General features: G+C 35.6%; 7 protein-coding genes across 12 annotated transcripts; 3 read left to right on the top strand and 4 right to left on the bottom strand.

Moving 5' to 3' along the window:
- The first annotated feature begins 216 nt into the window (after positions 1-216).
- Positions 217-3,397, top strand: LOC123890664 (ATG8-interacting protein 1-like). 2 transcript variants are annotated; one of them, XM_045940319.1, is made up of 3 exons: positions 217-483; positions 1,577-2,426; positions 2,934-3,397. In XM_045940319.1, the coding sequence occupies exons 2-3, from the start codon at positions 1,584-1,586 to the stop codon at positions 3,036-3,038; spliced, it is 948 nt and encodes a 315-aa protein (XP_045796275.1). In that variant the 5' UTR covers positions 217-483; positions 1,577-1,583; the 3' UTR covers positions 3,039-3,397. The 2 variants fall into 2 exon arrangements, with proteins under 2 accessions (XP_045796275.1, XP_045796276.1); XM_045940320.1 differs by having other exon boundaries at positions 328-483; positions 2,919-3,397.
- A 6,018-nt stretch (positions 3,398-9,415) lies between these two features.
- Positions 9,416-11,250, bottom strand: LOC123891848. The gene is made up of 3 exons (XM_045941730.1): positions 10,402-11,250; positions 10,052-10,254; positions 9,416-9,962 (listed from the first exon to the last, which is right to left on the bottom strand). The coding sequence occupies exons 1-3, from the start codon at positions 11,248-11,250 to the stop codon at positions 9,416-9,418; spliced, it is 1,599 nt and encodes a 532-aa protein (XP_045797686.1).
- Positions 11,251-11,827: 577 nt separating this feature from the next.
- Positions 11,828-15,901, top strand: LOC123889231 (origin of replication complex subunit 5-like). Its single transcript, XM_045938470.1, has 5 exons — positions 11,828-12,127; positions 13,328-14,191; positions 14,278-14,694; positions 14,978-15,293; positions 15,413-15,901. Exons 2-5 carry the CDS (start codon positions 13,356-13,358, stop codon positions 15,461-15,463), a joined length of 1,620 nt encoding a protein of 539 aa, XP_045794426.1. The 5' UTR covers positions 11,828-12,127; positions 13,328-13,355; the 3' UTR covers positions 15,464-15,901.
- A 384-nt stretch (positions 15,902-16,285) lies between these two features.
- LOC123889232 (ascorbate transporter, chloroplastic-like) lies at positions 16,286-21,586 on the bottom strand. The gene is made up of 11 exons (XM_045938471.1): positions 21,277-21,586; positions 20,184-20,551; positions 19,624-19,731; positions 19,328-19,483; positions 18,394-18,609; positions 17,765-17,974; positions 17,515-17,652; positions 17,252-17,353; positions 16,989-17,054; positions 16,828-16,912; positions 16,286-16,738 (listed from the first exon to the last, which is right to left on the bottom strand). The coding sequence occupies exons 1-11, from the start codon at positions 21,329-21,331 to the stop codon at positions 16,641-16,643; spliced, it is 1,602 nt and encodes a 533-aa protein (XP_045794427.1). The 5' UTR covers positions 21,332-21,586; the 3' UTR covers positions 16,286-16,640.
- Positions 21,587-22,887: 1,301 nt separating this feature from the next.
- LOC123888926 (SKP1-like protein 21) lies at positions 22,888-30,767 on the top strand. 2 transcript variants are annotated; one of them, XM_045938093.1, is made up of 11 exons: positions 22,923-23,060; positions 23,753-23,831; positions 23,960-24,080; positions 24,373-24,597; positions 24,721-24,912; positions 24,996-25,106; positions 25,276-25,354; positions 26,081-26,181; positions 26,290-26,438; positions 29,615-29,748; positions 30,377-30,767. In XM_045938093.1, coding segments are annotated over exons 3-11 (1,029 nt in total). In that variant the 5' UTR covers positions 22,923-23,060; positions 23,753-23,831; positions 23,960-24,044; the 3' UTR covers positions 30,379-30,767. The 2 variants fall into 2 exon arrangements, with proteins under 2 accessions (XP_045794050.1, XP_045794049.1); XM_045938094.1 differs by having other exon boundaries at positions 22,888-23,060; positions 23,753-24,080.
- A 538-nt stretch (positions 30,768-31,305) lies between these two features.
- Positions 31,306-37,708, bottom strand: LOC123888928 (signal peptide peptidase-like 4). The gene is made up of 14 exons (XM_045938095.1): positions 37,353-37,708; positions 35,664-35,822; positions 35,401-35,512; positions 35,089-35,208; positions 34,786-34,937; positions 34,340-34,522; positions 33,992-34,026; positions 33,683-33,845; positions 32,895-32,948; positions 32,717-32,809; positions 32,460-32,602; positions 32,224-32,294; positions 32,028-32,111; positions 31,306-31,641 (listed from the first exon to the last, which is right to left on the bottom strand). Exons 1-14 carry the CDS (start codon positions 37,491-37,493, stop codon positions 31,526-31,528), a joined length of 1,626 nt encoding a protein of 541 aa, XP_045794051.1. The 5' UTR covers positions 37,494-37,708; the 3' UTR covers positions 31,306-31,525.
- Positions 37,709-58,884: 21,176 nt separating this feature from the next.
- Positions 58,885-65,139, bottom strand: LOC123888588 (U-box domain-containing protein 33-like). Of its 4 annotated transcripts, none has more exons than XM_045937662.1 (9): positions 64,277-65,139; positions 63,629-63,750; positions 63,431-63,558; positions 62,939-63,043; positions 62,105-62,543; positions 61,511-61,651; positions 60,764-61,291; positions 59,811-60,575; positions 58,885-59,326 (listed from the first exon to the last, which is right to left on the bottom strand). In XM_045937662.1, the coding sequence occupies exons 1-9, from the start codon at positions 64,494-64,496 to the stop codon at positions 59,144-59,146; spliced, it is 2,631 nt and encodes an 876-aa protein (XP_045793618.1). In that variant the 5' UTR covers positions 64,497-65,139; the 3' UTR covers positions 58,885-59,143. The 4 variants fall into 4 exon arrangements, with proteins under 4 accessions (XP_045793618.1, XP_045793621.1, XP_045793619.1 ...); XM_045937665.1 differs by having other exon boundaries at positions 63,431-63,552; positions 64,277-65,095; XM_045937663.1 differs by having other exon boundaries at positions 61,511-61,648; positions 64,277-65,090.
- Between the last annotated feature and the right edge of the window lie 5,654 nt (positions 65,140-70,793).

Here is a 70,793-nt window from a genome sequence, read left to right on the forward strand (position 1 = left end):
TAAAGTAATATAAACTGATGTGACAAATTTAATTTTTTTTTTTTTAATTTGTGTCAGTTTGCCTAAAATTTATGTCTAATTAATTGTAATTAGGTAAGACTTTCACGCGGATAGAATATTCACATTAATTTTTTTTAATGAAAAAAAAAAAAAAAAAACTCCTATGCATAGTCATTACTCATTGATGCCTATCTATCTTTTATCAAGTTTGAAAGTAGTGGCGTAATTGGTTGATGACACATTCAGTGGGCGTGACAGTGAGTTACTAGATCCCAAGTCTATTACACCACGCTAACTTACTTACCCCAATAACCGGTAACCCTCCACTTTTATCACCTGCTATACCCGGTCACTCATTCATCATCCATATCATATCATAAAACACGACGACACAGTCAGTTTTCATTTTCAACCTCATCGACATAACATTGCTTCTAAATTCCACTCTCTCTTCGCTCGCAGATCGTGTCGCCTTCACCTTTGGTTAGTTTGTTACTTTCATTCTTTTCTTTCATTTTAACAATTATTATTACTATATCTGTTCAATTTTCAGCGAAATATTCATGGATGATTCTCGAACCTGCTCTGTTTTGTTCTGTTCGATCATCATGTAAAACTTCCGAGTGTTTTTTTTTTTTTTTTTTGTGTTATTGGATCTTTGTTTGAGTGAAACAATTATTTGATTTCAATTGGATGATTCTGTTTTCTGTTGTCTGTTTTATGTGTGTGTGTGTGTAAATTAGTTGTGTTTGTGTTGTTATTTTAGTTCAGTGGATTGATGAAGTTTACGATTAGGTTTTGGAGTGATTGGACAACATTGATGTGGAATTTATGATTCCAGAGGAATTTTGTTTATTGATGAGTATGACTGAAAGAAAGAGTACATCATTTCACTTTTTTTTAAAAAAAAAAATTGAATATGAGGGGAATTAAAATTTAGAGGTGAATTTAACGAGATGGATTTAAGTATGTAACTGTTTGCAGGAAATTTTTGTGGATTTTAGTTTTCGTGGTAAGAGTTTAACTGTGTAATCTCACGGACGGAGTTCAAATTCTCTCCGATAGTCATGAGTTGCATCTTCTTTTGTTATTGAATTTTTTTTTTTCTTCTATTCTTTTTAACCAAAATAATTACACATGAGTGAAAGGCAAGGCAAACGGGCAACAAGATACGCAACTAATCCATGAAATTGAGCAATGCTACCTACCTTCATCATCTCAATGTCTATTTAGTATTTACACAAAAGGATAAGGATTAACAAGATCATTTCTCGGTATTCATTATTATCAATCCTTTTCTGCACATGCAATACAGTGACCCTGCACATGGTTTGTGAGCTGTGATATTTTGAGTTTTTTTCTTGCTTCCCAAGAGTAGCACTTTTCTTGTAGATGTTTCCATTGTTATGAAATCATAGTACTCCTTTTTGGGTCAACCAAACTCCCCTACACTCTATACCCGACACTCTATACCCTACATAATTTTATGTTTGTTATGTAGGCATATTTTGTATTTATTAATGTTTGAGTTTACTTTAAGTAAAATTGGGATTCTGATATCAATTTTCTGATGAAGGCAAAAGATGGCAGGAACTGAAGATGAAGGGGAAAAGGCTTCTCGCGGTAATGATTGGGAGGTTGTATCTCTCACGGCTTCAACTTATGCAGCTGCTCCTGGTCCTGATGAAGTTGAGTTGAAAGATGATGACAAGGAAGATGCATATGCATCGGATGAAGCTGAGACTTCAAATGCTTTGTTTATGTCTGGTCACTTTGCCTTTCCACCAAGTAAGCATGAAAACTTGCCATTGGAACCTGACTATGGTGAGATTCATAATGAATCTGGAGACAAAGATATTGCCCCTGAAGAGACTCGTGAAGAAGTGACCATGCCTAGTGGAAAGGATGATGAAAACTTGACATTAGCTGGATTGGATGTCTCAAAGGAGTTTGAGGATATGCAATATTATGATGAGAAAATCAACAGATTATCTGTTCATGGCAAACAGTTTGAGGAAGGTACAACTTTACCAGATTTTGGTTTGACCGAAAAAGAGGACAGTTTGTATCGCCCTGCAAAATACACTTCATTCCCCAGTGAACCAGCTATTGGTGCTGTAAAAGCATATGATGAAAGCATGGTTGAGTCTGAAACAACCGAATTGGCAGAGCAAGAAACAATTGCATCTCCTGATTTATCACTGTCAAAGAACTCTTCCAAAGATGACGAACAAAACCCTTCAGATCTTCCTTGCGGAGCTTGGTGGAAGAGAAGCGCTGCCTCCATATATGCTCATGCAAAGGAGACAAATACATTTTGGTCTGTTTTTATTGCAGCAACAGTGATGGGTCTGGTGATGCTTGGTCAACGCTGGCAACAGGAAAAAGCTTTACAACTTAAGTGGCATATCAATATTACTGATGAGGTATATTTATTATCATTCTTATAAGAAATTCTTATTTCTTCTTTGGTAAAATGAAGTTAAAAGGTAAAATGAAGCATAAAACACTGTTTATATGTGTTGCACATAAAGATACTTTGATATTGTCAATTATTTAAATTCTTTTGTTGGTTATTCCAATTGTGCATGCTCCTTTTTAACTGGCACATCATGATTTAACAATAATTACTCTTGATACTTTATTGCCTGTGTGTAATAATATTTACATCAGAATGAACTTTGACTTACACTTGCTTTAAAAATGAAGAATGTTATGAGTAACTTTTGAGAAATATAATATTTATTTTCTTTATTTGAAACATGAGCAGTAATATGATTTTGAAGAACTAAACTTTTGAATTTCCTCATCCTGTACAGAAACATAAATCTCTCAACAAATAGATTTTGTGTAACTCGATGCTTAGACTGACATGTTTGAGTCCTTTTTAATGTTAAAAAATAATAACATTCCAATAGTAACCGTTTCCGCAGGCAAGGGGCAGGGTGCTTTCTCCCATGATTCGACTCAAAGATGTGATTATTGGTGGCCACCGCCGTGGCTCCTTGATCAGAGAAAGCTCCTCCGCTGAAATCTAAAGTAAAGGTGGCTCGGTGAAGGTAGCTCCTACCATTGTGGTAGAAGGCTAAGAGCTAAGATGATGACGAAAAGTTGTATCTCAGAGAGGTTGAGAGTGGGAAATGCTACGTTTGTGAAGTGCAGGTTTGATACTAGGATTGCTTGACCTTTACCATAGTATGAATGTGGTTGTTCAAACATTTTATATTGTGAATTTTCTTGATCTTTTCCTTGATTTGCATTGTATATAGCTCTCAATGATATTCAACTTGTTATGCATTCTTGTTATGTGGAATTGACAATTTAGACACCAAATATCATATGTAAATGAAATTAATGAAGTGATTGTTTTGATAGCGAGTGTTTAGTTTTCGTCTTACTCTAGCTGTTGATACAGAAATAGCTGAATTTCATTGCATAGTGCCACTATTTGTGGTTACTGAACCCTGAGTTTCTAAAATACACTGCCTTCTGAATTGTTATATTAGCACATATATGGTTGTGTATGGCTAGAAACCTTTCAATAAAGCATTATGTGTGAAAACAAATACGTGCAGTGACTTTAAAAAAAAAGATATATTCTTACATACAAGTTGAGGAGTACTTATTTGGAATTCAGATTAATGTGTGCAATGCAACCGAGTATAGTTGTAGATAATGTCTTTCTAATGTCTTTCAAAACGCTTAGATTCACCTACATACATATGCCAACAATCATTGTATTGGGTAAATGGCAGAGCTGGTTGACATTTATATATAAGTTTTTTTTTTCTTTTTTCTTCTTTCACCACCAAAATAATCTAGTTCAGAGGTCAGTTCTGACATCAAGTGGTTTCGGTCCCCTACCAATCACAGTTGCGATGGATCAAACCGCGGTATTCTTCCTAGCTTTTATGTTTGTTACCAAATATAAATATGAAACATTAAAAACATTCCTCCTCTTTTAGCCTTAAAAATTTGTTTATAGTTCCTCTTTTTGAGATCCATTTTTTAGCCTAAACCTTTATTCTACTCAGCAATGGAGGAATCAATTTTCCTTCTTATAATTTATTTTTTTCAAGTAAAAATTAGTAATTTTTACTTATGATTGAACTCTGAAGTACCAAACTCTCTTTTTTTAGGAATTAGAAGATTAATACCAAAATAAATAAATTAGTAATTTAATAGCAAGGCTTTCTTCACATTAATTATTAGGTGAATATTTTACACGTTCCTTTTCATACAAAAATATATTTTAATCCAAATATTTGTATATTTTGAATATAATCTTTGAAAAATATTTGCCTGATTCTTTATAAAATAAACTTCTTGTTGTATAATTGGATATAATCTTTGAATATTTATTAACTTAATCTCTTCACAATATTCTCTTTAAATATGTCAAGACAATTGACTCAGTACAACAAATTCATCTCTTATATTATGAATCAAATTTCATATCAATATCTCATTTACATCAGCATATCCAACTTTTACATTATGAGTAAGATATTCATGTTTCCTTTAAGGTCAATGAGGCATACCAACATTTCAAAAATTCATGGAACAAATAATATAAATGATTCACTGATCATCGAGACATCTAATGTTCTATCTCATGCGACAATTCTCAATAGGAATGCAGTAAGAATCATAAAAGCACAATAGATTCATCCATTATTATATTTTAAAGGAATAAAATTTTACCTACCAAAATACCATTTAAGACAGCATCCAAATTTAAAATTATGAGTGTAGTGTTCATTCACAACGTTTTCTTTAGGGTCACCAAAACATCCAAATACTTGAAAAACTTATGGAACAAATAATTACCATAATTCAATTTGGGTCATCGAGGCATCCTGTATTCCATCTCACAATGGCAATTCTCCGTCTATATTTGCATTCAGGGTCATTAAATCACAACAAATCCATCGCTTCTATTATGAATGAATAAAATTCAATTAATATAATATAAACATTGAAGGCATCAGACAACTTTTAAATTATAAGTAAATTGACAATGTTTCCTTTAGTGTGCCAGCATAGTCACTGTTGAAGAGAGAAGCTGAAGCTGTCCAACTAGGCTAATCTGCATCAGAAGGAAAAGGCAAGGATGTGTAAACCTCAAAATTTTGAAACTGACACAAGAAATCTTAATAAGTGCTACCTAACAATAGCATTTAGATGCAGTTTTCTGCATAGATAAGCCAGACCCAGACCCAGACCCAGTTTTCTGCATTAGCTCTCCTCCACTTGGAAAGAAAACTTAATCTTCACAGCATTTTCAGTTGATTATAAAAAATCTTCCATTCAGACCATGTATAAGGTGCACTATAAATATTTGAACAGCATATTCTATCCAACTAGGATTCATCCACATGAATACTTCACTAACTTGATTGACCAAACGTAATGGAATTTAACTAGAACATATAACCTAATGAAATCAATGTATTACCATCTTTGATGTTCAAAAGGTTGTGGGTCTTAAAAGTTAAATGTGATTAAATTCAAAACATTTGAAAAAGAAAAATGGTTTCGTCCTCCCTGACTTTGCTCAGATGCCTTGGAGAGTATCACCAGAAAAGATATCATAGACTGGTAAAGATTTCAAATCAAACTCATACATGCTATCACAATTGGTACGTACATCGGTCTTTTTAGCCATAATGATGGTTGATTTCATAGTAATATATCTATCCAAAATTGGCTTGGTTCCAAGATGGAGACTAAGGCTATTAGGACTTGGGTCTCTTTCTTGGGAGGGGGGTCAATTCACCAATTAACCAATTTCTATATGTTGGAGTAGAAATTTCAAAGAGATACCCTTCCTCATGATTGTATTGTATCTTGAATTGGGATCTTTTGGCTTATTTGATATTTACCAAGTGGGCAACCCCAATGCATTCATTTATCAGTTTCCTCAATAAAAGTCATATCTTTCCTCCAACTCACCTCATACCGTTTTATTAGCAGGTTCAATGAACAGAAAGGATTTTCATCTTCTCGATCTTTAGTTTCATCTTTCAGACCAGCTGTTGGGCCATGGGTGCATAAAGTCTACAATGCCCAAAGTCTATAATACATAATAATGTGTGCTTGTTCCCCAGTGTGATCAAATGCAGATAAGTATAACTCTTAGTTACAGAAACACACTTGCAAATAAATCAGCTAGACACTGATTTCAGGAAATGAAGGGTATAGAGAGGCAAAAGAGTGTGAGGGAGCAGAAATTTATGTGGCATCTACTGAGATGGCTGCATAGATATTTTGGGCATTGTATACTTTATGTACACCCATGGCCCAACAGGTGTTTTGAAAGGTCAAATGACATTAAAAAAAAAAAATTAACAAAATATTAAACAGAGCAATGCAAACCAATATTGGTTACTGAAACAGCTAAAAAAAACAAAATACACATTCTATGATTGCATTTATGGTCATTATGTCTCAACGAATCCATCTCTTATATTATGAATGAATTCAATTCATAATAATATTGCATTGAAGGGCATCGTACAACTTTTATAGTGTGAAAGAAAGTGTTCATAATGTTTCTTTAGGTTAACGAGACATCCAAATACTAACAATATTTTATGGAATATATAATAAAATATATAATATCCATGCTTCATTTCAGGTCATCGAGACATCCAATAATCCATCTCATGGCGGAAATTCAGAATCCATCATTATATTATGAATGAATAAAATTTAATTCATACCAATACCACATCGAAGGCATAAAAAAAAATCATTATTTACCCTAGTCAAACAAAGTGTACCGGTGTGAGTTTGGAGTTTTAGGAAAAGTAAGTATAATTTTACATACCGGTACACTTTTTCGAAGTGTGTCGGTTCGATTTCTTCACTGGTACACTTGAAAGAAAGTGTACCGGTATGCATATTCATACCGGTACCGGTATGCATATTCATACCGGTACACTTTGGTACACTTGAAAAAAGTGTACAGGTATGCTTTCGACGTCTGAGTTTCATATTACATACCGGTACACTTTAAAGTGTACCGGTCCACGGTGTTTTTTTTTTTGTTTTTTTTTATTTTTTTTTTGTTTTTTTTTTCAGTGGTGCGTACTAGAGGATCAAACGGTAGAATTAAGCATAACAGAGGACGTGGAGAGTCTTGGCGACATCAGGAGGAGCCGGAACACGATGAGCTGCCGGCAATGCCTAAGCAGCAAGTTGAGGAGCAGGCTGAGCAGCAGGCTGTGCAGCAGGGTTGGCTTGGAGGGCCGATCGATACGAATCTTTTGACTCGATACGAGCATCATGTTGCTCGTCATGTATGGTTTGGTCAGGTAATACTTTGTTTGTTTTGTTATTATTTGTTAAGTTATATTGATCATTTTTTTTAATTTGTACTGTTTATACTCTCGTTACAACTGTTAAATCCTTATTTTGCATACAAATTTAGTGTTAAAATATTATTATAGTTCATTTTCAATGTCTTATGGTATGCATCCAATTATCCGCATCCAATTATCCGGTCTAATTTATTATTGTCCGTTTGAGACTCACAGAGGTAGCATTCCTTTTGATCTGATTACTCTATATATTGGTTATCTGCGTGGATCCACGGTAGTTCCTTACTTGCCCGAGAGGTGTATTAGGCAGTTTGGATTTGTACAGTATATACCACCACCACCACCTCTAGCTCCTGCCTATTCTAATATTGATAGCGACTGGATTGGTTATCACGCGTCCGTTGATCGGATCCTTCAACCGACACGTCCAGTGACATATGCTTATGAGACTGTACCTGATTACATGTCCTAGTACTATAGGGTATCACATCCTAGACTGTGTCGCCCTGTTGATGGACCACATGGAGCACCACCAGTTCCACAATATGCACCTGCACCTGCACCAGATGCACCAGTAGACGATGCACCAGCAGAAGATGCACCAGCAGAAGATGCACCAGTAGAAGATGCACCACAAGAAACTGCACTACAGCGTGAGCGGAGATGGAGAGGTATGGCTCGAGGCGCGCTTGAGACATTTCTGACGAGGATAGACGCTAATAGGGATGATGAGGGATTTGAGGAGCTTTTTTTTGCACTAGATGTATGTCGTGGTGCATACCCATGACTAGTTTTTTATTGTTATGTTTTTTTGAACACTAGTTTATGTACTTTTATTTTTGGATTGTGTATTTTGTTGAACTATTTTTACTAGATCGTGTACTTTATTTAGATTATGAACTTTATTGATCAAATGTTTTTTTGTACTTCAATATATTATTTTTTGACACAATGAACCTTACTAAAGTAGGCATTGCACTTTATTGACATAAAATATTTTTTGACACAATGAATGTTCCTTCTGAGATGACTGTGATTGTTGTGTACACAACCTCTTCGATGTACCTAGATTTATGTAAATACAAAAAAAGTTGAATATATAATAATAGAATATAGAAATAAAAATATAAGCAATAACTGTATTATAAAAAAAAAAAAATTAGTCACCTTGTGAATCACCATATTCTCTTTCAACATGTTCAAAATATGATGGATCACGATACACATCATAACCCTTTGGTGCTTTTCTTTTATCTTTGTTCTTCACTCCTCCTCTGGTTTTTATCTTTTCAGGTGGTGGACACAATGAACTTGAGCGCAGCTTTGCTCCTTTTATGGAGGCTTCATTTATACCTTTTCATTGCAGAGATTGGTGACATGTGGAAGAAAAAAAAGGAACGGTTGAGATCAAGGTTTTACCGTATTTTTTGTGTACTATATTATTTGTTTAGTAAAAAGTAAAAACAGAAGAAAAGTTGCAACTGGATAGAGTCATCGCTACCTCTTCTTCTTCTACTACTCATAGCTGTCGTCGCCGCCGCTTTCTCCGTCTGTTCCATCAGTGACGCTGTCATCGCTGGCCAAATCTTTCTGCTCCACACATGTTTCCCTCATTTCGGAGAAAACTCTCGCCGCCAGAGCAAGGCTCTCGCCGCCGCGCTGGCCCAATAAAACATATTCCTAAACCAGTCTCAATAGCGCCATTTAAATCATTGGAAGAATAATCCAAGAATTTTATAGCAGATTTGTTGTTATTAACATCAAAAGAAATCAAATTCTCCTTTGCTACAAGATTTTGAATCACAGAATTTGAAAGAAATCAAATTCCCCCTAAAGAGTGTTGCCGTTGTGCGAACGGAGAGAGACGGCGGTGGCGATAGTGGCGGTGATGAGAGGCACAGGGCAGAGGGAGCAAGAAGAAAGGGAGTAACGTGGAAACCGTTTCAGTTCTTTTTCTTCTATTTTCCATTATTTTTCTATTAAACAACTAGTTTTTAATATCAGCCCTTAGATTAAATTTTGCAACATGTCACACATCTATAACTAGAAAAGGAATAAAAGGAGCAACTAGAACTGGAGCAAAGCTGCTCTCATGAACTTGAGGCTGGATAAACAAGTTCAAACACTTTACTCTTCAACGCTCTTTTACCAACAATATCAAGTGACCGAAATCGAGTCCATATTGTCTCCATTGCATTACTCATGTCCAACTCATATCCATCCTCTGTGTCATCCTCCAATGGTTCTTCCATAGTTAATTTCTTCCAGTGACCGTGAACTGAATCTAACGGTATCGGTCCACCGCTGGTTGTATATCCACTCAATTCACAAGCACAAGGCAACTCACATGTTGACCTAAGTTTGCAACCACACAAGTTTTTATCTGTTCCAACAATGTCAATTCTCTTCATCTCATCAGAAATTAGTGTCATAGCGGCCCTGGAGACAAAGTTTCTCAAATATTGAAAAAATGGACTGTAGTGTGTCTTCTCTAAATAATAAAAACTCTTTTGAAAAGATTTCTTAATTTTGTCAACTTGTAGTATTATGTTGTTATTCATTGCTTCCAAAGACTTGCATAATTCTCCTTTGCTGTGTTCCAACATTTGCTTCAGTTTCCAATGTGCAGACTCAACTCTAAATATCAAGTTGCAAACAATAGTCAATTAAACGCCAAAAAAAAAGAAAAATATAATTACAATTTTGAAAGAAAAAAAAAATCATACCTATTAGTCGTTGTGTTTCCTAAATGCATCACTCGATTGGTCAATGCTGCAACAAATTGTTCTTTGTGAGGGGCCAACCAGGTGTTATTGACATATTCGACAAACTTGTTTGAATTAACACATGCTTGCTGAAACGCATTCAACCGCTGCTGGTACTCCACCTCATTTGGACTTTCAACAACAGCTCTCCACAAATTTTTCACCTTCTATTGCATATCCTTAGGTATATGCATGGTGCATCTCGTATTCAGATTTTTGATTATGTGCCACGTACAAAGCATATTAGTAGTATGTGGAAATATATCTTTAATTGCATTCATCAAAGCAAACTCCCTATCAGTCAAAATTACTCTAGGAAATATATCTTGCTTAGTAACAAATTCCTTCAACTTACCTAACGCCCAATGATAATTGTCCGTCTTCTCAGATTCCATGTAAGCAAATCCAACAGCAACTGTCATGTTAGTTGACGTTATGCCAGTAATGTCAAGCAGTGGCTGTCTATATTTATTAGTTTTGTATGTGCAGTCCATAACCAAAACAATGGGAAACAAGTTCAACAACTTGATTGAATCTGGATGCGCCCAAAAAATATCACTCAAAACATCGGAGCCATCATCTTTTCTTCTATTCCAGCTGATATATTTTGCATCATCTAACCACTGCAGCAAGTGTTGCAGCTCTGTTTTGGAGTCTCTTTCCTGTATTTGCATCATGTGTCTTTTCCTATATATAAGTGTGGCACCAACAACAGACTCTGGATTTTGATCTTTCAAATCTAAAACAATGTGCCTTGGTGCTACTTTACGCTTTGTCAAATCTTGAACACGTTTGTTTTCATCAGCGGTTAAACGTGCCTTGCGAGGATGACCATGATATTGGTCAAGTAGCCCGTGGTTGTGAACTCCATGAATAACCTGAACTTTCCATCCCGAACCATCTGTTGAAGGTGTAGCTCTAATTTTAAATGGACAGTTACACTTTTTCGATGCAGTTGTCGTGGAATTTTCTGAAGAGTCATACTTTCCACCTTTGTCACAACCCAAAATCAACTTGTCATTTCTTCCTCTTATTCCGTTCTTTTTATCCGACCGAGTAATGATAATACCGACTTTATTGGCATCTCCAACATCTCGAGCCCATGTGACAACATCATCTAGGGTAGCAAATTTTTGACTTGTATCGCCGAGATAAGTCATATTTGTTTAAAAAAAAAAACAAATTAAAATTAAAAAAATTATAATAACATAACGGTACACTTATTACATACCGGAACACTTTAAAAAAGTGTACCGGTATGTATAACGATTACCGAAGACAATATAGCATACCAGAACACTTTTTAAAAAATGTACCGGTAAAGTTAACTTACCGGTAACGATAAATACTTACCGGAATAGTTTTTTGGGAGGATGAAAATTCTACCGGAACAGTATAATACGACAAAAAAAAATTTAAAATATATTAATTTTTAATAAGGGTATATTGGGTATTTTTAAAAATATGTTGGGGTAGAATGAAGATTGTTGGGGTAGAAAAAAAAAATTTGTTGTAGAGATAAACGAGTTAGGATCCTCTCCATTTCTAATTATTTCCATTTCTTCCATTATTATATAGTTTTGGGAATATAAATGCAAAAGTGTGACATTAAGTGGGTCCAAATATCATTTATACATCCAAAAATATTTAAAAACTTTGGTAATGGAAGAAATGGAAAGAATAGAAAATGGAGAGGATCCCAACTCGAGATAAACTACTGGAATTGAATTTACCCACAACTGATCAACAAAAAAAAAAAAAATCGCACAAACTGTGAATCTATTTCAGGTTAGAATCCACCGTACTATTTTAAAGACTCAATACTTCTCCTTCCCACTCATAGTAAACGTTCTCAGACCCTTCATTGAACAAACTTTCTCCTTCCCACGCAGCCCAGTCACCGGGCCGCTGCACCGCCACCGCCGGTGACAACCGCAGACACCACCGTTATATCCGACAGAGTGAACTTCTCTCTCTCTCTCTCTCTGAAACAAAAGGGGTAAAACAGAACCTAGAAAAAGGAAAAACAAATTCAAGGTTAGTTGCTAATTGCTCAATATTTTCTCTTTTCTAATTTCTTATTCTTTATTCATCGTTTATCTTCCAATGTGTGTAAATGCTTCATACAAATTAAAAATTAAAATTTGTGGTACTTTTTTTTGCTGAACGGCAAATTTGTGATACTTTTTCTTACTTTTTTTTTTTGTTGTTGTGTTGATGCTTCGTGATGTACATTATTGATATGCTTCATAATTGTGAAATGCTTCTTAATGCTAAAAAGAATTATATAACACATTCACAATTTCACGTCCTGTTAATGATGTATTTATGTTGCTGTTGATGCTTCATACTTTGGCATCAAGTTGAAATTTGTAAATGTTTAATTGCTACTTTGTTGTGTAAATGTTAGTTTAATTTGCTAATTATTTCTTAATTTTTTAAGTAGAAGAATTTGCTTCAAAAAAAGCTAGAAGGGAGGTTTTTTTTCAAGCAGCTAGAAGATATTTTGATGATATTAATTAAAATATGACCTTTTTTTTTATGTTAGTTACATGGATAAATGACTACTTTTGAAGTTGTTGATTCTATTTACAATTTAAATAGATGATGTTTTTTAAAAAAAAAAAATTGTATTTTTTTTTATTAGGGGTCCATTTTTATTATTTGCCCCTGGCCTCCAAAAAAATCAGGACCGGCACTGCGTGTTGGTGTCTGACACGGGCATGACAGTACATCGTTACGACACTTTCATTGACACTTGTTTTGGCTACATAATCACTTTTGTTTTCTCTAATTATTATTTGTGTTTGTGTCAAGTGTCTGTGTTAGTGATTCATAGATTATTCATAGTGATGTGTTAATAAGGAGTTAAGAGATCAGGAATGTGTTTGTGCTTGTGGACTGAAATCGGGTGTGGGTGGATGAATAAATAAATGGATGCCCTTAATGTAAAGGTGTTAATTGATGCCACTGAATTGAAGGATTGAAAATCCCGAAGATTGCATTGTTTTTTTGTGTAGAGGGAGAGGTAGGATTGAATTAAAGATAATAATATGTTCTATTTTAAATATTTATTTGATATGCATTTTTTCTGTAAGGTAAGTTGTGTTTTGGGTCACAAGTGTGTGTTTGAATTAGGATATGATATGCATTAACTAATAATCTGCATTCCTAAAATCCTACTGCTTGTTGATCTTTGCAATTTCATTTCTAACTGATTATTCCCTCATTCATCAGAAACTAAGCTCTTGAGCAGCTAAGATACATGGATAAAGAGGAAGCCCCGCAAATCCCCAGAAGAACAACAAGGTCTTTATCTTCAACATCGACTTCAAATACTAAAACTGCATCAAAAGAAAACAACAGCCGTGAATCCCTAACAATCAATGACCTTTTGGTTGGAGGAGACCCTATTAGCCTAGATGATATCATTTCCAGTTTTCCCGGTAGAAGTACTCAGATTCATGAGATTGTGCGTCTTTTAGGACCTTTGAATTCGCCAATACTTCCTATGTTTGTGTATGGAGGTGCTTCTACTGGAAAAACCAGTATCATTCTTCAATTATTCAAACATCTCCAAAGGCCTCTTGTTTATTCTAGTTGTAGGACGTGTTATAACCAACGTATCTTGTTCGAGTCTGTTCTAAATCAGTTACTTCTCCATAGAAAAAATGCTGCCAATTGTTATACAAATGCAAAGCGTTGTGAAAGACCGTCCGATTTTATCAATTTTCTTCGTGAAGCATTGACTAGTGTTATAGACAATCTGAAGGTGAAATCAGAAAAATCGATCTCAGAAAAGAATATACATGGGGGAATGGGAAATATGATCTACTTGGTATTTGACAATTTTCATCTTGTTCGAGATTGGGACAAAAGCTCGACGATATTGCCCTTACTGTTTAATCTCCATGATATGCTAAAGATGCCTGAGGTTAGTCTGATTTTCATCAGCAGTACTTCACCAGATACCTTTTACTCTACTAACATGGGTTATGTGGAGCCTATCCCCATTTACTTTCCGGATTACACAGAAGGTGATATGCGTCAAATCTTATTGAGAAACCAAGCAAACCAGAAGTTGTATTCCTCATTTCTCGAGTAAGACATTTTTATCACTAATATCTGTTTCCATTTTAAGCTTTACACGATCCCTGTAGTGAAGACTTTTGTTTCTTTTCATGCAGTGTAGCTCTGAGGCCTTTCTGCAGAATTACTAGGCAAGTTGGTGAGTTGTCTTCTGCATTAAAGCCACTATTTGAAAAATATTGCGAACCTTTAAGTGATAAGGGAAAGGGGGTTGTTCCTAATGAAGACATGAAGAGGAGGCTATTCAATCACATCAAGCCTCATATTGCTTCCTCTCTGAATGATGTATTTAAGGTTTCATCTCCTCCTTCAAGTGAAGCTGAAAGTGGTAAAGAGACAAAGCTTAAGGGGAATCTGAAGAGATCGGAGGAAATCGGTGATCTTGATTTTCATATGTCGACCAGTGCAAAGTATCTTCTTATTTCAGCATTTCTTGCCTCCAGAAACCCTGCTACTCTTGATGCTTCACTTTTTGATTCCAAAGGTGGTTCTGATAATCGAAAGCGAAAGAGGAAGTAAGTATTGTGATTCAAAACAATTTTTTTCTGTGCCCAAAAAACATTGTTCTGTCTAATGTTTTGAGATTTCAGCGCTAGTTTACTACCTTCGATATCTCTTTATTATTTAAGCGAAGCCTTTCTTGGCTTTTTATGCATTGAAGTTCCAACCATTGTCTGGGTGGATTTGTTATATTATTCATAGTTATTGATAAAAGTTTGGTATGTGCCCACAGTACATTCTTATTGAGCATTGCTCAATTGTTATTGTTTTTGTCTGAATATGCTGTTGGATGCACAGGGCCTCTGAGAAAGCGCTCGAAAAGAAGGAAATGTTAGAAGAGGAACTACTGATGAAAGGACCTGGAACTTTCCCAATGGAGAGATTGATAGCCATCTTTCAGTGTATTGTTTCTGTTGGAGAAGATCCATCTGATGAAGAGGAAAAAAACAATGAAGAATTAGGAGCTCAATGTGGCAGCGGTTCACTGATGTCTGATGTTCTTTTGCAGCTATCCACTCTCTGCAATGCTAATTTTATTTTCAGAGGAAAGAGTTGTCCAATTGAAGGCGCTACTCGTTATCGATCAACTATATCTGAAGACCTGGCTTTAAAGGTAACATCTTTGTCTCACTCACTTAATAATCTCATAAAGTTCTTTGTTATATTATATCGAAATTCCATGCCCGCGCGCCTGTATAATGAAGAATAGTAATTTCAATATTGTTTAAGCAGGTTGCCAGGAGCCTAAAGTTCCCACTGTCAAAGTATCTGTACAGAAGTTAGTAATCTTTGACATTGACAGCTTCACAGAGCTTGGTTGTCAACTTTTATCTGATAGAACTATAACCAAGAGCTGTATACAACATTCACTGTGATCTACTGTTATTAACATGAAATAGCTGGAATAGTAAGCATGCTTGGAACTTAAGTCTAAGGTGGAATGGATAATTATGTTATGACCACGTTGGATGAATGGAATGTTTATTATCTAGGATTTGTTTTATTGCTTCTTGTCATCAATATTGCTCCCAAAAGTGTTTGTAATATTGTGGATTGCAGTAATAAAGATACTGAAATCATGTTGCCCTTAGCTGATTAAATTTGTAATATAACACACTTTGTACTCTTGCCGAATTTCATATTAACACTGTTGATGTTCTAGAAGGAATATCCTAGGTTTGATGGAAGTTTAATGGTGGGAATAGACTATTCTTGCTGATATATCCTGCCGGTGCTGTGCCTTTTGAATGTTGAGTTGTAGACTTGCAAAATTTTAACTTTGTTATGATGTTATCTGACAAAAAACAATACCTTGTTAAAGATATTTATCTGTAGGAAAATTCTTGGATGAACTCATGTCATGTGCATGGCAATGGTAACCTCACTTGCATGTTTAAAACCAAAATTAAATGGCAAAACATGGTAGATGTACAGACGTCGATGATATTTGTTAGATAGGTCTAAAAAATACGAGCAATCTAATTTCTATCTAGATATCATGATGTAAAGCTACTCAAGTAACATGTATTTTAAGCTTGATTGTGCTTATAGATCAAGTTTTACAGGTGGAAGGAAACTATGTCAATTTTCTGTGCAGAATAGATATTTGCAAAGGAGCAACATGTTTTTATAAAGTGAGTTTGGCTGTAAAATAAATAAGGTCTCCTAATATTGATTTGAAATGTATTGTAATTTCATCTCACTAAAATCTTAGTGTAGACATACCTTTTTGCTTACTTTACATGCAAACTCACTTCAGAGTTTTTTTTTTTATATAATTTTTTTTGTTACAAAAGGTGAGAAGTTAAAATAAAGGCCACGGTTTTTGGTGAAAACTTCCATGGTATCTCTTTTTCTACTTCAGAAGGTGTATAACTTTATGTGTTTGGTCATATGATCATTGTTTTTATATCTCTGTTGCTAAATATATGCCACACCTTCCTTGACATCATCACACTCTTTAGTCAAGAATCTTCTCCCCAGTTGAAAAGATATTCCATACCAATGTGCCTATTATGTACAATGCAACAGAAACCTTAAACACATCATTCCAAGAACCTGCAATGAGAAAAGTCACATATAAGTGAAAACCAAGATACAAGGTGCAAAGAAGTTGACTCCAAAATGAATGCGGAGAACATGCAGACCTCTTTGGAGTATGTATCCAGTTGCAGCTGTGCCAAAGACACCTGCAAGCACACCTGCGGTGTTCGATAGTCCTAGCAATATGCCCTGAAATTGAAACTCGTGAGTTTTTTTTATATAGACATATTGAAACTCGTGATCATTTTAGGAAGCAATAACTCACAGCATAGCGCGGTCCAATGTCTTGGTGATTGGAATAAAGACCAGATTGTGAGAATGCATCAGATCCCTGTAAAAATAATATTATGGTTTGAATTAGGTGGCTGCATATGTTTAAATCATATGAAAATATGTTGTATCAGCACTAACGGTTCATAATCAGTAGAAAACTTGTAAACCAAAAAAATGCCATAATTTGAGGAATTAAAATTTTGAACAAGTTGAGGAATTAAAATTAAGGAAAAAAAATGTTGATCTAGCTCAAACCTGACTGCACGCCATGCACAATACTGCCATGGCAGGTGTTTTGACATGGCTTAGTTGTGTCAAAAAAAAGGCAGGACCCAGAAACCCGATCGATTGCATGATCTGCCATATTATCCATAAATATTAAGAGCATGATCATTTTGGAGAGTGAAAAAGATGCCAAACATTTCCTTCTATACAACATTCCTTTAAGAACATCATCTGTATATAGCCCTTGATAATTCATGACAATATTTCAGTTACATGAGCAGGGATTATCATACCTTTCGAACAGCTGTTATGGAAACGCCTTTGCTAACTAACGAGTCAGCTATCCACCCTCCGATATTTGCAAAAATAGCCATGGTTAACCACGGAAGAACGCATAAGAGACCAGATTCGGTGAGGTTGAACTTCAGAACCTGAGATAATGATCCATTAGCTTGTTGTATCAAATTCTACAAGTTCTTTACAAAGATAAATCCAATCCAACAACTAAAGAAATTTATTTTAAAAAGGTTAATAAGTCATAACCTGATTGTAATAAGTAGGCATCCATGTTAATAGAATAAATGTCCCCCAATTGTGGCAGAAATGAGAGATTATAAGAGCCCAAACTGGTGCTTTTGATAAAATTAATTTCCATGGAATGTCCGAAACTGGTGCTTTTGATACGCCGCCATCAAGAATGAGCCTTTTTTCCTCAGGCCTGAGATCCGGATCATCTTTTGGTGAGCTATATGCCTGGAAAGGAAATGAGTTTACTTGACAAGGAAGAATTAAGGAGTGTCCCTCCCATTGAAAATATCATGAGTGAAATTTCAGAAATATTGTGCAGCATAGCTCATTTCCTCTCATATTTAGTCAATGGACCATTGGTTCTTGAAAATAAGCTTTACAGACTCCAGAATTTAAGTCAATAAATCGATATGGCTTCCCTGTAGTCAGGGATTCCTCGCCTTCATGTAGTCGGGGCATCAATGGTCATTTGATCAAGATCGGACGGTCCTGATTTAAGCTCAGTATTTTAAATTTAACATTAAAATTAAGATCTTCAATTTTTGACCGTCCAATCTTGATCGAAATGCATGAATATGAGATCCCTAGACTGCAGGGAATCTGAATTCTAATAAACCATCAAAATTAAGTATAAATTGACTTACTTTTCTCAACCAAAAGGCAAACCAGATACTTCCAAGGGATCCAAATGAGTAAAACACGGATGGCCAGCCAAGGTTTTGGATTAGGAAAGGTGAGAATGCCAAACCTACCACAGAACCAAGGTACATGCCACTATATACCAGTGAAAGTGATCGGCTTCTCTCCGAAACTGGAATCCACTTGGACAGTATATTATTCATGGCAGGCATGGCTACACCCTGAAAACAAATAGTTAGCATTATTTGGTGTTAAGAGGACGTTTGAAAGAGCTTATTAGAAGATATCTCAAGGTACAGATACAAAATAGCGATGATATAATGTTAACTTGGTAGTTGGGGTGGAGAAATTAAGCATTGAAATGATAAAGACATTGAGAGTTCAATTCCACCCCCAACATAACTAACACTAATTCTACATAACAACATGCTGTTGGGAAGAAAATATATAAAAATAGCTTATGATATGCCCTTTCAGCTTATTTTAGTAATCTCCTCAAGATAGCTTATGGAAACCACCAATGTAAAGCTCACCCTCCAAATATATATTTTGACTATGAAAACTACCACTGAGAACACAAATTGACTTTCAGCGTCCATATCCAAATGCAAATAGCTATTGAATTAAGTACTCATGACATAAGCTCTCATATGATATTAAATAAGAACTCAATTAAGATGTTTAGACATGCACTCCCCTAAATCATATGACTAAGGTTCGTGCATATACTCTACATGAACTTTGAACACGAGGCCATTAAAATGATAAAATATCTTTGATTTGATTGAACTTAATTTTTTTTGGAGAAGCAGTCTTATCTACTCAAAAGTTCATAGCAAAACTGATAACTGCTGGTTTTGCATGACATAGAAAAGGTGAATATGTGACCATATGAACTAGTTACTGAAACCAGGTTGTATAACTAAAGAATGTACCAACCTCACCAATTCCCATAAAGGCGCGCATAACTAGCAAATAAGGGAGCCCAATTCTTGCAGCAATAGGTGTTAAAATTGTTGCCATTGACCACCATACAACGCCAAAACCTAGCACTACCTTCCCACCAAGTTTGTCTGCCCATATGCCACCAAGAATCTAAAACGCAAAATTCATAACAATGTTATGCAAGGTTCAACTAGCAGTGGTACTTTACTGCACAGTAGAAGATTGATATATGAAATCAATTTCTTGTTAGACTAATAACATGCTCTATGAAATGTGCATAAAAATCACACCTGAGTAAGTAGATAGCCCCAGAAAAAAGATGATTGAATTAAGCCAACTGTTGCACTGTTCCAGTTAAACTCTTGTGACATTGGAAGTATAGCTATGCTCATATTTACCTGTATATTACAATATACATGTATAACATAGGAAAAATGAACATTTATGATATACACTAGGTTATCAACGATATGCAAATTCTGAAACAGTCAACTATATTCTTACCTGCCTAAAATAATTCAAGGAGAAGGCATCGTAAGTGAAAATTTGAGGCATGTAAAAGATGTGCATATAAAGCCTTGTTTAGATAAATAGCTTAATTGAGTGCTTATAGCATAAACACTTATCATATAGTGTTTGTGTTATCTATAAGCTATTTCATTAACAAATAAAAAAAAGTGAAATCGTTTTCATATAAAGGATAAGCTATTTTCATGAGCTATTATGGTGAGCTTATGGGAAAAGCTGAAAACAACTTATGGACTTGTCGTAAGGCTGCTTCCATAAACTCTCCCAACCAGTCTCTAAATGACATGGTAATTTAAAACGAATATCGAAACAAAATACTCACACGGTCCATGTTGCATAGAAGAAACGCTGTAAAACATAGTAATACAATAAGCCAGCGCTTAGGAAGCTGCTTCCACCAAGGAGATAACGGTGCACCATTTCCTTCCGAAAGAACTTCTTCCCTTGTTCCTTCATCAGATACCACGGGATCCACCTTTGTTTCATCAATGTCATATTCCTCTGACCTGTAATGAACACAAGCTCTATTTACCTTACTAAGCTTTCTTACTCCTAGTCCATATACAGCTCTTTGTTCAATATTGCTTCTGCTTCTTGCAAAAGGATTGTTTGGAATTTGTCCACCACGTTGCACGCCAGAAATGCTCCCTCTTTGAAGTGATAGATCTTTTCTCAATTGATATACATTTCCTGCCAATATCAAAGAGTTACTAAAACCATATTTAGAAATTAGGGACTAAAATCGAGAATTAGTGGAAATAGGAAGATCAAAACTGCATTTAAAATAGGAAAATGCTAAACAGTGCCCGAGGAAATTCTGTCTTGGAACTTGTACATTCAATGCATAGTGTAAAAAAAGTTATCTTATCAATATTAATTTTATCATTTATTTTTATTTTTGGTATGTTTAACAAGTGTCCGGGGCACTATTTAGCATGACCCTTTAAAATATAAGATCCACATAATGCAAACTTAGAGGGTTTCAAGAGGAGTAAAACAAAATTAATTTATACAACTCCTACCAGAATATCCATGCTTTTCTGAACAATCAACATTAATCTAATTAAAGTAAGTACAAAGACAGTGAAAATGCATGCTTCTCATTTCAACCCATAATTTTATCAGAGTATCAATTCATATTCAATTAAGCAAATATTAGCACAAGAAATACCATTCCACAAGTTGATAATTTTTAATTTTTTTAACTATCTACAACTCAATTCTGCACTAAATAAATTTCAAAAGCATAAAAATTAGTAAAGAAACAAAAAAAAGTAAAATTAATACAAATTACAAGCAACAAGTAGATAATTCAATTCTTCAAAAAATGCTTGAAGGCATCAAAATATTTGAATAAAGTAATGGAAAAATAAAATAAGTTGAGTGAATATTAATAGTGGTTAAGGAAGATGAACCTGAAGCAATGAAAGAAGTGAAGTTTCTGTTGGAAATTAAACCACTTATAGACATTGGTGCTATATATGTTTTTTGATAATAATGAAACTGAAGAACTATATAAAAATTTATGGCAATTTATCATCCATGGAATTCTCTTCTTTTGCTTATGCTTTCACTCTCAGGATAATAAGCAATAAGCAAAGTAGAGGGAACATGTTTTTTTTTTTTTCTTTGATACACATTTTCTTGAATATAGAAATTTTTTCTCTTTATTTTCTTGTTCATAATAATCATTTTTCATAATATATTCTTTGGGATTTTTTGGTTAAAATTAAAATGAGGAATTATAGTGGCATCATATTCTAGTGGCATCATAGCTAAAGAGAAAGGGGGGTTGAGAGCGTGACACGTGGCGTATCGTCATCGTCACAAACAGCAGTCATTGTACCAAAAAGAATGAAAGATTTAAGTTTAGTAGTTAGTCTCTAAAAAAATTTATTCATTCATTCATTTTTATTTTATTTTTGTTTACATTATGCACTCATTTTTATAGTTTCTATTGTTAGGTCAATGTGTATTTTGAATTATTTTTCGCAGATATGTTTTAAACATCATAAAAAGTTCTTCCAAATAAATGACTTCAAAATTTAATTTCTAAGTCATAATTTTTGTTACATTTTTCTTGAATTTTTTAAACAAAAAATTCATATCATATTAAAAAATTATAAATTTTAGTAAATAAACTTTATATAATATTTTGAACATGCCTATAAAAAATCATTCAAAAATTTAATAGTTTAATTATAATTAGGGTTAAATAAGTAAATGGTTCCTATATTTTTTTAGAATTTTGTTTTTAGTTCCTAAAGATTTTTTTCGCACTTTTTGGTCCTAGAAGTATTTTATGTCATATTTTTTGTTCTACTTTTCATTAAACCCGTGTATATCATTCGAAATTTTTTTAAAAAGAAAATTGCGGTCATGTTTAGTACATTATATGAATCTCCTTTGTAAAAGTTTAATTTTTTTTTAACATTATATGAATTTCTCTTGCAAAAGATTATTATTTTTTTAATAAGAGATGAATTAAATATGAATTTTTTAGTTTTTTGCACATAAAAATTCATAAATAATTCATCTTAGGTTAAAAAACTCTAAATTTTTATCGGAGATGTTCTTATAATATTATAAACATGAATACAAAAAACCATTCAAAAATGTGAAAGTATAAAACAGTTTGATTAAAGTATGGACCAAACATTGTGATATAAAATTTTTAAAAGACCAAAAAGTGCAAAAAAAAAAAAATCTTTAGGTTGCCTTTTGTACCTATGATATATGAAAACGACACATTTAAACTCAAAATCTTAAAACATTAGATATATAAACCACCACTCTTATATATTTAACATTTATCTCATTAATAATCGATCCGAAAAATAAACACTCACACTTGAATACAACATAGGCCCCAAGGTAAAAAGGAGTATTTTTGAAATAAGAAAAATAGTGCACCAATTCAAGTTCTAAAAAGTTGAATAAGTGGTACAAATAGCAATTCCAAAGTCAAAATTGAAACTAGTCCTAAGGTAAAGCCCATAAGCCATAACCCAACCCAAATTAAGAGTGAATTTTCAATTTTTGATTTTGATCGAAATCAAAATCCCCTTTCTTTCTCTCTCTTTGTTTCTTTCTCTCTCTTGTATTCTATTCTATCTATCCATTTTCTCTGTTCATCGCCGACAACCGCCAATTCCCTCCAATTCAAAGCAATTCCTTCCTTCTCCCTCTCTCTTCTCAGGTACTTCACGCTCAACCCCTTTTCCTTCTTCTCCTTTTCTCTCCCTCCAAAAACATAACGCATGAATTGTCTTGCTCCATTTCAATGTTTATCATTGTTTATGTTTTTGCCCTTTCTTACTTGTCTTCACCTAACCTTGTTTTTATAGAATCATGGGTTGTCTTCAAAATGTGTTTTTTTTTAATCTTCTTTTGTTGTTGTTGTTGTTGAATTTTGTTTTTGTTTGGTTTGCTAGAAATGATGATATTAGCAAAAATGGTGGGTGCTAATAGTTAATTATTTTGTAATAGGAATGATAAAATTTAACTTATTCTATACTCTTCAATGTCTGTTTGAAGGAAGGGGTTTAGTGTCATTGGTATCCTTAGTGTGATGAACTATGAAGCACATATACAAACACCAGATATGATACCGACACTGACATGTCCATACCAATAATAATTTGAGAAAATAACATAATTCAATTAATCATATCTGTCGCGACATATGAAGTGTTTGTGCTTCATAGGTGATGAAGAACTGCTTTTGTTATGTTCCTGATTAAATAACCATCATTCTTATGAGCTGGATAATTGCGGATTCGAACTGTGCCCTAGCATATCATATGTCCCTGCAAATTTTTACCATATGAGCTGTACTACATCCTTATTTAACTAACAAACATAGTGACTTTCTTATTTATGACTTTGCAGCGATTACTTTAAATTTTGAAGGTGGTGAATTATTCTTCATTCTGTTCTTTTGCAAAGTGTATGCCTGTTTTGTTTTGTGGTAAGGAGGTTTTTGTATTACTGCAAATATTTTGGTGGTCAATGTACATTTTGAGAAATGTTGCTGCAACAACTTAATCCTGAGGGAAGAAATACTTAAATGTGTTATCTGATTTTCTCGACTTGAAGGCTAAGTTTCTACCTCAGCAGATACTGTTTACACCATCAAGAAACTTCAATTATCAACATATTTTAGTTTTTGAATTGGTTTAAGATGTCGGAAATCGACATGTCAGTTATTAAACCTGAGGTATGACATCTTGAATAAGCTCGCTGTTGTCTCTCTTACAGCATTCAAAGCTAAACCAAATTGATGTTTTTTTTTTTTTTTTTTAATTTTATTTTTATTTATCATTGTTGTGCCTATTGTGGGGGGGGGAAACAGAAACCCTAGGAAAATTTATCTATCTAGAAAGACAAAACTATTACTCTTGAGTCTTGAATCTAATTAAACAGCTGTCCTTTAGAATCAAATCAATAACTTGCTTTGCTTACGATTTACATTGAACTTAAACTATAATGATATTAATTTTCATTTTCAGATGATGAAGCCCTATATTTGGCTTCAGACATCAGATGGGTCAATCCAACAGGTGGAACAAGAAATTGCAATGTTTTGCCCTTTCATTTGTCAAGAAATAATACAAAAAGGCACAGGATCTTCCAAAAATTGTGCGATATGCCTTCCTGAAAAAGTCAGTCCTGCTATGCTGAGCTTAGTTCTTGATTATTGTCGATTTCATCAAGTGGCAGGTCGCTCAAACAAGGTTTTACCTCTTTATTTAATGCTTTTCCACCATCATTGTCATTATGTAGATAAAAGACAATATAAGGCTGAAAAACAATCAGTGTCAAAGCTGATTTGACATAGGGGAGTATTCGTTGTATAGGAACGGAAGTCTCACGATGAAAAATTCATCAGGATGGATACCAAACGGCTCTGTGACTTGACATCAGCTGCAGACAGCCTTCAATTAAGGCCGCTGGTTGATCTTACAAGTCGTACACTTGCAAGAATAATTGAAGGAAAATCTCCCGAAGAGATACGAGAGATATTTCATTTGCCGGATGATCTCACAGAGGTGTGTGGTGCTTGCGAGAACTCTTTATGCTAATTATTCCTTCCATGTTTAATTTTCATTTTTCACACGTACTTTTGGTCCAGGAAGAGAAGTTGGAGCCTCTGAAAAACACAACTGATGACCCGAGGATAAGGCTTTTGAACCGGTTGTATGCAAAAAAAAGGAAAGAGCTAAAAGAGCGTGGAAGATTAAAGGTACCGCACTGTTCTTTCTTTATTTTAATCATATTACAGTATATGTTGTTGTCAAATGTTGTCTTTATTTCTAAATGCTGAGAGATGCTTACTTGCACCTCTTCTATTTATTACGTTCTAAACTGTAGATTGTTGACTTTAATAATAATTGGTCTCTCAAATGTTTCAGAATGTTGAATTAGAAGAAGAACATGTAGATGAACGCTCGGTTGATGACCTTTTGTCTTTTATTAATGGAAATGATGGAGGTAAATTAAAAATCTTTATCCCCGCTTTTCATCGAATTTTCTTCCTGCTTTCTGCCTGTAGATTGATGAACTGTGTACCACCCATCCTTGATTGAAGTCTTATTATCAATATTACTTATTTTATTGTTTTCTTCTGAACCCACCTGACGAGACAACCAGTTGATTTGTGGCTGTGGTCATAAAATCAAAATTTGAATTACTCATTTACTTTTACTATCTAGTTCTGAATGCTAGTATAAACCGACAGCTCCGATGTGGGTTGTCTATAATTAAAGATGATGCATTCTAATATCAATAGAACTATTAGCTCGTCTCCCACTAAATTTAGGGTAGACTAGTTTAAATCGTACAGTCAACACTAATGCTATGTATTTTCCCTTTCTTTATTACTACCATTTTTCTTAAACTATATTTGAAATCCAGGTTTGAGAAATACTTAAATGTTCCTTAAAATCATAGTGCTAATTTCAATTGAATTTCCGTCCTGACATTACTATTGTATGGCCTATTTTTCACTGAACCTTGTGTGTCACTATGTCTAATGTTTATAGCATTATTGTTGATAATTTTTATTGCCTGTGTCTTGTAGCCTCTACTTTTTCATTTCATTTTAAAAATTTCCTGTAATTCCTTTGCGTAGGCATTGTTTGAAAGCTATAGGTTCTTAAATTATGTTCTAGTTTATTTCTTTTGAATGGCTAATTACGGGTGAATAATTTTTCACAGATTCAAAAGGGTCTAAAACTTCTAAGAATAAAAAGAAGAATAGAAGAAAAAAAGAGCAGAAGAAAAACTCTACTTTGACTGAAGCTTCCGAAGTGAAAAAGGTTACTGTAAATATCATGTTCTTTTGCTCTTTCTTTCCTTGCCTAATAAACAAACCAATTATTTATCATATAAATTCTAAAAGTATCTTGCCTGTTTTCTTGCGATAGGAGTTAAGTGGTCATAGTGCTGTATCTGATAAAATTGCTGGGACCTCAAATATTTATACAGAAGATGACACTTTTAGTCATAAAGAGTTTGATGATGATGAAGATGTAGATGATGAGATCGATCCTGCACTACAGGCAAAAATTGACAGGTTGGGCTCCATTCTAAGTACATTGTTTGCACTAATTGCTTATAAAGTCTATTTTTTTTTCGTTTGTCAATGGCTGTCTGCCTATTATTGTCTTTAGCAAACGTGGACTTTGCTTTTGATAAACTTATCTAAAAATATTAGTTCTGGCTATCTGGTTCAGTGTAACTCTAGTCAACATAGGAGGTGTTTGGTAAAGCTTATCTAGGTTTAAGTTATGGCATAAACACTCTGTAAATGTCTAGAAGGGTTTATGAATATTTGTTCTTTCACCTCCAACTCCTCATCTCCATTAGGCACAGCTGTAGTGAGTCTAGATTGCTACAGCGGATAGCGGGATTGCTGCAGTTCACGGCAACTACAGCCACCACTGCTGAAGGCGGCTCACAGGGAGATGGCGCCCCGCCGAACCCTACCACTGCTATGCTATTCCGCTATAGCGCACTATTGACAACATAGGATGTGAGATATCAACACACTTCTACATGCTCAGGCCATCTATAGTGTGGAGAAATATGGGTGGCCCAACAATAGAGATCTTAACATCTCCCCTCATGTTTAAGACTAGACATCTAGAGCATGCACAAATATGGATGACCAAATAATAAATCTAGGATAGAATTTAATGCCATTTTAGATTTTGAACTGGGCCCATCTCAACTCCAGAAGCTAGCTCACAGGGATGAGGGCTGCTCAAGCTTATAAGGACTAATTTGGCCATATTTTTAGTTGATGTGGGATCTCAACACACCTCACGTTCAAGATTGGACATCTGAAGCGTGGACAATTGTGGGTGACCCAATAATAGAGATCTTAACAATAATGAGTTTTATTCAATAAGCGTTTACATTAGCTATTTATCCAAATTTTACACAATGGTGTAAGTTTTGCTTGCTTAGGATGACAACTAATCTCTCCTTCCTTTCTTTTAAGCATTTGGCAAGACTACCTGTAAAACTTTGCTTATACTATTGCCTAAGCTTACTAGACACTCTCTGGTTTACAAGGAACTGAACTTAAGCCTTCTACCCACCTTACTCTTACCCGCTTGAGCTAGCTCCAAGTATTTTTTGTTCATGACATTCTTGTTAGTTGTCGTCCTTGTATCTTGTTGAAGTTGTGGAATTTTAGATAAAAGGAAGAGAGAAATGAGAACCTTGAATATTATTGATATTGACTGAATAGTAGCTTGAGGCAAAAGACTCAGTAATAATTCTAATTTATAGGGATGCACAGACTCAATCATAAAAAAGAACAAATCAAAATAATAGTAATATAAAATATAATCCTAAGAGATACTCTAAGAATATAAACTAATCATAGGAAATAACTTAAGATATTCTAACATAATATAGAAGATATTGTAAAATATTATCAGACGCTTTCTTATATTCTAGCACTCCCCCTCAAGCTAAAGCTTCTAAGCTTTAAACTTGTTACAAGTATACCCTTTAAAAGAGAAAACCAAACCAACTAGTATTAGAACCATAGTGAACTTTCACGAACTACGTCCAACAAAGCTGCAATGATATTGGGTCAGATGATGTCCTTTGCTTGAAACAACAACTTAAGTGTGTGATTTGTGCCGGTTACTTGACATTGACGATAGTTGGCAACAGGACAACTAGAAAGACAAATTAACTTAAGTGGTGGGACATGCCATCTGTGACTGGTGGTGCCAACAACTCAACCTTGAGTTTGGTTAGGGCGCAGGGACTACTGGAGACTATTTACAGTGTGCCGAGACCAATGACCAGAGTCTTCCATTAGAGACGAAATTGATAAAATGCAGAATGTACACTATGACAAGAGTGACTTAGACAAATTATCAACGAACAACTTGAAACTGATTGCAAGATTTGAGATATGACCACATAACTTATAGAGATGATGTTAATGACAAACTTGAGTAAAAAGATGTGCAAAATCAGACCAGAACGAAATGCACACTAACTAGACAGAAACAGAGCACTAAGTAACATGCAGAATAGTTGCACAGTGGCCTGAGTGTACAAAAACAAACTAGCAGAAAACAAAGTGCGAAACACACCTTCACAGAGACATCCAAATGTCTAAACAGAAGTAACTGCATTAGATCTTAGGCATAAAACAATGAATTTGACCAGAATAACAAAATTTGAAGCAAGAACCAATGCCAAAATACGAAATCATGAACATGATATTATTGTTGCACTAAAATAATAATAATAATAATAATAATAATAATAATAATAACAACAACAAAAAAACAATGACAGATTCAGAACCAGGACGGAAAACTGTTGAAGGAGACTGAAAAACCTTGCTTTAAGGTGTTGTACGTGCCCACAGTGGTGAAAACACTGTATGATACAGCAGAGAAACATCTGGAAGACACCCTAAACGCGGGATCCAACAGATCCAGGAGGTGGAGGAGAGTCTAACAATCAACAGCGACCTCGTTGGAGGTCTGAAGAGTGGTGCGTGACATAGCGGTTGACGGAGGCGATTTGGGGACTGGCCGATCTGACTCCGGCAAATACGGTTGTGTGGTCACAGTGACACATAGGGCGTTCTACGTTGGACAGTTTAAAGGGAAAGCTACGTGTGAGAGTGTGATGGTTAGGGTTTTGGGACCAGACTTGGACATTCAGCACCCAATCTGGAAAACAAACTAGGGTTAGCCTTGACGGTGGATGAACCTGAAAATAAAGAACTAGGATTTCAAACCTTGCTAGGAAGAGAGAAATTTTTTATTATATTCCCAAACATTTGGGAACTCCACAACGGAAAAGTGGTGAGACAGTTGAAGGAGGATCGAACCAAGCTCTTGATGCCATGTTGAAGTTGTGGGATTTTAGATAAAAGGAAGAGAGAAACAAGAACCGTGAATATTATTCATATTGACTGAATAGTAGCTTGATGCAAAAGACTCCATAGTAATACTTATTTATAGGGATACATAGACTCAATCATAAATCAAGAACAAATCAAAATAATTATAAGTAAATGTAAAATATAATCCTAAGATGTACTCTTAAGAATATAAACTAATCATAGGAAATAGCCTATATTCTTATATTGTAGCATTTATTTTCGGTAACAAAATTTCCATTTGATACATTGGCTGTTTGCATGATGGTTATATAATTGTGCTTTATATACATGGGTTCTTATTTGCTTGATTCCCCATGACACAGGGAAGTTGAAGATTTTGCCCGCCGTTTAAATTCTGACTGGCCAGAAAGGATGCAAGAATTTTTATCATCAGGGCAAGAAAGGAAATCAATGCTTTTTGCTACCAACGGGAATGGTTTTCTAAGACGAAATACTTGTATGTTTTTTCCATCTGTCTGCAGTTATTTTACTTATCTGTGATGCACATGTTAGCTGAACTTTTAAATTCCTTTTCTTTGTAGTAACCGACAACATATCTGTACAATAATATTCTTGGCATTCCATTCCTTTTTAAATCCATCCTTTCTGTCCTTTTTTATGCTTATACTTTTTTTTTAAATGGATTTCTTATGCTTATACTTAATGGATGAGAGTGGTGGTACATTGAAAGCGCTTCACCCTAGCCTTCACCACATCGATATACTGTCAGTTTTAACTGTTTGATTCATTGAATAGTATATAGTCTGTTAGCATTGTCGTATGACCTGCTAAGCAAAGTAAAAATTGCATCTTTTCATGTAGTATCAACTTTTGGATCCATGATATGCCGTTTAGGCAACGAAAGTTTCTCCTGATATCACCTCTGAACTTGCATGAATTTGTGATCTCCTTGATTTGGCCTAGAATTTATTCGGGGTGTTATTTAATAGTGATGCATTTTCATATGATTATGGTCTCCCTATCTTTTGATATAACATGTTAATCTTAAAATTGATAGTGTTTTATACCATTTCAGTCATTTATGGTGTCATTCACAACTCTAATAAATATCATTCCATATACAGGACTGGAGTCGAGGGAAATGAATCCACGCAAGCCTACCCATCTGGCCAATGGCTTGAACAATTTTGAGAGTTACTGACAAGTACTAGAAAAGTGTGGCATGTCAGTTGTTTTTATTTTTCCCATTTACTCTTTAATTTTATTCTGTGCACTTCATTGTTGGTGCTTAGTCCAGGCGCAATTTGATGCTGGGGGCTGTCTATTGTACTTAATAGGAAAGAAAATAAGTTAAAAAACTGTTTTCTGAGCTTGTAAGGGACGTAAATATCTTGTGCATTTTCCTTCGGTTTTTTCCTTTACGAGTTTTGATTTAGAGACTCATTTGTGCCTTGATGATTTATGTACTTGTTAGATAAAAAAGGGTTTAAAGGCTCATTTATGCCTTTTGGTTTATGTAATGTTAGGTTGAAAATTGATGGTTTGATCCCTTGCTTGTATAAAGCATTTTGATACTATTTTCAATATTGCACTAACAACTTTAAAGTTTACCTTTTGAAGTAGTTGTTACCGTGTTTAAATACTTTTGAGATGTTCTCATGCATGATTATTTGGTGTCGTTGAGTTTCATGTGTACACATCACTCTTTTATAATTTTTTTAATATATTATCAATTCTCCAACAAAAAAAAACTTACTAAATGAGATTCACTAATAATTTTATATCATCTATCAATAACTGATCGTTTCTATTTCAATTTTTTATTTTTTTTACTATGGGCAGCTTTTAACATATTTTTCCAGTGTTGTCTCTGTTGATTGAAAATTGTTGGAGATATTATATGCCTTCTTGTCATTAACATAATATAGTTGTAAACCATGCTGTCAACCATTCTCATGAAGACATGGAAGATGTTATCCCAAAAAAAAGACATGGAAACTCTTAAAATTTCTCTGTCCTCTGAACAACTTTCTCAGAAAAAAAAAAACTAATCTTACAACAAAGTACAAACAGATTCATGGATTCTCCAACATCTAAGACTCAGAACGGTATCTCAAGTCTCAGCTGCTGATTTTAAGTACACTGTTTGTATGATATCAGTTGGTTGAAATTTTGTTATACTTATGATAGATCTACAAATGTTACATAATCTCCTAAGATTTGTTATAAGTCTCCTGTAAAGTAAACTAACATCTACAATACTATGTTGGAGATCACTGATCCACTGGTTGATGATCCTCTCGAATGTGAGGGCAAGGCATTTTTGGTTGCCCTCTTGTCCATAAGATTTCGAGTTCACCTCTCTTCTTTCCCAGTGACAAAAAGGTTCCTGCATATACAAAAACAAATGTTTAAAAAATTGTACCAGCTTTGATGCTGGTACACACCTAATATGCCTCATATATCATACTGGTATACAGAAGGCCTCTCTGAATAGTGGCTATTGCAGCGCCGTAGTGTGTTATAGTGCAGTGGAATTTTAACAAACCACTATTATTCTTCGTTACACAATTTAATGCAATCAAATAGTGGCTATACTAGCACTTTAGCATAACGGAATTTGAACAGATCGCTAATTTCTGCAATCATATGATCCGCAATTGACAACAGTTCCCACTTTAAACAGCCAAATGGAACATGTTCAAATATTTCTTTTGCACAATAATCGATGTTTATTTTGTGGTTTAAATTTATTTGTGTGATAATTTTACTAACCAAGTGTAAATGGAACTATATACAGCAAAGCTGGTTGACCATGCCCATCCATCAAATTCAAAGCTAAGTATGTGACAAGCAAACCTGATCAAAATTCAAGGAACAATATGTAAACTGAACTCCAACATAATCAAGGAAAATTACTCAGATGATATATCCTATCAATATAACTATCTGTAGATCAAACATAACAAACCTAAACCATAAGCACTCATTGCCCACAAAAAGTATCCTGCTCGAAGGTTCCTCTTTGCTAACCAATCATACCTGTAAAGTTACCAATAGAATAGTCAATTTCATCTTGACCAAAAAAAAAAGAATAATCAATTTCATGAACCATTAACAAAACACATAACATAACATTATCTTCCTGTGTCAAACTTTGTTTTTATAAGGAGTTGATGTCCACTTGTGTTTAAAACTAAATTCAACCTTAATGAAAATGCTACTAGAAGGCCTGGTAAGATTATGTCCCCGAAACCGATGATACTGTAACCACCCCAAGGATCGAATAAACGCGGTATCTTGAGCAGCATGGGGATGCCGTCTTCTCCACTTCTGTCACCACGAGCTACCTGTTAAGAAGCAAAAATGTAGCGTGGATTTCAATTTTAAGGGGAAAGGGGAGAAAGAAATAAAAAACTTTCTAAAGAAAGGTAGGAATAGGAGTTTTTTTTTTAAACACTCACCACTATCATCACACTCTCATGGAACACAAGTTTAGACATAAACACCCAGACGATGTCATATACGAAGGAACAGCCGAGTAGAACAGTTCCAACCTTATGAAAGGAATGTATACATTAGTGTCTTTGTTCGTAAAAGAGGTCACATGAATAAGGTAAAAATATGAAGGTTATTCATCACCTTGAGATTTGGTATGTGGACAATCTGGAGAACCGTAATTATCAAAGCGATACCCTGAAAATAGAATATTAAAAAACATGTTCGTAATTCGTTTCTCAAGTTATTGGAAGTTACTAGGTTGGCACACAGCAAACTGTGTTCAAGTTATTAGAGATCCAAAAATGGAAGAGTACAATTTCTAAAGTGATGCCATGTCAAATGGGAGCAAGTATCATGACCTATCTCAAATTTGAAGTAATAAAGAAATAAAACATAGAAGTGAAAAATAAAACACAGATAATACTAATCCAATTTAGTGTATGATTGGATTGATGGTGAGTTTGGCAGAATCATGATGTGTCACTTTGATTTTCATAAAAGCTACAGTTTGGAGCTTCAACATAATCGCAATGCACCGTGATTCCAAACATACACCAAGTAACTGTTACTGGATCTTTATATTTGAAAAACAAATAATATGTTCAAGTCGTTACTTCAAATTTTTTTTTTTTTTTAAAACTCGGTATCCGGCCCAAGGACCGACTAATCCGAGGGGACCAATCCCACCGTCCAAGTCGTTACTTCAATTACTGTCCAATGAGGATGAAGGTATCTGATTCCTTACTTGTGCCATAAAATTCTTTATTTGCAAAACAAAGAATAGTGTGCATTATCAAACATTGTTAGTTTAATAATACACACAATTTAATGCTTGTGCATGTGCCATCAAAACAATCAGTCATGAATCGAAAAAGAAAGAAAAAGAAATTTGACCAGACAGACACTGAAAGCAAAAAAACTATTCTTACAAGAATATCTTGACCAATCCAAGCATACGATACACGACGTTTAACTCCCCAAACCACAGCAAACACTATGCAGAAGGGAGTAACAGCAAGCGTGAGATATGATACAGCACCAAAGAAGGGTATTTTCACATATGTTTGTGCAGCATGTTGAGACCAGCTGAAACTATAAAACATTTTGTTGTCAATTCGATATTGTTTCGGGTGAATTTAGCAGAATAAATTTTCTATATAACACGACAAAACTATAATCTCATGATATACAATATTTCCTGTAAAGCTGACGACGTTACAATGATATACAAGACTTACCATGATAAAAGAGCCACCAAGCAAGTTTGCAGTCCCTAAAAGCATGCAAAGAATAAAGATTCAGCTTCTGTATCAACAATAACATCAAACTATAATCTCATGACTTTAGGGCTGTTTAGTATGAATGATTGGATAATTTATTTATTTTTTGGAGTAATGACTGGATAAAATTTTAATACCATGGTGAATACGGAAACAAATCATGATAATAACTAAGAAATAAGAAAAGTAATTTCAAGAGATAATCTAAGATAAGATACTCTAACATTACGTCAAGATATTATACGATTTTTTCATATATTCTAACAGTATTCATCAAGAATCAATCCTGGAAAAATAATTACTCACCTCAACCCCACCAATGCAAAAAAGAACCACCAGAATTTCAACAAACCAGTACGACATTAGTTTGTAAAGCATAAACAAGAAACAAGAAGCGATCACAACAAATGAAACTGCTGCTACTGTACTTATTTCCACATAACCACTGGAACCAGCATTCTCTGTATTTAGATACTCATTTGAATCATCCTGCAATTGTAGATGTTCTATATATTATTTTCAGAATAAATTGTTTTTTAAAAGAAAATTTCCTTCATAAATAAAAAAAAAAAGTTCATTTCAAAAAAGAGAACAAACTGTTGTTAAAGGAATTCTCTGTGAAGATGAGCACTAGACCTTTATTGTTTTACTGAGTTGTTTTGACTTTTCAGCATTTGTTCTTTCTTTGTAAAAATAGTATTTCTTTTATAATAAAAAACGAATAAACTTGACATGAAAAGGAACTAGGTAACCTTTAATAGCTTCTCTCGCTCGATAGCACCTTCTCTGGCAGTCCAGGCAGACCAGTAAGAAGCACAGAGAATGGTACCAACAGCCATAAGCCATAAAAATACTTCTGCGACATCGACCTGTGGACGTTTTGGAGAGTATAACTGCACAGACACTTCAAGAGAGAATGAACATGCAAATGTGTAAGACACAAAACCAGGCCAGGTATCGAAATATAAAATAATTCTTTTAAATCTTTATGTGGCTAAGAAATTCACAATTGATTACAAATGAATAGACACAATAGCAGAGGAAGTGAAACATGCCTGTGGACTTGTTTTGTATATAATTTTGCAAGGTTTCACCGGCATCTTGTGGAAGCATGACAGCAGGTATTCCAATATCAGTATCGGTTTCGTTATCTTCACAGACCATCTTGAAGAGTCCTGCACAATAAGGACATAAAACAATTGCTTAAAAAATAATATAACCTCTCATTGCAAATTGCCTTTTCTTTTTTCTACCAAGTAATGAACAAAAAGTATTTACATTCTCTAAAAGCTATAACATTAAACTGAAAAATTAGTATTTACATCTTGAAATGCATTTTGAAAAAGAAAAAAATTGCATGCAAAAACCTGCACGGTTATTTATAATCAGGATGGCTGAAGCACCAGCTTCTTCAGCTATATTTGCCTTGGTTGTGAAACTACATTGTCCTCGGTGCACCAAAATGACCTCGCCGGTAAGCTAAAAAAATTTCAAGGCACTCCATATTACAAATTATTAATAAACTTAAAATTTTAGAGCTTTTAATATGGAATTCAATCTATGCTTCACATGCACAGAAGAAGTTGCATTATTATTCAGGAAGTTCAATTATAGCATGAAACTAGAATACCTTATTCTTAGGCTTGCTACAACAATCAGGAGGATCTGCAATGGCAACTCTAGTATGGTTTGCCCGCTTTTCTTTTGACTCCAATGTAGGTCCAAATCTTGCACCAACACCGACATACTCGCCACTTTCTACGCCGTCAATCCAAGTTGGAACTTTGACCTAACAAAAGAAAAATCAGTCAAAGCTGCTGGAAAAACTCATACATACTTCCACCAATCAATACTCATAGAAAATAGCGAAAGGGCCACATAGTTGTTTGATGAAATCCTGAAAGACATAAGATAAGAGATTTGCAGATTTCATTTTTCAAATTATATGCTTTGTATCAGTCATGTGAACACCATCACCTTGTTCTCATTATTTCAAAAGAAACTTGAATGTATTCAAGTCCTCAACATTTACTTCTCTTTTATCCATAAAAGAAACTATCATTGAAGGCCAATCATTATGAATAAGCTATTCTATAGCTACAAATAAAATAAAGTCAAATTGTATTTCATATAGTTATAAGTTGTTTTCATAAGTTATCCTAGAGAGTTTATAGAAATAAGCTGAAAACAACTTATGAACATGTCATAAGCTGTTTCCATAAGCTCTTCCAAATAGTCTCACAAATGCTTATGTAAACAAATACGCTCAAATAAGTTACCACTGTATTATGAATCGTCTATTAACAATTTCAATATAATTCAGTCCACAAAGGTTTTTCTCATTCTTTCTCATTTTCTTGCCACCTTCACTTTCTAATAGATAATAAAGGGCAAGTTTTGGATACAGAAGTGCTATTTGGTACAAGTTATATTTCGTCAAAAACACGCGAACAACTTGTCTAACCAATCAAAAAGTTCCTTGCAATACAAAAGTCACACCTATGTGGAAAAAACGGAGTATGGTGAAAAAAGTTACGGCTAAGATTTGTCATCCGATTTCGTCCTGTACCATCAATCGTTTTCCATTTGGATAATATTAAGAAACAAAGTAACTAGTAAGTGGTATCCAGAAAACAAGTCTAGTTGAGACTAAGTGAGAAAAATATGACAGCTTGCAAGATTGTTTGGATTATCAAAACAGAAAAAAAATATACCAAAATTAGCATAATTGAATCAAACAGCAAAATTTTACCTATTGCAAAAGCCAGAAAAATAAAAAACAAACAAAACAGTAAAAGATAAGACTCATTGCACAACAAAAAAAAAATGCACTGCACCTCAAAACTATACAAACAAAAAGTCAATTCTACTAAAAACACCCTTAATTAAACCAAATCACTCTGGTATTGATTGTTCTCCCCTTCATTTTAATTGCGACACAAAAAGTAATGCTAGACATTAATACATTTCATAAAGATAAGCATAAGCATAAGCAATCTAAAACATAACCAAGCACTTAATGCTAAAATAAAAAAAATATTTCAAGTTGAGCATACATGATACACCACAGACACAGCCTCATTCATTGATGAAACCAAAAGCAGAAAACTGTAATTTGAATTTTGATCCCACCCAACATCTCAATTTTCATAAAAAAATCCAATTCTTTTTCAAATAATCTCCTAGTTTCTCCAATTTTCAAGCATCAAATCAAACCAAAATCAAGAAGCAATAGGAATGGCATTTGTACAAGAAGCTATAAAAAAAGCAAAATTCAAAACAAGTATATAATTTTTGTGTATGATATTTAGAATTGTACCAGAACAAAGTTGTTGTCACAACCAGGTTTCTTAGGAGCATATTTATCAGGATGTACTATATCACCAGCAAAAGTAACAGTAAGAAGAAGCATGAACACAGAGAAGACAGCATAAGTACTAGAATCACCAAATGAAACCATGTTGGTTGTTGGTGAGAATTGTGAGAATCTTGATTGTAGATGCAAATTTGAGGTGAGAAATGAAAAGGGGTTGGAGTATGAAAGAAAAAGATTTTATCTTTGGAGAGAAAAAAGGAAAAGATGATGGTGGAGGTGGTGGTGTGCTAGTACAAAGGAAGAAGAGGAAATCGTTGTTTGTGTGTAGTGAGAGAAAGACAAGAGAGAGAAAAAGACCCAAAGATTTTTACTTTTTTTATATTTTTATAAAGATAATAATAATTTAATTTTAATTTTTTTATATTAATTTTTTTATTCTCGCAAAAATAGTCTGATAATTCAAAATTCGGCTGTAAAGTAAATAAAATCTTGTTCTTAATAGAAATCGAACTCAAACTATATCGAATAATCTGTCGTAGGTAAATTTATTAATCAATTGAGTTTAATATATTTTTTATCTTAATTTTTTTGTGTTTGTCGAATGTAAGATGAAACATGAAGAAAACGCCGCGTGGTAACCGTTGAACTAGAATTTCATCTATTTTACGTTACTGATTTGGTGGATTTTCCACGCACTATGTGTACGTGATACACACGCGCTTTATTTTTCAAGTGGTGATAAGTGTAAGAATAAGAATATATTTAGATAAAGTCAATTTTCGTACGCCATGTTGCCCATGATATAATAATGATGGATGTATGTTTACGAAAATTATCCAAATTTGTTTTATAAAAAAAATAATTGTCCAAATTTGTGTCTCATATATATATATATATATATATATATATATATATATATATATGAAAAGTCAAAACACTATAAAATATCTATGTTGCGATTAAATTATATCATCTACGTAAGGCAATTTTTGTGATGATCGACACGTCAAGTATGGCTCTAGTATGAATCAAGATTTAATGGTTTGAGAGTTTTGTCCTTGTGTTCTATCCATTACCCTTTCGAGTAATGCTATTGGTCTCATGAGAATTAGACTTTAATTTTTCTTGTTTATTTTCTTGTGATTCTTTTTTTTCTAAAGAAGTAATCTCAATTCATATCGTTAATCAAATATATAGTTGTTAATACAATGATAAATCGACTCGAAAATACTGCGACTAGTCCTAGAATATGTCACCCTTGCTAAAGTATGAGCGACCATATTCACTTCACATTTAACAAACTTCACCTCGAAGTTGAAAACTAATAATAACAAAGACTTAATACAAGAAATTAATCAAATAGTTGTTAATCAAATAGTTGTAAATACAATGAGGAATCGACTTCAATCGGATAATATAATACAAGAAGTAAACTCAATTCATATCATTAATCAAATAGTTGTTAATACAATGAGGAATCGACTCGAAAATACTGCGACTAGTCCTAGAATGTCACTCTTGCTAAAGTATGAGCGACCATATTCACTTCACATTTAACAAACTCCACCTCAAAGTTGAAAACTAATAATAACAAAGACTTAATACAAGAAATTAGAGTGCTAAATTCAAAGAATCTTTGACGTCTAGATGAAATAGCATTATTAATAACAATTTGTGCGTCATATGAGAGTAGCATTTTTGTATCAACTCACTTATAGCTTCCTTTATGGGCATAACTTCTCCTTCAATTGTATTGAGTCTAGCATGCATGACATTTGACACCCCGCCAACATAAATCTATCTTGATGATCACATAGACACCACCCCCAACTTGTTGCATCAGCTGTATCAAAAAAACTTGCACATACCTCGCCAATATGTATTTCTTCTTTGGTGATGTGAGCTTCCAATCTTTCATTGTCTTCCATTGTCACTCTAGGTGAGATGAGAGATAAACAGGTTCCTGAGCAAATTTTGTTGTATCCAAGAACGATTGCCTCGAGAAATCCGCGACGAAAACATGAACCGAAATCCTCATGAAAATTTGGAAATTCGCAATAAATGCCTGAAAATCACGTCGCCGGCAAATCTTTTTGTCACATAAATTTCAGTCCTCGGAAAAATCCACATATCACAACAAACACTCGAAGCTACCGTCGTCATCAATTCTACATTACGTAGAAAATATCGTTGACGAATTCCTCGAACGTAAACGAGGACTTTTACCAACAATCCCCGCATGCATCCATCCATGACATAATAGAGACTCCGACACGCTGCCAAGAACATTCGCTGTTCGACATTTCCAGTCGTGACAAAACTTCAAGTCATCATACTCATGCTCTCAAGCATGACGACTTGGGGGCTCCTGTTCTGGACTAGGCCTAAAGCCCAATCACCAAGGAGATCCTCTTATTGGACAGTTGAGCACGACCCAATTGTGGGGCAACCCACGAAGACCAAACTCAAGTCAACGGTCATAATATCTGAACATATTGTAACGGTCGACCATCATAATGACGAGCATTAGCTCGTCATGGTATCTAGCTATTTTCCATCAGCCATTGATGGCATTAAACATGCTCATTAATGGCATTGGCCCAACGCTGGGAACTACTCCCTCCGTCCCAAAATATAAGGAAAAATTGGTTAAAGAAAGTTGATGTATTTGGTTAAAATTTTAGACTAAATACATCAACTTTGTTTGACCAATTTTCCCTGATATTTTGGGACAGAGGGAGTATATATACTTCACTCATACACTGGAGTCAGATACATTATCTTACTCTTTGAAAACCTTGCTTCACACTCATACTGACTTGAGCCCCTTAGCGTCGACTGTGGGGCCATTGTTCTGGAATCTGGATACACCAAAATAGTCTTGCATCGCTTGGTAATCGGGGATAAGGAGTGTTTATATACAACACCCACACCTTTCAAAGAACCGATATGTCTTTTCTACAAATGACAAAATCGTAACGAGTTAACCCCAAAGCGGACAATCTTTAGAAGATATGAACATCGGAACAGAAGCAATAAAAAAAATGTCTTACATAACTAACTACCACTTAAGGTTAATCCATAGACCAATAAAAAAGAACTTCATGTTTCAATAGAACCCAAAATATAATAAGTAAGGACTAAACTTCATTTTGCAGGATATCAAAATAAATTTTGCTTCGAATAGGAAAGAGTAGCTGTGATATGTAAACACACTTAACAATGTGATGCGCGTGGAGCAACAATTTTTGCCGACTACATAAGTTACCGGCCACAGGCCAAGCCAGTCTTGGTTTCCGTATGATCCGTACAGATAAGACTGCAGTACGATTCACGACTTGAATAAATTGCTGCATTGCTAAAAAATAACCGGATAAAATTGCTAACATTTTTTTTTTATAATACTCCCTACATCTCAAATTATAAAGTAAAAAAATAAGAATTACTTGCTACGAACACAAATATAAGGGTGTGTTTGGTAATACAAATAAGCTAGCTTATAGCTTATTATATGAGCTTATAAGCTTGTTTCAAAAAATTAGAGGTGTTTGGTAACAAGCTTTTTGTACTAGCTTATAGCTTTTTTTCAGATGCTATTTCAAGTAGCATTTGAGCTTATAGCTTATAGCTTTTTACACTTTATTCTATTTTTACCCTTAAATTTAATAACTTCCCACTCTAAAAAATAAACTACCCACTATCAATTATGTAATTTTATATTTAATAACCACTTTAAAAGCTAATTTTACCAAACACTTTAATTTCAATAAGCTGGCTTTTCAGCTATCAGCTATAAGCTAGCTTTTCAGCTATCAGCTAGCTTATCAGCTATCAGCTAGCTTATAGCTTATTTTTACCAAACAGACCTTAAGTAAAAGTATATTTTTTAGGTTCATTGAATAATTGATGTATCTGGACTATAATACAGATCACGTATATTTATTATTCAATGAATCTAAAACGTACAGGTTTGCTTATATTTATATCCGGAGGGAGTACTTATTAAGAAAAACAATTTAAAATATGTTTTCGTGAATTTTCCTTAGAATAAATTACATGGAAGATGTAAAAATAATTTTGCCTTATAATTTGGGAAAAAAATGAAATCTTTTCCTTATAATTTGAGATGGGGAGTACATTGCTAACATTTTTAAGTCTCACACACGTACCAATTTATTGGATTTAACTAAATAACTTGGATTCCGTCAAACAAAAAAAACAAACAACTTGGATTTGTCAACAAAAAAAAAAAAAAAACTAAACAACTTGGATTATTGCCTTTATTATATTTTTCATCAACAACTTCAATGACAAAGGTTTTGAATTTGACTTATTTATAAAATTATGAAACTAGTTTATACAAATAAATAAAGTTATAGTGATACAAATTATATTTTTATAAGTTGTTGTTCTCATAAACTATCTTGAAAAACTTATAATAATGCATAAAAATTTATTTATATAAGTTGTTTCGCATAAATTCAAAAATAAAATCCGAAGGGCCCAAAGTCTATTTTAGTAACCCAAGAACAAAATATTTGAAACATCATTTTTTTTTTCCAATTCTTAAAAGATTTTACTGAAAGAACAAAATATTTGAAACATCATTTTTTTCCCAGTTCTTAAATATTTTTTTTTTTGTTTTCACCCTCTGGTTTCTAGGGGAAGGGGCCCTAGTAGTTCAGAGTTCGGGGCTGTTCTGGGCCGAGCATCGAGCTCGAGCATCAGAGGGTGTCGAACACATACACCATCCGAGCACGTCCTAACGGTCAGATACCCTTGCGTATTGTAACGGCCGTAAACCGGAATGATGAGCATTTACTGCACATCAAGGCCTCCAAGCCGTTTTCCGGCAGCCACTTGATGGCCATTAATGCCATCAAGGGCCTTAGCCCAGCGCTGGGGGCTATATATATGCATTTCCACTTCATTTGCAAGGTACGCATTTTATAGCTAAGAAAACCTTACACACACATACTGACTTGAGCGTCGGAGTGCCTGCAGGTACACAACCCCCCTCCGCTCCAACAGGGGTCTCAAACGCTCTCAACCACCGCAAAACGCCGGCGAAGTCGCATCATTCTGGTCAACACGATCAGTGGCGCCGTCTGTGGGGACAATAGTTTCCCTGTTTATTCAAACCAAAAACTAAAAAACTTCCTCAAAACACCCTTTCACGACCAATGGCTGGCGTTAACAACCATCAAATCCCGGAGCAAGTGGCGGAGAACCATGGATCACCGATGGATTACGCAGCGTACCACCCAGGGGACGGCCAATTCGCCTCCGTAACGGAAGATGGCCAGGGAGAGCAAAACGCGCATTACGAGCCCTACAACCCAGAAGAGCCGCAGATCCCTGTGGCTACCCCGCCACAGGCGACTCCGGCAGCGGCTATCCCTCCGGGCGTTCCCATGCAAGAAATGATGGCTGCGCTGGTCAATGCAATCAACCGCCAGTCAGACTTACTGCTGCAACAGAACCAGCGATTCGAGCAGCAGAATCAAAGGCTCGAGCAACAAAGCCGTCGCATCGACGCAATTGCCGAGTCGAGGATCACGGCGCAAGCTCGCCCAGCTCGCCGTTCACCCACACCAGTGAGAAGCAGAACCTACTCCAGGTCTCGCTCACCACCTCGCCACCGAAGCGAAAGGAGAAACGAGGCTATATCTCGAAACTCCACCCCACCGAGGAGACATTCCCCTAGAAGGGACAACCCTCCTCGTCGCCAAAGGAACCGATCCCCGGAAGAGAGAGACAATCACCAAGGCCCCCTCTCCCGAAGGATCCGAGAACTCCCCCTACCGGTCGGACTCGAAAAGCCACCGGCAATGGATACCTACGATGGCTCGACAGACCCGGACGAGCACATCGAGAATCTTGAAGCTCTCCTCGAGTACAGAAATGTACGAGGCTCTATCAAGTGTAAGCTCTTTCCCACAACTCTGAGGAAAGGCGCTATGGCTTGGTACAAGAGCTTGGCGCCAGGATCCATAGACTCTTGGTCGGACCTGTGCGCCCGCTTCCGGGCTCACTTCACTTCCTCGAGGCGTCACCCGAAAACTAAAGCAACCCTCGAGGCCATCATCCAAGGCGAGAACGAGCCTCTAAGGGCCTACCTCGAACGGTTCAACAAAGCGGCCGTTGAAGTGAAGGTCGATGAGAGCATGAAGCTGTATCTCCTCGACAGGGGATTACATCCAGACAGCGACTTTGCTAAAGCTGTCGGCATCGAAGAACCGAAAACGCTGGATGCATTCTTCGAAAAAGCGAAGAAGTACATTACCTACGAGGAGAAACAAAGGGCCAAAGATATAAGAAGGCCGAAAAGTCAAGAAAAAACCAGGAACCATGAAAAGGACGAAGCTGGGACCTCACGAAGAGGTAACGAAAAGCAAAGGGAGGAAAGGATGAAAGATTCCAAACCTCCTCGGGGAAAATTCACAACATATACTCCACTGAATGCGTCAAGAGATCGCATTTTCGCCGAAGTCTCCGCTGCGGACTTCAAAAAGGCTGGGATCCACTTCCCGAAACAGCAGCCCATGAAGGCAAATACTGATAGGACGAAATTTTGTCGCTATCATAAAAGCCACGGACACGTCACTGAGGACTGTGTCCATCTGAAAGATGCCATCGAGATTCTGATACAAAAGGGTTATGCCCGAAGATATGTTCAGAACGACGAGCAAGCGCAACAACAACAACAACAAAGGCGGGAGCCTCAAGAGGTCGCAATGGCCATTGATGTTCCCGAGCAGGAAAGCAGAGGCATCGTCCCTCAGGCGCTTGCCATCTCAGCTCCTGAAATTCCACTTCCATCCCCGGGGTCAGACGAGGGAGCGCTCCTGAGGCATTTCAACGCCCACCTGAATGGCTCATGGGAAAATTTCCCAAAAGCACTGGTGATAACAGGTGGAGGGCTAAACAAAATCACCCTCGGATCGGTAAAAAGAAAGTTCGAGGAGTTGGAAAACGTTTGCCCGGTGACTCCCATTACCGTCACCAAACCTGAGGGAGACTCCGACCCACTGGCCTTCTACAAATCAGAAGTTCCTGGGGGCTCACCAAACTATCAGATACCACTGTTGGTGAGGGCTCGCATGGCGAACTTCGACGTCCACCGCATCCTCGTAGATCAGGGGAGCTCGTGTGACGTGATGTACTCGGGGCTATTCAAAACTCTACAGCTGTCGGAGAAGAACTTGGTGCCATATGTAGGACCCGACCTTCAGGGGTTCAATGGGTCGACTACCAAACCTTGGGGATATGTGGACCTCATCGTCACCTTCGGCGAGGAAAAGGCTATGAAATCCGTGAGGACGCAATTCATGGTCGTCGACTGTCCCTCGCTGTACAACTGCATCATCGGCAGAACTACTCTAGCGGAGCTGTTTGCTGTGTCGTCCACTGTTCACTTGAAGCTGAAATACTACACACTGGACGGCCAGGTCGCCACCATCAACGGCGACATAGCCGCTGCGAGGAGATGCTTCGAGGCTGCAGCGAAGAATCTGAGCACTGTGGCAACCCCCAAGAAAACTGAAAAGAAAAATCCGGGGGTAAACACTGTTGGAGGTTCCGTCGACATAGATGCTCGACTCACAAAAAAGGAGCATCAAGAAGAAAAACAGAAGGACCTCGTCGATGCTGAAAAGAAAATCTACCGCCCCATCCCGGACGGAGATTTCGAACTGGTGCCCTTGGGCAAAGACCCCCTCAAAGGAATCAAGATTGGAACTGGACTCCCCGACTTGGTCAAAAAGCAGCTGATCGCCTGCCTTAAGGACAATGCTGAACTGTTCGCCTGGAGCGCTGCAGAGATGCCTGGTATCGACCCTGAGGTCGCTTGTCACCAGCTGACTTTAGATCCTAGGGCTAGTGCCGTTGTTCAGCGGCGTAGGAAGCAGTCTCCCGAAAAAGCGGAGGCTGCCGAAAAAGCTGTAAAAGACCTCCTCGAGGCAAATTTCATTTCGGAAGCTAGGTATACCACCTGGCTATCCAATGTTGTACTTGTTAAGAAATCGAATGGAAAATGGCGCATGTGTGTTGACTATACCGATCTTAATAGGGCTTGCCCTAAAGACGCTTACCCTTTACCTAACATAGACAAACTAGTAGATAATTCATCAGGATTTAAATTACTATCGTTTATGGATGCGTACTCGGGTTATAATCAAATAAAAATGGCTGAAATCGATAAAAAGAAAACAGCATTTATGACCGAATCCGGTAATTATTATTACAACGTAATGCCTTTCGGGCTTAAAAACGCAGGCGCCACATACCAAAGGATGATGAACAAAGTCTTCAATAATGAAATTGGTGACATGCTCGAAGTCTACATGGATGATATGATCGTCAAATCCGAAGAGGAAGTCGATCATACAGCCCATCTAAAAAGAGTGTTCGACCAAGCGAGAAAGTATAACATGAGATTCAATCCTGAAAAATGCACGTTCGGCGTTAAAGCTGGGAAATTCCTCGGGTTTTACTTAACCGAAAGAGGAATCGAAGCTAACCCCGATAAATGCAGAGCATTCTTTGAATTCCCTACGCCGGACTCAAAGAAATCAATCCAATCATTAAACGGGATGCTCACAGCCTTATCTCGTTTTGTCGCAAAATCCGCTCAACACGCACTACCTTTATTCAAATTACTTAGAAAAGAATCCGCATTCGAATGGACAAAGGAATGCGAGGATGCGCTACAACACTTAAAACGAGCATTATCCGAACCCCCAGTCCTAACGCGACCCAACGAAGGGGAAACTTTATATCTTTATCTCGCCGTAGCATCGGAGGCCATCAGCGCTGTTCTCATAAGAGAAACCGAGCAAGGGCAAAAACCTGTCTATTTCGTGAGTAAAGCTCTGCAAGGACCAGAACTCCGGTATTTACAGATTGAAAAAACGGCCTTAGCAGTAGTCATGGCCGCAAGGAAGCTAAGACACTATTTCTTAGCTCACTCCATCGTGGTTCGAACTGATCAACCAATTAAGCAACTCCTTGCGAGGCCAGATATGACAGGACGAATGCTAAAATGGTCGCTCGAGTTGTCCGAATTCGAAATCTTTTTCGAAAGCAGAAAGGCTTTAAAAGCCCAAGTGCTAGCGGACTTCATAGCCGAGATGACCACACCATCCACCCCGGACAGAAACAAATGGACCATCTTCGTAGATGGATCCTCGAATCCACAAGGGAGTGGTGCAGGTATCATACTCGAGAGCGGTGAAGGAGCACTCATAGAAGTCTCACTCGAGCTCGCCTTTCCAACCACAAACAACCAAGCCGAGTACGAAGCTTTCTTGGCAGGGTTAAGGTTGGCTCAGGATATGGAAGCCGAGGAAATTAAGATATTCACGGATTCACAGCTCGTCGCATCACAAATAACCGGGGAATACCAAACAAAAGACGAGCGACTCACGGAATACTTAAACTTGATCAAAGAAAAATTAACCAAATTCAGACAAACCGAAATCAAGCACGTTCCTCGCGAACACAATGCAAGAGCAGATATCTTGTCAAAGCTCGCAAGCACTAAGAAAAAGAAAGGCGGAAATCAATCGCTTATTCAGGAAACGCTATCCAAGCCAAGCATAGTAAAGCCCACCGAGGTATTCCTGATATGCGAGATCGACGCCAACAGCTGGATGACACCCGTGTTCGAATTTCTGAACGCTGGGAACCTCCCACTTGATAAGAAGGAGGCAGCTAAGGTAAAAAGGAGAGCCTGCGCGTATGTAATCCTAAATGGAAAAATGTATCGCCGAGGATTTTCCATCCCTCTGCTAAGGTGTGTCGAGGAAAGCGAGGTAGCCTCGATCCTCGACGAGATCCACGAAGGAATAAACGGTCAACACATCGGTGGACGCTCCTTGGCCAGAAAAGCCTTGCGAGCAGGATTCTATTGGCCTACCATGCAAGCAGACGCAAAAGAGCATGTCAAAAAATGTGACAAATGCCAACGTCACGGGGATATGCACTTGGCCCCTCCAAACGAGCTAAGAACGCTATCGTCCCCGTGGCCGTTTTCTTGGTGGGGGATGGACCTTTTAGGACCGTTTCCAACGGCAGCAGGACAAAATAAATACTTAATAGTAGCTGTCGACTACTTCACGAAATGGATCGAAGCCGAACCTCTCGCCCACATCACAACATTCAACGTGTTGCGATTCTTCAAACGCAATATACTTGCGAGGTTTGGGATCCCTCAAGTTGTCATTACAGATAACGGGACTCAATTCACGGACAAGAAAGTGCGAGAATTCATGGCAAAAATAGGTACGACCCAACATTTCACCTCGGTCGAACACCCTCAAACGAACGGCCAAGCCGAAGCTGCAAATAGGGTTATACTCCGAGGACTCAAAAGAAGATTGGATGAAGCAAAGGGAAAATGGACAGATGAACTACACAGCGTACTCTGGTCTTACCGAACCACTCCACATTCTACAACGGGAGAAACGCCCTTCCGACTGACGTACGGAACAGAGGCCGTAATTCCAGTAGAAACCGGAGCATCCTCCTTCCGAACAGAAGTACCCCTCGAAGGGGAGGACAACCACGAAATGCTCAGAGAGGAGCTCGACCTCTTGGAAGAACTCCGAGACGGCGCAGCCCTCCGAGAAGCCACTTTGAAACAAAAAATAGCAAAACGGCATGACAAAAAGGTCATCAAACGAGAATTTGACGTTGGGACACTAGTACTCCGACGCAACCAAAAAGATTCTCGTGAAGGTAAACTCGCGGCAAATTGGGAGGGACCTTATCGTGTTCGAGCCAAAACCGAAAACGGTGCCTATTACTTGGAAGATCTTTACGGAAAAGAAATTCCTCGACCTTGGAATGCCGAAAAGCTCAAACAATATTATAGTTGAGGGAATCTCGAAAGCCATCCCTCAACGAAGGCTGTGTCTTCGCCAATGAGAAGCACGCCTATACAACGGAGGAGTGCTTAGGTACGGGCATGAATCTTAAAATATAAAACAAAGTCGAGACGTTTTTGAGCTCGATGATGTTGGCGAGGAAAGCTCTAGACCACGGAGCACCATCGTCATAGTACACGCCCGGTAGAACCCCAGCTCGCGATGGGATGTTCACACCCCGAGGAGGAAAGCTTAACAACAGCCCCTCTCCTCGTTGTTAGTTTGGATTAACATCTCCAAACACTTAGAATGGTTCCCCGCACCTTCTAAGCCCGGCATCTAATGGTACCAGCTACCACAACGATGACCACCATCCAAACACACACTAGCGCGAAGAAACGAATAGTTCGGCGTATAGAATGTTTGGAAAATTACCAAGTCAAAAACCTCAAATTTGGTCGAACGCAAACAAACGAAAGCATCAAGCATACAGGTCGTCATAACGAAAACATAATCAAAGCACGAGCCTAAAAGCGTTGAGCATACAAATGATCGATTCGACATTCGGAGGAAATTAAAAACATCGCCATACAAACCCTAAATCTAGACGAGATAAAGGTAAAAGAGCAGGTGAATAAATCAAAGTACTGATAGTTAAAGACCCCGAAGGGCCATAATTGTCGGTTACATCAAAAAGGGCAAGTGCCCGAGCAAAACAAAGAAGAAAAAATAAATTTACACTTCATCATCAGGAGGGGTGACAATGGCTCCATCTCTCACCTCCTTCTCCTCATCTAAACCCTCCTCGTTCAAACCGGGGTTGAGAATCCTAAGCTGAGCCACCGCGTTGTTAAAGCTAAAAGCTGCAGCAGCCACCATGTTCGACTCAAGCTCCTGGATCTTGGTGAGCAGATCAGCACGAGAGGAGGAAGCATACTCCCCTTGAGGATCGAGCTCCTTCTCCCGATCTTCAACGACCCCGGTGACTTGAAGCCTCTCCAACTTCCCCTCCAGCTCGCTAATCAAACCCTTCTGCTCATCAACCTTCTGCACGGCACTATCCCTCTCCTCGGACATTGTCTTGAGCCTATCCTCCGCTTCCTTGAGATTGGCCGAGAGGGTCTTGCGCTCCTCCCTGAACACCATGCAGGAGGCCTCGGATTCTGCCAACCTCCGCTGCAGCAAAGGCAACTCCTTTCGAGCTTCATCCCTTTCCTCCAGATACTTGCATTCCCGGCCATTCAAAAAAGTCGCCACCCCGACTAACTTGAGCAGAGCCATGGACTGGGCGGCTATTTCAGTCCGGAGACCCTCGGGACCCATATCCGAGAGGATGGCCTCATCTGCCGGATCAACCTTCACTTTGGTCTCTCCGGACAGCAGTCTCTCATGAGCATAGAGTGGAGGAAGGACGAAATTCTCGGCAGGGACACCAGCAGTCAACCTGTGAGGTCCGGGGAGAGGAGGATCATCCTGACCAGAGAGATCAACAACCACATGATCCTGACGAGAAGAGGTTTCCTCCTCCAGTCGAGTCCTCTTCGAGCGATCCACGTTGGAAGCCGTGGGAGACTGAGGGGCAGAAGAAGTTGTAGCAGCACTGCTCGCCTCCCTCTTGTTCTTGGCAGCACGAGCTTTGCGGAGAGCAGCAGATCCACTGGTCATTGTACCTACACAAATCAGAGCATCAGTTAGCAAAACAGAAGGCGAGCAAATAGAGAAAGCAATAACAGTTAGTATAAAATAAATAAAGAAAGCTATGAGCATACTCCAAAAAACGGTCAATTCCTCCGAGGTGTCGCAAGCGAGCAGTTCTTTCGTAGCGATCACCTTCGGGCAGGTCAATCTTCGACCATCTTCCCCAAGCAAAGGCTCGCCATTCGAGTCACTCAGAAGGAACGGAGGCAAGCCCTCCACAAACTCTAATAATTTTTTATAATCAGCTCTCTCCTCAGCTGACAACGCTCCCAGCGTAAAAACAAATTCTTTGGTCGACATGGAATAATGATCCCTGCGCCAATAGAACGGAAATCTAGCAAAATCCTCCTCTATAGGGAGACCCTGCTCATCAAGAACTTTCTGCCCAAGCTCATCAATGCGATGCCCCCTACGAACGAAATTGTTCCAACCTTTCGTCGTGATTGGCCTAACTCCATAAAACACAGACTTGAACCCTCGTACCGACTCGTCGAACATATCAAAGAGGCGTTTCCGTTGCCTCAAAGAAACCCATCCATGCTTGGTGCTCGGTACTGGGGCTCCCTTCGCGAGCTTCCCTTTTGCCTGTTCCCCCCGAGGACAGCTCCGTTGAAGGCCAAAATGGTAAAAGAATAAAGGCAAGGTGGGGCCCAGACCCAAATACTCTGCAGTTTTCTCGAAAGCCTTGATAAAGGCCAACGAGTTCGGGTGAAGTTGAGAAGGGGCCAAGTGAAGATGGCGAAAGATGGACACCTCCAGATCTGTGAAGGGTAACCGAATTCCCAGATGCTTAAAGGCAATCTCGTACATAGGAATCGTCCCCCAAGCCCAGTTGCCGCAGATCCGGTGGCGAGCAGTGGGAATCCGCACCTCGAAATCTTCGGTGGGAGGAGTTTGTATATCCGTGCACATCGTCTCTGGGATGTCACTCTCGCAACCCTGATAAACTGACTCCGTCTCTCGGGGTTCATCCGCAACCCACGAAACGTCTGCTCGGATGCGAATCGCGGAGGAAGGCTGTTGGTCTATGAACGTGAAGTCACTTTGAGATCCCTCAGCCATCTAGAAAACCTGAAAAAGCAGAGGAAGGAAAAATGAATTCGACATTCAAATCCACCCTTCCACCGCCAAATCAAGCGAAAGGGCGAGGATCTCAAATAAAAGATTACGCGGAAACTAAAGATGACAAATCATCTATCCGAACGCGAAATTCATGTAAACAACCGAGCGCGAAATGCATATGGTGCTCGACACTGTTCTAAGCTAAAACCCAACCGTCAGTTGGTGAAAACAAGCGATTTCTCGCCGGAAAACCGCGAAAAACCCCTCTTTTGGGGGGAAAAGGGTGCTAATCACCACCTACAACCATCAAAAGGGCTACCCAAACTACACAGGAAGCCAAATTGCAAAACCCCTACCGCGTGAACTACCTACAACAATCTAAAGTAAAATCCAAACAAAATCTTCAAAGATTAAAAGGATGAAACACTTACTTGTTGGTTAAATGAAGATAAGAGTAAGGAGTTTGTAGTAGAAAAACGCCGGAGGAGCAAAACCACCAGAGGAAGCTTGAAAAGGAAAGGCTAAACGATGGAGAAAGTGAGTAAGAAACTGTAAAGTTTCAAACGAAAAAACCTCCCTCCTATATATAGGCCAACGCGACCGTACAGGAAAACCCGCGCCGCTCCCATCTGAACCACAGGATCGATCCAACGGTCCGGATCAATCACGATCAAGTGGCTCAGATTTAATCTCAGGGCAAGCGAAAAGGCGCGAAAATCCAACGGTTCAAGACGACCTCGAGATTCAAATCTCAGCTATAGCCACTCAAGTGCTATGTGAACAGTCTTTACACGTGGCGAAAGGAAACGAAGCGACTCGTCCTTTCAAGTCACATCCGTCTGCTCGCGCAAATCTCGCGAAATCCAAGACACCACATCCCGAGAAAATTGCGGCCAAATAAGGAAATGCAAGATCCTCGGAATCCACTCCCCTTATTTCTTTGCTAGAAATACGGGGAAGACCGCAGCAACCGAACAAGAGCACCACGCTCCTCGGCAAATTCGTAAAGTCGAAAAAGAAGTCCGGTTTTCGATCGAAAAGTCCGCTCGGAATCATTCAGAAAATCCGCAATATTATTAAATTAAGAGCATACATAAAGCATGAGTGCAAATAAATTATGCTCGGGAAAATCAAAAGAGAATTATTTTATTAATGATAGTCCATTACAAAGGGAAGAGGATTACAAATGGATCCGAGCACCTAATCCTCGTGCTCGGAACCTGAGCTAATCGCGGAATCCGAATCAGTCCACAGCACCTCCTCTGGCCATATCTTAGCCTCTTTCCCAACCTGGGACCCTCCTTCACCAGAGGCAGGGCCAGGAGGATAGAGGTGGGGAGATTGATGAGCCCTCAGGAACTCCTCGACTGCCCCAATAAAATCCGCCGATTCGTCGGAACTGGAGGTATCAGAAGTATCCGAGGAAGGGAACATCACCTTAACTTCTTTCCCCTTTTGAGAACGAGCCGGTGCGGGCTTAGGAACTTCCACTCTCTTTTTCCCTCTTCGAGACTCAGAACCATCAGCAACAACCTTCTTGGAATCCCTATTATCCATCGCTAGCCTTCAAACTCAGGATATGGGAAGCCAAAGGATAAGCAAGTATTTATAGCAAAACTTGCCGCCCAAAGGACCAGTCACCACACCTGACATCCCATAAATGCGAGAGGCGGCTGCAGAAACCTAGGATTGACCACTTGGAATAAACGATTTTCCCTTTCCAAAGCTTGACTTTGACCATAGGGACACTGCGAAAATTCAGCTGCCCAACTCGGATCTGGTACGTTCGGTAAATCGAGATGAATCGATAAAGCTTCAAGTCATTACCCTCGCCTATGAGCATAACGACTTGGGGGGCTCCTGTTCTGGGCCGAGCATCGAGCTCGAGCATCAGAGGGTGTCGAACACATACACCATCCGAGCACGTCCTAACGGTCAGATACCCTTGCGTATTGTAACGGCCGTAAACCGGAATGATGAGCATTTACTGCACATCAAGGCCTCCAAGCCGTTTTCCGGCAGCCACTTGATGGCCATTAATGCCATCAAGGGCCTTAGCCCAGCGCTGGGGGCTATATATATGCATTTCCACTTCATTTGCAAGGTACGCATTTTATAGCTAAGAAAACCTTACACACACATACTGACTTGAGCGTCGGAGTGCCTGCAGGTACACAACCCCCCTCCGCTCCAACAGGGGTCTCAAACGCTCTCAACCACCGCAAAACGCCGGCGAAGTCGCATCATTCTGGTCAACACAATCAGGGGCGAATTCTGGCATCAAGTGGTTCCAATCCCCTCCCAAATGCAGTTGCGGAGGATCGAACCGTGGTTCTCCCTATCAAGTTCAGCTTCAATCACCACTGAACCAACTAACACTTGAAATTTTACCGAAAGAGAGAAAAAATAGGACAAATGATTTTTTGCAACTTAATTAGAGGTCCTTAAATGCAGCGGATATTATATTTTTTGAAAATAATAATAATATATTTTGTCTTCGTGACCTTAACTCAGTTGGTAGGAAGTAGGGACATCGCACTATATATGCAGAGTGAGGTTTAAACTCGGACACTTCACTTATTCACATTTAAGGTGAAATTTCTAACTACTATGCTACTTGACAAAAAAAAAATATTTTGTGCAAAAAAACAACAACAACAACAATAATAATAATAATAATAATAATAATAATAATAATAATAATAATAATTAATAAATAATAATATATTTCATTCTTTTTTTTTTGACGCAATATATTTCATTCTTACCGAGTCAAATATTTGAAAATATACTAGTAGTATACTACCAAAGTTGCTCGACATATGATCATAAACTTTAATGCCAATTTTTTTTTTTTGGTACACTTTAATGCCAATTTGAAGGCGAGAAAACTATATTTATATATAAAAAATTGAGAAAAATACAAGTTGTAGAATTGTTGTAGTTTTAAGGTTTTTTTATATGTCATTATCAAAAAAAGATTTTTTATTTTATCTGTCCCTGTCAAAATTAAAAGGGTTTTTATCTATTAGAATAAAGGTTGTTTTTAGATTGTCTCTAAAAAATTGTGGATGGTTTTTATTCAATAATTAATGAAAAATAGCCATATAAATAAATTCACAAAAAAGGTATTAAAAGTTAGTTTGTATAAAAAAAAAAGTATTAGAAGTTATTTTGTGAGTATCACTTGTAAATTTATTTATTGGACTCATTTTTATTAATTATTGGATAAATTACGCTTAGAGATAATGTATCTTTCACCCAAAAAAAATCATTTTAGAAGTTTTACAAAGTTTGTCTAACAACAAATTATCATAATTGACACTCTACTCTTCTCTTCTTTCGTTGAGAATGGATTCTCTCAAGTGTAATTTACACTTGAGAGAATAAAGTGTGGTTTGTTACAATTGATCAAGAGAGAAAAACATATAAAAATTCAGAGAAAATGAATTTAGATAGTGTTAGATTACACTTTATTCTCTCAAGTGTAAATCACACTTGAGAGAATCTATTCCCTCTTTTGTTTCATCCACAAAAGAAAAGTGATCATTACCAATCATTAGCTGGTTTAGCGGCGATTGGCGCTGAACTTGGAATGGAGGACCGCGATTTGATCCCCCACAATTGCGATCGGGAGGGGAGTGGAACCACTTGAAGTCAGAACTGACCCCCGGATTAAACTGGTGGTGAAAACCAAAAAAAAAAAAAAAGTCATTAAGGGTGAAAATAGGTTAGGCTGAGTTAAACTTTATCAAGCTTAAGCCTGTTTAAAAATAGAAAGCCTTTGACAAAAAAAATAAAAATAGAAAGTCTAAGTAACATGTAGTTTGTCATAGACTTACATTCTAAGTCTGAATCTAGCCTTTTGAAGGTATGATATGGTCTATTGACATGTTTAAAAGCATATTCCATATCAATATTTCTATAAACAAGATAGAACTAGTTGACTTCAACCGTGAGACCCCGATTTTTATAATTATTCTTTTTATTCGAATTTAATTAAATATGATGTGTTTATGTGTCATTTAAACTTTTAGGTGTGGTAGAGACAATGAATTATTGGGAGAATAATAATTAGAATTAAAATAATTTTTTATTTGATTTTAGTAATTAAGAAGGAAAAAGGAGAGAAGATAGTTTTGGGTGGAAATAGAGTGTTTAATTAAATTAGTTGGTTCGATAGTGATTGAGGCTGAACTTGGTAGAGAGTACCATAGTTCGATCCCGGCAACTATGATCGGGAGGGGGCTGAAACCATTTGATGCTAGAACTGACTCCCGAATCAGATTAAACTGGTGGTGAAAAAAAAAAGAGAAAAGGTGAGAAATAGAGGAAAGGAAGAAATAGAGGTAATAAGAGATATGATTATGAAGAAAATAATTGAGTTAGGATGCGATTAATTATTAGGAATTTATTTTAGTTGATGAGAATAAAAGGGATGATTTTGTTGGAATTTGTTTGAGAAGATAGAGAAAAATATAGATTTTTGTTGGAATTTGTTTGGGGAGATATGAGAGTGAAAAATTATAGATTTTGTTGGAATTTGTCGAGAGATTATGTGAGAAAATATAGAGTATGAGATTGCTTTGTGGAAGATTTAGTTGAGAAAATAGAAAATTATAAAATAGAATCAAAATAGAATCTTTAGCTAAAAATAAGGAGTTTTTAGTTGAAATAGATTTACTTGTTAAAATAGGATTTTTTTAAAAAAAATTGATTTTATAATTAATTAAGAAGGGAAATAGAAGAAAATAACAGAAAAAGAAAATAGAGATTTTTAATTTTTTAGTAAATAAAGGAAACGGGGTGAGTAAAGTAAAACAGGGGTATGCATAGCAAACATATAGAGAATTTAATAAAAAAATACGGAAATGGGGAGGTGTGGACAGAAAATCTGTTTATGACTTTTATTTATTTTAGTAGAAATAAAACCTAAACCTAAAGTTTTGTTTTTTTACGGATTGACTGTATTATTTTTTTTATGTGATGATTGAATTTAATTATAGATCATATTTATCAATTAAGAAAAATATAATTTTTCATTAAAATTATAGTTAAACAAAAATAAAAATCTTAAATGAATTCATACATCATAGTTATATTTTTATTATGTAAAGATGAAAAATATTTTGAAATTAATCAAAATATTTATTAAAAATATTTATAAATATAATCTACAAAAAATTAATTACCAAAAATAAAATAAAGTAGACGTATATGTCTTTTTATATCCTTTTATATTTATCAACCATTTCAAAAATTAATTTTATCAAACATAATAAGTAAATTTATCAACTATTAACCAACTTATTAGATATAATCATATAAACTATCTTATAGCTTAATTTTATCGCACATATCCACAATTTCAAGAGACGAACCGGTAATTTCTGATGAAGATTTTTTTTTTTTTTTACACAATGAAGAAATGATATTAGGAGACCTATATATATCTTGTATTTGAGAAGTTTTCTTACATTTCCTTAAGCAGAAGACACGAAGACTTAAAAGTAGGACCCTCATATGCGCAAAGGTTACAGTAAAGCATATCCACACCACACATGACACACGTACCATCACTGATTTGTGGTAGGGATCACACGTGTGCAGATTCACATAAGTAGGACCCCCCTTATTTTGGCTCAATCACTCCTTGAGTCACTCAAAGACTCAAAAATCTCAAAAGAGATATACATCATCCCATTAATGAAAAAAAAAATGAAAAAGTTTCTAATTCTTTTTTAATAATAAATACTCCCTCCGGTCCTTATTATAAGAAACACTTTGACAAAATCACACAGACCAAGGAAGGTAAATTTTCTCATTAATGATTCTAACATCTTATGTTATATTCCAAAACTAACCTTTGACTAGCATGGGAAATAGACTTCTCTAATTAATGCACTAGCATTATAATGAATTATTTGATTGTATTTAATAAGGGTACAAATGGAATTGTGTCGAAGTGTTTCTTATAAAAATGACCAAATAAAAATTTCAAAGTGTTTCTTATAAAAAGGACCGGAGGGAGTAGACACAAATGCCACTAGATTTGATATAGGTGAAAAATTTGGATAATATACATAAGGTTTTACGTTCGATCCACATTGACAACATTTATAAATCAAAAAATAATACAGTAATGAGGAGTGCTAGCAACACACTCTTTAACAAACACACTCTAACACACTTTCTTCTATTGGTTAAAATTTATATGGGTCCCATAAAAATTATATGGGTTCACATTTTTTTATGGGACCCATGTGAATTTCAAGCGATAAAAGAGAGTGCGTTGAAATGTGTTTGTTAAAGAGTGTGTTGCTAGCATTATTCATACAGTAATAGATAGACACAAAATAACATGTTTTTGTTTCGATGTAGATAAACAAAATGACAAGTTATTGAAAAATCACACACATAAAATGAAAGAGATTGGAGTTCAAACTCTAATTATAACGTCTCACTCTCAGCTAACAATTTTAGCATTTCTATTGTAGGATTTATAGACATGTATTTGCTTGTTCTTTCCTTTTCCTTACGAGGAAAAATGTAAGATAATAAGCATTTATAGAAGGGTAAATAGTGTCATACCCCCTGCAAAATAGGCGAGTTTTGCGTTACCCCCTGCAAAATATTTTTTTGAGATTACCCCCCTGCAATGTCAAGATTCCTTGCGTTACCCCCCTGGCTCAACAAGTGGGCATATGACATGGAAGAATCTTGACGTGACATGACACGTGGAAATTAATTTATTTTTTATTTATTTTTAATTGCCAACTCATTAATTAATGTGAGTTTTTAATTAAAAAAATGAAAAAAAAAACTTAAAAGTTGTTATATTTTTATGAACTTACTTAAAAGAAAGTTTTTTTTTTTTTGACTAAAAGTTGTTATTATATTTATATAAAAAAATTCTTATATATATATAATAACTAATAATAGAGTAACAAAAAAAAAAACGAAGATGAAAAAAAAACTAATAATAATAATAGTAACCAAAAAACTAATAATAATAATAATAATAATAGAGTAACAAAAAAAAAATGCAATCACATAGTAACGCAAGAACAATCGCTTTGCCCTAACCCCAAATTGAAATTGAAAACGAAGAACAATCGCTGCATATGAACGGAATGAAAAAAAAAAAGTTTCTTTAAATAAAAAAATTTCTTTAAAAAAAAAAAGTTTCTTTAAAAAAAGTTTTTTTTTTAAAAAAAAAGTTTCTTTAAAAAAAAAGATTTCTTTAAAAAAAAAGTTACCGTAAAAAAAAAGTTCCTTTAAAAAAAAAAGTTTTTTTCATTTTTTTTTAATTAAAAAATAAATAATTACTGAGTTGGCAATTAAAAATAAATTAATTTCCACGTGTCATGCCACGTCAAGATTCGTCCATGTCATATGCACACTTGTTGAGCCAGGGGGGTAACGCAAGGAATCTTGACATTGCAGGAGGTAATCTCAAAAAAATATTTTGCAGGGGGTAACGCAAAACTCGTCTATTTTGCAGGGGGGTATGACACTATTTACCCTTTATAGAAATAGTTTATAATAAAAATTAGAAAGTTGATAAAACGAGTTTAAGAAGAACAAAAATTAAAAGAAAAATTAATTATTTGAAATTGAAGTTGATTACAACGAGCTTAAGATATACTTTATATATAAGCTAATTAATCTTAACCAGCTTTCAACTTTCCAACTATTTAAACAAACTCTTAACATATTGAACATATCATTGAAAAGATTGAAAAGGTTAAATGCATCTACATGTCCATTGCAATGGTGCAATAAAAAAAAAAAAAAAAAACCTTGCAAGGTAGATATTTGTACATTGTTTATTTCAACGAAATTTGCATGAATAATAATGTTATGGAATTCACAATTACATTATATTACCAAAAAAAGAAAGATAATCACACAAAAAACTGAATTGATATTATGATATATGTATGTTATGTATACAATGATTGAAGATAACCACGTTAACACCTATACAAAACAATATATATAGGTATCTCCACTTATAGCACTATATAAGAAACAAAAAAAAGAAAGAAACAAAAGTGTAAAAAGAAAAATATATAATGCCATATTTCTTTCCTAGACATATGCTATAAACAGCTAGATATACAGTTTAACGAAAATGGGCAACAGGAAAAGTAATAAGCTTGATCAGTGGCTTTGAAGCCAATCCTGGATCGCCGAGCGAAGACCGCGGTTGGGGACAAGATTCTGATGTGAAAGCGTACTATTTGTCATCGGTGAAGTGTCATGACCACTGTCGAGCCATCCTCGGATAGCCTCCGCTTCGTAAGTAAAACCATCTGCAGCTACATGTGGATCTCGCATGACTTCCTGCATAAGTATTCGAATATGAAGTTTTTTAAAAAAGCACAATATAGGATGAATTCATTCGCGGGATCACAGATTTTGATTGCGGTCGACATCCTAAAACATCATGAGGACATAGTCCTGTTTGGTTTGAAAAAAACATTTTTTTTATTTCTATCTTCTATATAAATTTCTGAAACCAAATAAGCTATAGGATATGTATGAATTCACTTATCTGAGCTTATCTAAGCACTCATGAGACTGTAAACTGTATGACTTGTACATAAACTGTTTTCAGGTTTTTTAATAAGTTCTCCGGGAAAGCTTATGATAACAACTTATACCTTATATGAAAACAATTTGACTTTATTATTGTTATAGAAATAGTTTATACATAAGCACTTAAATGATAAACACCTATACTATAAGCACTTAATTAAGCTGTTCATCCAATAAGATGAGCTGAAATTGGCAAACAAAGGAAATGAGAGCCGGTTAGTGTAGTTACCTGGAAGATTGGACAGATAAAATATGAAGGAGGTTGGTGAGGCCCTTCAGAACTTAGACCAAAGGAGTTTGTGCCTCCAGAAGAAGCCCTCATTGCATCCAATATCCTCCAGACATCTGAATGAAGGTCCGGACGACTCTTCCTATTCATCTCACAACACCGCAAAGCCAAGTGAGCCAACTGCTCAGCCTGCACAAATGGCCAGTCTCCAGCCAAAGGATCCAATAAAGATGTCAACTTTCCGGTATCTACGGCATATTTCACTTCCTTAGTTATTCCCAAAGCTGGTCTCCCGGTCAACAATCTCAACAATATGATTCCAAATGAATAAACATCTGACTTTGGAGTGAGTTCACCGGAAGCAAGGAATTCCGGATCCATATAGACAAAAGTCCCTTTTGGATCGGTTTTCCAAAACAGTGTGTTATTATTACTAGAATTCTCGTAATTTGATAATATGCGACAGATTCCAAAGTCGCTAAGCTTACTGACAAGGTTTGCATCTAGGATGATATTGGAGGGTTTCAAGTCACCATGTACTATGCTGTGAGGTTTACTCGAATGAAGAAAGATAAGAGCGGAGCAGAGTTCTGCAGCAATACGAATCCGCGTTTGCCATGATAATGGAGGTGTGTTATCCTTGCAGGCAAGACGGTCTTCAAGACTTCCATTTGGTAAATACTCATAGACAAGAGACCAAGATTCTGGACAGGCTCCTATAAGAGTGATCAGATTGGGATGCCTTAGCTTACTCAATACATCCACCTGATACAAAACCATAAAATGGTGTCAAAATCATTATCCTTTTTCCTACTAAAATGGATCATCACTATTCTTCCCTTGAGAACTGGAAGGTTAAGACAAAAAGAAAATGCTACAGACCAAAATTAGTATTGTTGATCAAAATAACGTAATTTTTAAAACGATCACAAAAACAGTCAAGCCATCCTCACCTCCTGCTGAAACTCCAATGGTCCTTGCATGCTGTTGGCGTGCAACACTTTTATAGCGACTTCGGTGTGACGGAGGAGACCTTTAAATATATTTCCATATCCACCTTCTCCGATCTTTAGGGATGGATTGAAGTTACTTGTTGCTTCTTCAATTTCTGAAAAAGAGAATTCTGAGAACAATTGAGCAACGTAGGAGCTCGAGCCCTCGCCTTGTTTTTTCCTCAGATCTTCAGCCTCTCTCAATGCATTATCGCGTTGCATCTGCAACTCATCTCGTTCATTCTTGTAGCTTTGTAACAGTTCCACAGCCGATATAATCTTCTGTTCCAACTCCTGTATCATAACTTCAGACGATGCAAGTTGACTCTCTAGTGATGACTTCAGATCCAGGGCAAGTTGGAGTTCTTCATTAACTTTGTCTCTCTGCCTCATCACACTCTCAACTTCTTCTTTTTCCTTTTCTAGTTCTTCCTCCACCATTTTCCTCTGATTCAACTCCTCTGTATATAAGCTTTCGGAAGCTTTAGCCTGTTGATTGGGTGGTTTAAACATTGAAAAGGATTAGAGGGTGTATCAAGTTGCGATATCGACACAATGATGCTTAATTCTTTAAATCATCTTAGATTCCGTTTGACAAGACTTATTTTTTACTTCTCCTTAAAAGTAGTTAGGCCAAAAAGTATTTCTAAAAAGATCTTAAGTTAAAAGGGAGCGCTTATCTTTTATGTATAAAAACAGAATAATTACCCGGCGTATAGCTTCAATGGCATCTTTTTCAGCTTTCCCGCGTCTGAAAGTTTCTTGATATGCATGTCGAGTAGCATTATTAGCCTCAGACATAGCCTGTTCAAGTTGGTCATAGAGCGTATCGTTTACTCCACCATCCTGCTAGTGTTCAATTACATCATTCACAGCATCAGCATAAAGTTCAGCTATTAATATTATATCAATCCAAATCTAGAAATTTAAAATGTCACATCACTTGCTGATAAAGGATAGATATGCAAATAGTCTCAACTAACATTCAGTTAGTTGTAATTAATTATAACAGATTATAACTAACCTACAACTGTCAAAACTGTAGCTATAACAGTTTTGACAGCTCAGCTCTAACTAACTTGTAACTGCCAAAACTGAGTGTATAACAGTTTTTAACAGCTCAGCACAAAGCTCTATCTAGAAGCTTCCCTTTCCCTTCGTTAGATATTAGATTAGTGCTCTCTCTCTAGTAGTTTAGAAATTCCAACACTTGCTAAAAGTCATTACATAAAAATAGCATACGCTTCATAGCAGACAGTAGGCACAAACAATACCGAAAGAATAAAAAGAATATATTTGTACCAGGACACTTGGAGGCGATATACGATGGAGATCCTCCTTTATATCCAGCCGACTAAAAGTCAAGTCTAATGCATTCATACTGCTCTCGGCGACCAAATTTGGGGTCACTGCTGGTTCAACTGCACTATCAGAGAATGTCGACAAACCTGAAGGACTCGTCCTTGAAATCGTATCGGAGTCATCAGAACTTACTTCTGTACCTCGCCTGTTAGAAGGAGTTGAAAACCCTTCAGTGTCATTTGGAGAAGATATGCTTGCTCTCTGTACATCATTGGCAGACCTCGCTCTGCGAAATAACTCTTGAATAGAACTACTTGAATCTGTCCTATGATTCTGCCCCAATGTAATAGATTGAGATCTCAAAGATCTCACAGAGTTTGGCACTTGTGGTGTCAAAGGAGATGCAATCTCTACGTTTCGTTCATCTAAACTACGATCCCTGCATTGATATGATATTTACATCAGTATTCCAGAACGAAAAAAGGAATAAAAACGAAAAAAAATCAATGACGGAAAACTGTAAAAAAGACAACTTATGTAAATTAATATCATAAAAGTTGTTACTTCACTCTGTTTGGATAAACAATTTAATTAAGCGCTTATAATGTAAGTGTTTATGTATAAGTTATTTCTATAACAAAAGATAAAATAAAGTCAAATTGTTTTCATAAGCTATATTGGAGAGCTTGTGGCAATCAGCTGAAAACATCATATATGACATAAGCTTTTTCCACAAGTTCTCCCAAATAGTCTCACAAATGCTTATGTTAGTAGATGAGTCAAATAAGTCAATCCAAACAGACATTGATATTGATATATTAGGAGGCCTCGTACCTTGTGTGTATAAGGTGGCCTTTGCAGATAAACTGTATATGGCAAGAAGCTGGAGCTTGTTCGCATACATAGATGGCTTTCCTAGATCTGAGGTCCATCATTCTCCTGTTATGTCATGCAAGCTCGTTGAAAAACATAATGTTGACTTCACTAAAAACAAATATAAAGATTGGAATTCTCAATTCTTAATAATACACAAATCGTTTATCATCACAGCGTATGCAATAAAGCATACTTTCAGTAAAGTTACAAGTGAGCCTGGATTGAGAAAGGAATATGATTGTTTCGTGCAACCAAATACCATGAGAGGCAACAAAAATGAAGGGGAGTGATGTAACTTCATAGCTATGAAAGTCATTGAACTAGTTATTGAAAACAGAAAATGCTTAAATATACCATTTTCAATACTTTCACGTTATCATCATAAATTTAGCGAAAAAATGAAATAATAACAACTTAGTTTCTGGAGGGTTTTATTATCTGGCTTTTTACCTAGAATAATTCTTATCAGATGCTGCTCCCATAATAAGCTTCCGGATACCATTCTGGGAGATAAGTTCTATAATTCCTTTTTCAATGTTATCCATTTCAATATGCAGTTTTTCTGCTCGCACCTGTATCTGAAACTTATTAGTGATATATTAACACTAATCAAAATTTAAAAGCATATAGCATCACAGTAACAGTTACCCCCATCCGCTGACAGATACGAAGATATTCATCCAGAGTCTTATGCATGTTTTGCCTTTCAATTTCCCGGAAAGCTTGGACTTCCTGATCTTTCAATGAACTTGCAGGAAATTTAGCACCCACTATAAACATATAAAAAATAAAATTATAAACCACTATAAAAAAAGTAAATTCAAATTTCATTAGTTATCATATATTATATACAGTTTAATTTGGTTCTTTAAATTAACACAGTCTACTACACGGATAAACTGAAGCAATACATCACATGATAAATTTGACAAATTCAACCTTTAAATATTAAAATTTAAATGACATGTGAATATTTCATGGCCCTTACTTGGATTTACTTTAAAATCACTTGATAATTTCAAAAAATATTGATCTTCAAAGACATATATACCAGAAATTGAGTCTCTTAGATTGGGCCTAACTCAACCTTACAAAACCGGCTTGTAAGGTGAGGATTGCCTCTAGTTTATAAACATATATTCAGACCATCTGATGTGGGACTTCTTACCAGAGTCCAAATTTAGACAATTCAAACGGTGTAAAATTTAGAGAAACATAGTATACACAAACACATGCTGCAAAAACATAGACAAAAGCATAGTATTCTATACACAGATATGCTACAAACAAACTTACTCAAAGGGATCATTGTTGCAGGCACATGAACATAAAGGATACAGATCTTCTTTCCTCCAGAATTCTGTATTGCCCATATCAAATTCAATTTACTCTCTTTTACATCCTTTGACACAGCAACATAGATTGCCTCATTAACCACACCTGTATTGGGTTCCTCTTCAATTTCTCCCCCGACTTCGCGAACCGAACTCACAGAACCGTTTCTTTGTATTGCCATACTAAGTGATTCACAATTATTCAATCATACAAACAAAAACAAAAAGAATTCAACTTTCTCTCTCCTTTTTCCTAAAAAACAAAAAACTCAACTTTCTCACTCAATTGCAATGATTGTAATTATCAATATGCAACAAAAACACACCCTTTACTATAACCCAGAAACTCAATCATCAAAATTTCCTTTTTTACTATCAACCCAGAAACTTAATCAACAAAATCTCACAAACCCACCAACAATTTTTCTATAAAACACAGAAAACCGAACAAAAATTGAAACTTTGTGTATCTATCAATTGCAAAAATCAAATGGGATCATAAAGAATAATTTCCCTTAATAGCAAAAAAAGCAAAAGAAAAAACTTAACTTTATCTTTAAGCCTCACTCACTTAACAGTGGTAAACACAGAATAGTTGAGAGAGTGATATGGGAAAACAATGAAAAGGAGAAGAACCTTTGATGGTGTTTTGGGATATGTAAGGGTCTCTCCTTAAAATTAGTACATGTTTTGCTTCCTATGAAAGAACAAACTTGTCTTAACCTTAAAATCAGTCTAGCGTATAAAAAGAAGTAACCGATATTAATAAAGATCTTGTGTTGCGGTAAAAGAGAGAGAAATTTTGTAATGTACTCTAGAGTCCATAGTACTAGTATGTGTTAAATTTTTGAGGTGACTTATTCAAACACACAAAATTAACACAATTTTTTTTACTCATGTAAAATGAGGTTTGTAAAAAATATTAAAAAAATTAAAAAAATATATTTATTGTATTTTTGTTAAATAAATGTGTTTACATAACATTTTCCTAAATTTTTTTATGATCGAGTTCGAACCTCGACTACTGTATAGTATATTTTAAATTTAAATATTATTATAATTAAAGCTAACAAAATTATAATTAGTAATTAATACTACGTTGAGTAAAAAAAATACACTTCTTATTTGTAAAAAAAAAATACATTTCCTATTTTGTAAAAAAAGAAACACATTTTTTTAGAGAACCGGTTTTCTTGCATTGAACACGCATGCACACATTCGTGAAGATATAAATCGTCCGATCTTTTATAGAATAACTTAGAAAAAAAGATAAATTTAATATTTTATGTTATAATTTAAATATTATGTTTGAATTTGAACATTTTCATCTTATTTGATGATTTAAAAGAGATGTTTTCTGCTCCCGGTCCAAATCATGAATATAAAAACATAACTAACATATATTCCTTCAAAAAACAAAACGAACATATATAAATTCCGTCAAAAAAAAGAAAAGAAAACCCAATATATATACATAATACATCTAAAACGAATAGTTCAAAAAAAATCGAGTTTGATTTTTGAGAAAAATAAATTTTGGTCAGTTTTATTTACTTTGCAGTCGAATTATAGATTATTAAGGGCTCATCTCTCTAAGAATTAGAGGGTTAACAACAATAAAAAAATAAAATCGGCTTGATTGAGATTTCATTCCCCTCTTTTTGCTCTAAATAATTGAACAAAGCATCTCAAATTTAAAATAATCTTCTCTCTTCATTCTAGTCCAACCAAACACGCCGAAAGTAACACGAATTCTAATTTTTTTGTCCAAAATCTCAAATTTTCAGCATATATATGGTAGTCTAGTATTCGATCAATCCGGAGGTAGTTTTTTTTTTTAGAAAAATGTATTTATAGCATATCATTAATTAAGAGGTGTTCAATACAATAAGGTATGTGTATGTCAACCATAATTTCGGGACTAGGTAGTTAAAATTTGTTTTTAATTGACGCTCAATCACTACATTTTAATCAATATTGCTTAAAACTTAAAAGCAACAATTTTTTTGTATGAACTGCCAATAAGTTTTTAGACGCCAATAAGTTTTTAGTCGCTTTTTTTTTATAAAAAAAAAGGACAATATTTATTGGCTGCCCAAAGTCTCTAATACTTTTTTGTTTAATTACAAAATATTTGTTCAGGGTTTTCCTTACTTATCGATGGCTTAAGCCCTCTCAATAAGTTTTGTTAACAAAATCGATTTTTCTTGTAATATTTGCACCCAATTGTAGACACTAATTTCAAAATGTAAATAAAATCTAATTAAAGAATGTTTCATGATTCAAACTTGAATTCTAATAATGTTGCATTTTCATGATTGAATTTAAATAGTACCTCTCGTTGATTTGAAAGAGATCATTTATCATCCATGTTGCTTTTGGTTAAAGTAACATAAATTCAATAACTTAAACTATAACTCCTACGTGTTACTAAAATTAATTTGAAATTTAATGTATATGTTATAAATAATTTTCAACCCAAAAAGTGATTACTTTTTTTTAAAGTGATTTATTTTTTCTGACTTACTTGTACCAAATATAACTTATAACAAAAATAAAAAACTTTGACTTAATTAGTAAAATGGTCTCTTAAAGATATTTTTGGTTTCAGATTGGTCCCTTAAAGAAAAAAGGTTCAAATAGGTCCCTTAAAGAAAAAAAAGTCTGAATAGGTCCCTTAAAGACATCTCCGTTAATCAGTTTGGTCCTATTTAGACCTCTTTTTAGGGACCAAACTGATTAACGGAGATGTCTTTAAGGGACCTATTCGGACTTTTTTTTCTTTAAGGGACCTATTTGGACCTTTTTTTCTTTAAGGGACCAATCTGAAACCAAAAATATCTTTAAGGGACCATTTTACTAATTAAGCTAAAAACTTTAATCCAATTATAGAACAATATCAAATGTATCATGATGATATGAAATGCCTCTTAGAAATGAGTATTGGGCCTAACTCATCCTTACAAAACCGGCTTGTAAGGTGAGGATTGCCTCTAGTATATAAACACTTAGTCAGGCCATCTCTCAACCAATGTGGGACTTCTTAACACACCCCCTCGCGTCCAGCGCTATTGGGCTTGGTACGCGGATATAAATGGTAGGTGGCCTGATATCGGGTGGTCCAACAGATCGTGGAGAGGCTCTGATACCATCTTAGAAATGAGTATTGGGCCTAACTCATCCTTATAAAACCGGCTTGTAAGGTGAGGATTGTCTCTAGTATATAAACACTTAGTCAGGCCATCTCTCAACCGATGTGGGACTTCTTAACCTACCAAAAACATCATTAGTACCACTCTCAAGTGACACGTCTCTTTTAGGATCATTTCTTAGTTATGGATCTCTTAAATCCATGCTAAGGTATTTATATGTTCTTGGATCATAATTCATAAATGTATAATAATAGAATAGATGCTAGGTTGTTCAACAACAAAAGCAAGATATGTTCATTTTCATTATTATAATCTACTAGTACATCACCAAAATATTTGGCTATATATCATGATGATCATTTTCATTGTTTTCAACCATAGTTTTTTGCTCTTCAATAATAAATTCTATTCTTGACTTGTTTTGTTTCTTCTCATGTTTTATTCTAGACTTGTATTGCACATAATAACACAACACATGGCAAAACAACACCGTACAAAATTTTATGACATTGAACAAAGAATTTTTATCTTTCCACCCCCATGTTTCTTCCAAACTCCTTGAAATATCAATTTTGCCCTCATAAATAGTTTTTGGAAAACATTTTCCAAAATTTTTATTTTTTTGGAATCTATTTTCCAAAATAGACTTAAATGTAGTTTTCAGCTATATTTATTTTCATACACACATTCAATTGTTTCGGATTCTATTTTTCAAAAATTTAACTATTTTGAAAAACATTTTCCAAAAATTCAAATATTTCGGAACGCAAAATCCAAAATTTCTTTGGAAAATATTTTCCAAAGTGATTTTGAAAAATGTCTTCTGAAATCCTGTTACATGTGATCAAAACCATAAATTTGTTGCTCTAACCTAATTTTTCATCAGTCTCAATTATCTTTTAGTCAAAATGTTTATCAAACTTTATCTCTATCTTTCGCAAGCTTCTCACATGTTCGTTATTTTGTTTAAAAAATTCAGGCTTACTGCAAAACATTATGCTCGTCTGCAAGTGTACATAACTCACATTCATCAACACAATTATATTCTGGATTTTTTTTTTACAGTAAAAGGCTTATCTCATTTCATTCATAATTCTGGATTATGTTTGGATATTGATTAGTGTTAAAAATAGAATAAAAAATGGTTGAGACCGGTGAAAAATCAAGTTAGAACAATAAATTTGCGGTTTTAATCACATATAACAGGATTTCGAAAAACATTTTTCAACATTACTTTGGAAAATATTTTCCAAAGCAATTTCGGATTCTCCATTCCGAAATATTTAAATTTTTGGAAAACGTTTTTCAAAATAGTTAAATTTTTGGAAAATACAATCTGAAAACTGTAATGGGAATGAAAACTACATTTAAGTATATTTTGGAAAATAAATTTCAAAGAAATATTAATTTTGGAAAACGTTTTTCAAAATCTCAGAGGGCAAAATGAGAATTTCAGAGGGGCTAGAAGAAACATGGGGGTTTAAAGAGAAAAATTCTTGAACAAAATGGTATATTTTTGTATTTTAGACAACTTGTACTTGAGACAAAAAATTGTGTTGTGATTTAGTGAAGGACAAAATATTTTGTTTTTGTCATGTTGCTTACCTCCCAGTTTATCCAGTTCCTTAAACAGTGTTACAATCAAAACAGTATAACTATCTAATCCTTTTTTTTTTAGCACATCAAACGAGCTCTATAAAAAAAAAACTAGTATAATTTTTGTAAAATCATGGTGAATAAGTGTAATTATGATACACCCACTATAATACCTAACATAGACTATATCACAAAAGATCACATTTAACTTAAGGGTCGTGTTAAAAAGTGTCACAAAACACTAGTTATTAATTAACCATATAAAAAGACAAAACTAATGATAAAAATATGATTTTTTACATGGGTTATGCTAACCGGTGCCCCCGGGGCACTGGTTAAGGAAACCAAAAAAGGAAATTTTTAAATTGAAAATAATACTTTTTAAACTTTCGAGGTGTTGACTGCACAAAATTCAATGTCATATTACTATATTTGCTTCCTTAAACAGTGCCCCGGGAGCTTATTTAGCATTTTTTTTTTACATTTTTAATACATTGCATTCACAAATTTCAAGAAAAAATTTCTATACTCACATATTTAACCGGTGGATCAGTAACAACGTTCAGCATTTTCATTAACTTAAAACGAAGTATCAAGGAAATAGTGTGGGTCCCATCCTATGGTTCTGCTGGCTACTAGCGGGTATGACTTTCTCCGTATGATATTATCTCGTGGTCACACCTATACATACATACAACTACTATACGCTAAGCAAATTAATATTAAATTGCTTGTGAATTTTATATATCCTACAATATGGTGATATGTTTCAATTAATTTATTTTTGAATTTATATAATATAAATTATGTTTTATGCTATTTTATAAGTTTATACTAGTGAAAATTTTATTTTTTGTAAGTTATTTTATCATAAACTACATTGACAAACTTATAATAATACATAAAAATTGCATAAGTTGTTTGCATAAGCTCAAAAATAAACTAATTCAAACGGGGCCAATGTTATCTTAATTTTTCCTTCAACTAAAACATAACTAATTCAACTAATATAGTGTAACCTAAGTAGTAGTAGATATTTGAATTCCTTAATTATTTAATTTTAGATCAATTTATGATCGGTGTATATGAAAAAATACTTGTTGAAAAAGATCAACCACTTAATAGATCTCCGATATCTTAAAAGGATTAATCTCTACAGTTGTTCGTATCATGAGTCAAATTTAGACTCTTTTGAATAATTTGTCATAAGAGGAACTCATTCACCACTTGACATTAATATCTTGATTTAAATTGAATATTTTTATTTGACTTAAATGTTCACAAGTGACAAAGTGTATAAGTTTTAAGTTGTTTGGCCACTTTGTCATTTCATAATATAGTACAAATTAAAATTATGAATGAGATTTGTGGATATCATGTTTGATTGATGACATCATTTTGTTTTAAGGTAAGTTTGTTTTTAAAATTATACTCTTAATTCTTTATCTCTAGCATATATACATAATATCCCCATCAATAACTAATTCAAGACTAAGTGTATTGCAACTTTAGAAGCTAATGACAAATATTTTCTCCTCATTATTCATGAATCATTTTCTCTCTCTACTGGAACTGATTTTCTAACTAACTCAAAAGCTTGGAAAATCAAATACATGTCCTTGCACATTAATTAATCATGTGATATGCAAATATATTACGGTCCACTTAGGAAGTATTGAGTATTTGAATTTTAGAACCCCCATGACCCTACTCAAATTAATACTACTCTCT

The sequence above is a fragment of the Trifolium pratense genome, linkage group LG6 (assembly GCF_020283565.1).
Source record: "Trifolium pratense cultivar HEN17-A07 linkage group LG6, ARS_RC_1.1, whole genome shotgun sequence".
In the NCBI taxonomy this organism is placed as follows: Eukaryota; Viridiplantae; Streptophyta; class Magnoliopsida; order Fabales; family Fabaceae; genus Trifolium; species Trifolium pratense.

Coding starts and splice junctions, on each gene's coding strand:
- LOC123888928 (XM_045938095.1), bottom strand. CDS start 37,493: ATGGTTTCATTTGGTGATTCTAGTACTTATGCTGTCTTCTCTGTGTTC. Junction 34,027..34,339: donor TTTGCATTGGTGGGGTTGAG/GTGAGTAATTAT, acceptor GCATGCTTTTAG/GGACTGCAAACTTGCTTGGT. Junction 32,295..32,459: donor CTAGTAGCATTTTCATTAAG/GTTGAATTTAGT, acceptor GTAACTTTACAG/GTATGATTGGTTAGCAAAGA.
- LOC123888588 (XM_045937662.1), bottom strand. CDS start 64,496: ATGGCAATACAAAGAAACGGTTCTGTGAGTTCGGTTCGCGAAGTCGGG. Junction 63,751..64,276: donor TGCAACAATGATCCCTTTGA/GTAAGTTTGTTT, acceptor ATATGTTTATAG/TGGGTGCTAAATTTCCTGCA. Junction 62,544..62,938: donor GGCCACCTTATACACACAAG/GTACGAGGCCTC, acceptor ATATCAATGCAG/GGATCGTAGTTTAGATGAAC.
- LOC123891848 (XM_045941730.1), bottom strand. CDS start 11,250: ATGACTTATCTCGGCGATACAAGTCAAAAATTTGCTACCCTAGATGAT. Junction 10,255..10,401: donor AGCAAGATATATTTCCTAGA/GTAATTTTGACT, acceptor ATGCAATAGAAG/GTGAAAAATTTGTGGAGAGC. Junction 9,963..10,051: donor GGAAACACAACGACTAATAG/GTATGATTTTTT, acceptor CTTGATATTTAG/AGTTGAGTCTGCACATTGGA.
- LOC123889231 (XM_045938470.1), top strand. CDS start 13,356: ATGGATAAAGAGGAAGCCCCGCAAATCCCCAGAAGAACAACAAGGTCT. Junction 14,695..14,977: donor AATCGAAAGCGAAAGAGGAA/GTAAGTATTGTG, acceptor TTGGATGCACAG/GGCCTCTGAGAAAGCGCTCG. Junction 15,294..15,412: donor CTGAAGACCTGGCTTTAAAG/GTAACATCTTTG, acceptor TTGTTTAAGCAG/GTTGCCAGGAGCCTAAAGTT.
- LOC123890664 (XM_045940319.1), top strand. CDS start 1,584: ATGGCAGGAACTGAAGATGAAGGGGAAAAGGCTTCTCGCGGTAATGAT. Junction 2,427..2,933: donor ATATCAATATTACTGATGAG/GTATATTTATTA, acceptor CCGTTTCCGCAG/GCAAGGGGCAGGGTGCTTTC.
- LOC123888926 (XM_045938094.1), top strand. CDS start 24,045: ATGTCGGAAATCGACATGTCAGTTATTAAACCTGAG. Junction 24,081..24,372: donor TGTCAGTTATTAAACCTGAG/GTATGACATCTT, acceptor TTTCATTTTCAG/ATGATGAAGCCCTATATTTG. Junction 25,355..26,080: donor TATTAATGGAAATGATGGAG/GTAAATTAAAAA, acceptor AATTTTTCACAG/ATTCAAAAGGGTCTAAAACT.
- LOC123889232 (XM_045938471.1), bottom strand. CDS start 21,331: ATGTCTATAAGTGGTTTAATTTCCAACAGAAACTTCACTTCTTTCATT. Junction 19,484..19,623: donor GGGGCTATCTACTTACTCAG/GTGTGATTTTTA, acceptor TTTGCGTTTTAG/ATTCTTGGTGGCATATGGGC. Junction 16,913..16,988: donor ACATTGGACCGCGCTATGCT/GTGAGTTATTGC, acceptor TTTCAATTTCAG/GGCATATTGCTAGGACTATC.